At 33.3% G+C, this 72,089-nt stretch overlaps 4 protein-coding genes, 2 long non-coding RNA genes and 1 pseudogene across 12 annotated transcripts; 3 read left to right on the top strand and 4 right to left on the bottom strand.

Annotated features, from left to right (window-relative positions):
• The first annotated feature begins 16,066 nt into the window (after positions 1–16,066).
• Positions 16,067–22,409, top strand: LOC129889388 (polyadenylate-binding protein-interacting protein 6-like). Of its 2 annotated transcripts, XM_055964668.1 has the most exons (4): positions 16,067–16,245; positions 19,615–19,799; positions 20,058–20,482; positions 21,864–22,409. In XM_055964668.1, exons 3-4 carry the CDS (start codon positions 20,081–20,083, stop codon positions 22,032–22,034), a joined length of 573 nt encoding a protein of 190 aa, XP_055820643.1. In that variant the 5' UTR covers positions 16,067–16,245; positions 19,615–19,799; positions 20,058–20,080; the 3' UTR covers positions 22,035–22,409. The 2 variants fall into 2 exon arrangements, with proteins under 2 accessions (XP_055820643.1, XP_055820642.1); XM_055964667.1 differs by lacking the exon at positions 19,615–19,799 and having other exon boundaries at positions 16,070–16,245.
• A 1,526-nt stretch (positions 22,410–23,935) lies between these two features.
• LOC129889387 (uncharacterized) lies at positions 23,936–25,231 on the top strand. Its single transcript, XR_008766905.1, has 2 exons — positions 23,936–24,103; positions 24,680–25,231. It is a non-coding gene; the product is annotated as an uncharacterized LOC129889387 (long non-coding RNA).
• A 2,136-nt stretch (positions 25,232–27,367) lies between these two features.
• Positions 27,368–30,290, bottom strand: LOC129889384 (receptor-like protein Cf-9 homolog; annotated as a pseudogene).
• A 3,080-nt stretch (positions 30,291–33,370) lies between these two features.
• LOC129889385 (receptor-like protein Cf-9 homolog) lies at positions 33,371–35,230 on the bottom strand. Its single transcript, XM_055964665.1, has 2 exons — positions 33,637–35,230; positions 33,371–33,553 (listed from the first exon to the last, which is right to left on the bottom strand). Exon 1 carries the CDS (start codon positions 34,980–34,982, stop codon positions 33,645–33,647), a length of 1,338 nt encoding a protein of 445 aa, XP_055820640.1. The 5' UTR covers positions 34,983–35,230; the 3' UTR covers positions 33,371–33,553; positions 33,637–33,644.
• Positions 35,231–45,159: 9,929 nt separating this feature from the next.
• Positions 45,160–48,700, bottom strand: LOC129889383 (uncharacterized). Of its 2 annotated transcripts, none has more exons than XR_008766904.1 (4): positions 48,332–48,700; positions 47,760–47,887; positions 45,467–46,221; positions 45,160–45,390 (listed from the first exon to the last, which is right to left on the bottom strand). It is a non-coding gene; the product is annotated as an uncharacterized LOC129889383 (long non-coding RNA). The 2 variants fall into 2 exon arrangements; XR_008766903.1 differs by having other exon boundaries at positions 47,773–47,887.
• Positions 48,701–55,942: 7,242 nt separating this feature from the next.
• LOC129889381 (uncharacterized) lies at positions 55,943–62,606 on the top strand. Its single transcript, XM_055964664.1, has 5 exons — positions 55,943–56,094; positions 57,908–60,174; positions 60,635–60,755; positions 61,385–61,444; positions 61,547–62,606. Exons 2-5 carry the CDS (start codon positions 58,040–58,042, stop codon positions 62,411–62,413), a joined length of 3,183 nt encoding a protein of 1,060 aa, XP_055820639.1. The 5' UTR covers positions 55,943–56,094; positions 57,908–58,039; the 3' UTR covers positions 62,414–62,606.
• Positions 62,607–63,343: 737 nt separating this feature from the next.
• Positions 63,344–66,484, bottom strand: LOC129889380 (uncharacterized). 5 transcript variants are annotated; one of them, XM_055964660.1, is made up of 4 exons: positions 66,320–66,484; positions 65,393–65,675; positions 64,150–64,520; positions 63,344–64,070 (listed from the first exon to the last, which is right to left on the bottom strand). In XM_055964660.1, exons 2-4 carry the CDS (start codon positions 65,555–65,557, stop codon positions 63,632–63,634), a joined length of 975 nt encoding a protein of 324 aa, XP_055820635.1. In that variant the 5' UTR covers positions 65,558–65,675; positions 66,320–66,484; the 3' UTR covers positions 63,344–63,631. The 5 variants fall into 5 exon arrangements, with proteins under 5 accessions (XP_055820635.1, XP_055820636.1, XP_055820638.1 ...); XM_055964661.1 differs by having other exon boundaries at positions 66,236–66,325; XM_055964663.1 differs by lacking the exon at positions 66,320–66,484 and adding an exon at positions 66,139–66,203.
• Between the last annotated feature and the right edge of the window lie 5,605 nt (positions 66,485–72,089).

The following is a 72,089-nucleotide window of genomic DNA, read 5'->3' as shown; positions in this document are numbered from 1 at the left end:
TTAATGCAAATGAGTCTAAACCACACTTAAAACATGGTTGACTAATCGATTTCAAAGATAAAAATCCTTGAAAAAGAAAAGAAGCAAACAATCAAGATAGTCATGATATAAAAGAACCTGCCCAAAAAGAGCGACGAGACATAACAATTGATAAAACTAACCTTGGAAGAGGTTGAGGCGCTTGAGAATAATAAAAAGATTTCAATAAATTATGTCTCATCGGGAAAAATATGAAACCAAAATAATGTAATTGTTGACAATAGTTTTGCTTATAATGTTGTTGTTGAAATAATACAAAAAATGAGAATCTTGAACCAAAATCTATCGAGGAATATAGATAGAGGAATGATTGGCCAAAATAGAAAGATACAATTCAAGTTGAATTAGCTTTGCTTGAAAAATGCAAAAGTTTTATACCGATAGTCCGAACACCTGAAGGTATAAATCTAGTGGGGTACAAATTGGTCTTTGTGCGAAAACGAAATTAGAAAAAATGAAGTCATAAGATATAAAACATGACTTGTGGCACAAGAATTTTCGCAAAGACCTAACATTGATTTTATGGAAGCATATTCTCTAATGGTGGATGTAATCATTTTCAGGTATCTTATAAATTTGGCAGTTCATCAAAAACATGGCATGCATCTGATGAATGTCGTTACAATCTATTTATATGGCTCTATGGACAATGATATTTTTATGAAAATTTCTGAAATATTTGAACGCCTGAAATATATAAAGATTCCCAAAAAATTTGTTCAATAAAACTTCAAAAAATCTTATACGGGCTGAAACAATTAGGGCGAATATGGTATAATGGTCTTAGCGAATATTTGTTAAAAGAAAGATTTAAAAATTATCCAATTTGCCCTTGTGTCTCTTTGAAAAGGTCTGCATTTGAATTTATCATAATAGTTGCATATGTTGATGATTTGAATATCATTGGAACTCCTAAGGACTTTCAAAAGCAGTAAAATGTCTGAAAAAGGAATTTGAAATGAAATACCTCGGAAAAACAAACTTTTGTCTTGTCAACAAATTGAACATTTTACAAATGAGATATTTATCCATCAATCAACATATACTAAAAATATTCTAAAGATATTTTATATGGATAAAACACATTCACTGAGTACCCCAATGGTTGTGAGATCTCTAGATATTAATAAAGATCTATTTCGACTTCATAAAAATGATAAGAGCTTGTTGGTGCTGAAATACCATATCTTAGTGCAATTGGTGCATTAATATATCTTGCCAATAATTCTATACCAGATACAACTTCTTTTGTAAACTTGTTAGCAAGATTTAGTTCTTCGCCAACACGAAGACATTGGAATGGAATTAAGCATATATTTAGATACCTCCAAGGACCACCGATATGGAATTATTTCACTCAAATAAATCCACCTCAGAATTAATTGATTATGCAGATGCAGGATATTTGCTTGATCCCCATAAAGGTTGATCGCAGACAAACTGCTTATTTACATGTGGTGGTACAACTGTATCATGACATTCAACAAAGCAAACTATGGTTGTCACTTCTTCAAATCATGCAGAGATAATAGTCAATAATGAAGCAAGTCGAGAATGTATTTGGTTAAGTTCAATAACTCAACACATTCAAGAAACATGCGACCTTTCTTTGAAAAGTGACGTTCCAACAATATTGTATAAAGAAAATGCTGCATGTATAGCTTAATTAAAGGAAGGATACATCAAAGGAGACAAAACAAAACATATTTCACCAAAATTCTTCTTTACTCATGATCTTCCAAAAAAGGTGAAATAGATGTTCAACAAGTTCGGTCAAGTGATAATTTAGCAGATATATTTATCAAAGCATTGCCAACTTCAACCTTTGAGAAATTAAGATACAATATTGGAATAAGAAAAACTTAACCATCTGAATCATGGTCTTCATCAGGGGCAGTAGAATACATATTGCACTCTTTTTTTCTTAGTATAGGTTTTGTCCCATTGGTTTTTCTAGCAAGGTTTTTAATGAGGCAGCAATCAATGCGTATTGAGAATCACTATATATATTTGTTCTTTTACTAAATACTATTTTTCTTTAAATGGACATCCAAGAGGGAGTGTTGTAAACCAATTTTGTGGATGTCAATTATCCACTTTACTTTTTTCCCCACTTTACTTTTTTCCTACTCCTACCACTTTACTTTTCCCACAACTCACTATTTTCTCTTGAAAATTGGCTATAAATAGTCATTGAATCTGTGCAATGAAATACACAGATGAAAAAAACAATTCTCTCCTCTTTTTGTCTTTCTTTCTTGTCTTTTGTTTACTTTTCTTATAATTTAATTACTTTTACAATAGCAACAAATATATTCGTATTTTATTTACATAAAAAATAGTAAAAAGACATAGAAAGTATATACTGACTATATAATATAGCTTGTTAAAAGTCATATAAAGTATATACTAAGTACAATATATAACTTATCTATAAATGAGTTATACACTGACAATACATTATAATATACTCAAAAAAGCTAAATATAGTTAAACTATACATAAAGTATATATGACTATACATGAAGTATACACTGACTATTCAATGTCATCAACTCAAAATCACCTCTATACAAAACCAAATTTTAAATATAAAATTCTTTCAATATTTTAAGTTTTTTGATATATAATTCACTCGAAATGATTCGCGTTTGCAGTACGTTGAATTTTAAAGAAAAAGGAGAAGCATCAAAGAAGAAGAAAAGGACACAGAAGAAGAATAACGAAGAAGAAGAAAAAAAGGAGAAGTAGGAGGAAGACAAGAAGGCAAAACGCCCAGAAGAAGAAGAAGAAGATGCACTACTATTTTATTTTATTTTTGAAAAAAATAGGGCCGAATGGCCATTTTAAATAATTTAAATAAATTGGGCTAAAAAATGATAAATAAACTTTATGTGCTGACATTTTTGCATAATTTGTCCTTAAATATTTTCTCATGCAAATAAGCTTATTTATTGTTTTGTAATTTTTAAATACAAATATGTCCTCGAAATTTTACAATAAAAGGTGCATTATATTATTTTAATATTTTTACATCTACCACAAGTAATAAAAGGTAATTACAAAGAATACTTTAAGTACATATATAAACTTGTTTCATTCAAGAAAATCATACCCTTACTTAGATATGGCAACAGGGAGGAGCGGCTATGGGGTGGGATGGGTCTAAGCTTCTGCGAGTGCTAGGCGGGTTTAGATGAATGGGTTCAAATATTTTTAAAGAGAATCAAGCGGGTCAGGGACGAGTGCGGGTTTGGGTAAGAAATTTTGTAGAAACTTATTTCAATAACTAAGTTTGTCATTTACAAACATGAAAATCAAAATTGCAGCTACAATATTTTCATAGAAGCAAGATTATTTTTTTTTGAAAAAAGAAGCAGAAATAAATTTGTTTTATTTATTTCATGGATTATTGTTACCAAAGACTAAAAAAAAAAGGGACTTGTCCATTGATTATGTGATACAATAATTGAAAACGTTGTTTTTAATAAAGAAAAATAAGTTTAAACTTAGAAAAATAATAAAATTACATGTTAACATAGAAAATTATTTATTAAAATGATTTATTTTGATATGCGGCGCAGAGCGGGGAGGTTTAATTTGAAAATAGAAAATCTTACTATGCGGGGCGGGGGTGGTTGTAGTTTTTGCGGGTTGATATTTATTTCCATCTCTACCCTTACTCAATTTTTAATATTTGTTTCGCCATAAGGTTGATGTAATACAAGTAGGGGTGTTTACGGTTTGGATAAAAATCAATCCAAATAGAAAAATCAAACCAAATCGATCAAATAAACCATTTTTTTATTTAGTTTGGTTTCGTTTGGTTTTACATTTTTAAAAGCTGATAATATTTAGTTTGGTTTTGATTTAGTTCAAAAAAATCGAAGAAATAACCGAACCGATAAATTATAAACATATTTTTTTATAACTATATATACATAATATATTATTTTTTATGAATAATTTTTTATGCAAAAAATACAGCACATTAATTTAAAATAATAAGGAATGATACATCTTTTTTTTTTACAATCATATCATTAGCTTATGCATTATTTAGAAGTTTATGTTGTTTAATACATTGGATTAGCTAACAATATAAGTAGGAAATTAGACATAATCAAAGTTCTGATATAAGAATTATAAGACCCAAAATGGTACGAAGACTATTTATTTTTTTTGAATGAATTATTGTCTTTTCTTCTCTTTTGAATGACTCTTTTTTTTATTTTTGTGTATGGTTAATAACCGACCAAATCAAATCGAAACCGATAATAACTAAATCAATGGATGTATATTTTAATTGATTTGATTTGGTTTTAATAATTTTAAAACCGATTAAATTAATTTGGTTTTGATTTTGACCAATAACCGACCCCAAACTAAACTGTGAACACCCCTAAATGCAAGTATAACTAATAATAATTCCTTGTGGAAACTATGTCAAAAGAAGGATAAAATGTAACTTCAATGGATAATTATATATAATTGTATTGTAAAATATATGGAGGAGATTTTTACACTAACAATAAATAAGCAAACAAGCTATTAATGGAGTGAGGAACTTGTTAGGAGTATTGGTGTTGCTTCAGGTAATTCAACTAGAGCTCAAGCGTACAATATGTTGTTTGTAAGAATTACATACTTTATATGCAGGGGCAACTCAAACTTCTTGGTGACCTAAGGCCAAAATCAAATAAGAGGCCTTAAATTTAAAATAAATAAAATTATTCATGTTTTTATTTGAAATCTATTTTTCTAACTTTTTGAGATGCAAAATTGTTAATAATTTTTGTGTAGTCGATTTCTTCTAATAATTCTTTTTCAATTGATAATATAGCCAATTACTTATATAAAATGTTAACAAATATATAAACACTATCTATAATATCAAATAAAAAAATATAAGAAACAAAAGACACAAAAATAATATTAGAATTTAGAATGATATTACCCGATCCAAGAACTATGAAGACTTGATTTTCAAACAATATTTGGCTACCTCGATATTTTTTTCCAAAATCTAAATCATAAATTATCTTCTCTTCAAATTGAAATCATCAATAAAATGAAAATCCTAAGCTTTGAATGAGTTATGAGAGAATAGAAGAAGATAAATAGAATGGAGTAAGTCAGAAAGAGAGAAGAAATAGTAAAAAAATTCTTTTGAATAAAGAATACAAGCACTTTTATTGAAATAAAAAATAAAGTAAAAAGTACACTTTACTTTTATTGAAATACGGTAAAAAGTATTATTTATAAAAATTAAATAAAGAATAAAATAAAAAGTACTAGTACATCCTAATTTTATTGAAAAGATAAAAAGTGAAAAAAATTAGCTTGAATTTTGAAATTGAGACTTTGCTAAAAAAAATTTTAAGGTATAATCTGTACAACAAAAAAAATGGACCCCCATATTTCATGGGCCTAAGGCCTAAGTCTTTTTTCTAATAGACTCATTTACTTAAATAATTTAGTATATAATATTAATTATGAATTTTACTACATGTTTTAACTTTATCAAAAATGATAGTATTTTTTTTATCCAAAATAATAATAAAAAATAATAAAATTCTTTCTTCCCCCTCTCTCTCTCCTTTCTCTTTTTTTTTCTTTTATCTGTTTTCCCTTTTTCTCTCTCTCTTTCTCTTTCCTCCTGCCATCCCCCTCTCTCTTTCTCTCATTCCTTCTTCTCATTTTCCTTTTTTCTCTCTCTCTCTCTCTTTCTCTTTCCTCCTCCCACCCTCCCCCCACCCGCCCTTTCTCTCTATCTTTTTTTTAGATTATTGAACCATCATACTCTTTTTTTATTATTATTATTTGTAAAAGAGGTAAATATAGTAGTCTGTGGGTAAAAACATAGTCACTGCAATTAACCTACACACACTTTCCCATTTGAAGCCCTAATTGCTATGTTCTTCTTCTTCTTCTCTCTTCCTTGCCATTTTTGCTGTTCTTGTGAAAATGATGAAGAGGCCAAAAAATGTTGCTATGATGATTTCCTTCTGATTCACACCTGATCTAACTTTTTTTTTTTGATGATTCTTTGCTTTGCATGTGTGTTTGTTGCCTTGAATAGTCAGAAGATGACCATTCTCGTCATCTTTAGTTTTCTGTCTTTGTGCTCTTCTCCTCTTACTATTGAAGATGATGAAGAGACCATTTGATTTGATGGTTTCTTTCTGATTCACATCTGATTGCTCTGCATGTGTGTTTGTTGCCTCGAATTTTATTTTGAAGATGAACCTTTTTCTCGTCTTCTTTCTTTTTCTGTCTTTGTGCTCTTCTTCCCTTAGTGTTGAAGATGATGAAGAGACCAAGTGATTTGATGGTTTCTTCTGATTCTCATTTGGTATAGTTTGATTTTGGTGTGTATTCTACCTCTCTGTTGATCTTGTTGCTTTTGTGTATTTTCTGAATGTTGTGAAATTTGTGATATGCCTTCTTTGCCTTTGATACAAATAAGTGTAGTTTGTAGACCTGCAAAATGAACAAACAATTAGTAAAGAAACCAAACTCATTCTCCTTTTCCTGGGTCTCCAGTGTCCCTTTTCCTTTTTCCTCCCTCTCCTTCAACATTTCTTAATTCTTAGATAAGGAATTTGACTCTTATCACTATTTAGGATTCTTCGCATCTGCACATTCAACTCCTCAAACAAGTAAGACTGCAGGGGACCCTCATCTAAGGCATAATTTGCTAAAGCATCTGCCAATTTATTTGCTTCCCTTGGGGTATGTTTGAAAATGACATCCAAATTCCTCTTGTATTCCTCCACCTCTTCTACCCAACCTACAATATTCCATGGAGGTTTCCATTCTCCGTTCAAAATTCTTTGAACAGTTTGGGAATCTGTCTGAAAAATGATGTTATTTAACCCTTGTTGCTTACAGTACTTCAAGGCTTCCAAAAGAGCCACAATTTCTGCTTCTATACTGGTGGCATAACCAATTTCCTCACCCTTAACATATATTAAGTTCCCTTCTGCATCTCTCACACAAAAACCATAGGCACTCCTCCCTGGGTTGCCTCTAGAAGCACCATCTGTGTTGCAAGCACACCAACCAGATGGAGGTAGATTCCATCTAACTTTTGTTACCTTCACTCTTGCCTTGCCTCCCTCTAGCATTTGGACCAGATTTTTCCATCCAGGAGGGATAGTTCTAATTGAGGGATTTCTATATTGTACTAGTCTTTGGATAGAAATTAAGACTAGATAAATAACTGAACTATTAATCTTTCTATGTCCATGTTTGATACCATTTCTTCTCTTCCAAAGTTCCCACATTATAATTGATGGCACTGCAGCATAAATCTGTTTCAATCTGTTAGTAACTGGTGCCATCCACCAGTTCACAATTAGCTGTTGCAGTTGCACCCCCTCCATCCTTATTCCTGCAGCCTTGCAGAAAAAGGACCAAGTCCTTTTAGCTGTATCTGATGTTAAGAATATATGGTGTATAGTCTCCTCTCTAGGATTTATACAACACCAACACTTAGACACCAAAATAAAGTTCATCTTCTTTAAAACATCATCTGTAGGAATTTTGTATTTCCAGCATCTCCACATGAAGAAGGAAATTTTAAAAGGCAAACCCTTTATCCACATGAACCTGTAAATGTCCAGTTTTGGTCCCCTTAGCCTAATAAAATCCCAAGTTGATTTAATTGTAAATTCTCCACTTGTGTCTAGAATCCACCATGGTCTATCAAAGTCTCTTTCTTCCTTGGGTGTGGTTATATTGTCTATTATATGATCAACAATATCTTCAGCAAGTACTTCCATAAGTTTTTCTCTATTCCACCTCCCATGTACTATCATTTCTTTAACATTTTGAATTCTTGCATCATAAGTATTCCCTGGATTTACATAGTATAAAGCTCCCAATCCAGTCCAATTGTCAAACCAGAAATGTGAATCTCCTTTCCTCACTTGCCACCAAATTTGGTGTTCTATTAAGTCCCTGGCTTCTAGCATTCTTTTCCAAGTCTGTGACCCCTATTTCCATTGCACCACTATAGCATGATCTTTCTTACAATATTTGTTGGTCATAAAATCTCTCCACAGGGAAGGTTTTGTCCTGAAGTTCCACCAGAGCTTACAAAAAAGTGTTAATGCCACATCATGTAATGATCTAATACCTAGGCCTCCTTCTGTAGTAGGAACACACACCTTATTCCAAGCCACCCAGTGTCTACTTCTGCCCCCAATTGTGTTGCTCCAAAAAAACTGAGCAAACATTTTGTGAATTTGTCTGATGATTCCAATAGGAGGGTTAACAGCTGATAACATGTGTATTGGCATGCTTTGAAGTACATGTTTAATAAGAATTGCCCTTCCTCCAAAAGATAACATTTTACCCTTCCATCCTTGTAATCTATTCATGATTTTAAGAGTCAAAGTATTAAAGAATTCCTTCTTTCTCCTACAATGATAGATAGGGCAGCCCAAATACATAAAAGGAAATTCTTTTCTATTCATGCAGTGACAATCTCCACTGTTATACTGATGTCTCCTGCTACTTTATTATGCATATAAACAACACTTTTGTTCATATTAATCTTTTGGCCAGAAGTCTGCTCATATTTTCTCAAAATCCTCATTATTCTTTGCAAAGAAACCACATCTGCTGAAGTAAAGATGATCATGTCATCAGCATATGCAAGATGATTTATTTTTGGACTCCATTTAGGCATGCCAAAACCTTTAAACTGCATATTATGATGAAGTGCATTTAAGCTCCTTGTTAAGACCTCTGCTGCTAGTATGAATAAAGTAGGGGATAGAGGGTCCCCTTGCTTTACTCCTCTGGTAGATTGGAAGAATCCTTGTTGTTGTCCATTAACCAAAACAGAGTACCAGTTATTGCTAACAATCCTATAGACCATGTCTATACTCTTCTCTGAAAATCCCATCTATCTCAGTACCTTAGTTAAGAACAACCAAGATACCCTATCATAGGCTTTCTCCATATCCAGCTTTAGAATAACATTTGCCTCTTTTGTTCTTAACCTTATATCAGAGACAATTTCTTGAGTCAATAGTATGTTCTCCATAATACTTCTATTTTTTATAAAACCAGCTTGATTGAGAGATATAATATTAGATATTTTGGCAACCAATCTCTCATGTAACAGTCTAGAAAAAATTTTGTTCACAAAATTGCTCAAACTAATTGGTCTCATATCAGAGAAGGTGTTAACTATATCTTTCTTTGGTATTAAGACCAAATTAGTATGGGTGACAAACCTGGGCAGTTTTGCACCACAGAAGAAAGTCTTCATCATATTGGTAACATCCTGTCCAATGATATCCCAGCAGGCTTGATAAAACACCCCAGTAAAACCATCAGGTCCTCCTGCACTGTCACTATTTAGTTGGAAAACCACTGCCTTCACTTCTTCTTCAGTTGGTTCTGCTTCAAAAATCACGTTGTCTTCCTCAAAGATCATTCTGGGTAAGTGATTTAGAATTTCATAGTCCTTAGGATCTTCTTCTTTTGTGAACTGAGCAGTGTAGTATTTGATGGCTTCAGCAATTATTCTCCCTTCTTCTTCTATCCAGTTCCCATCTTCTCCTTGAATTCTTTTGATCTGCATTCTTTTCCTTCTTCCCTGTACATGAGCATGGAAAAATTTTGTATTTCTATCCCCATCATGGAACCACTGCATCCCAGCTTTTTGTTTCCAAAATTCTTCCTCTAAGTGTAGATATTTATTTAAATCAGTCTGGACTTTATGCAATTCCTGTCTATTAGTAGATGTTGGACAATTTTGAAATTGATTTTCCTTTACTTTAATAATCTCTTCAAGAGTTTCACTTTCATGAAAAATGTTCCCAAAAGTTATTTTACTCCATTGTGCCAAAGCTACTTTCACTTTTTTCAATTTATGGTGAAAAGGAATAAAAGGGTTTGCCATAAACTCAGCTGTCCAGTTTTGTCTAATTATTTCCATAAAACCTTCCTGCTTTACCCACAAGTTCAAAAACTTAAAAGGTTTTTTGATTCTTCTATTATCTCCTGTGTAAGATATTAACATAGGAGCATGATCTGAACCACTCCTGATCAGATGTTTGATATCAACATTAGAATATTTTATTTGTAACATTTGATTACCCAAGCATCTATCCAATCTCTTGAAGATGCAATCCTCACCATTTTGACCATTCCACCAAGTAAATTTGCTGCCACTAAACCCCAAGTTTGCTATTCCACAGCTCTGAATGCACCCTCTAAAATCCAGAATTTCATTGATGGTTACTGGAATGCCTCCAAATTTCTCATCTTCTGAAGTTATTGCATTAAAATCACCCCCAATCATCCATGGAATATTTACTGAGGTAGATAAATCCTCCATTGAGTCCCACAGCTCCAGTCTTTCATTTTGAGTACACTTTGCATACACTAGTGATAGTAGCATCTCCTCTTGACTTCCTCTAATTCTCAATTTGATGGTTAAATGTTGCTGATGGTCCATTATTATATGATAGTCAAAAATATTATCCACAAAATCCCAAATCTTACCTGATATATTAGCCATTGCATGCTCCATACCCAGCCTTCTTCTATATTCCTCTATCTTGTCTGAGTCTTGAAAAGGTTCCATTAAACCAATAAATCCAAAATGATGTTTTTGATTCATTTTTATCAACCTTGTAAAAGCTTTCTTGGTATTGACTGACCTAATATTCCATATAAGAGCATTCATCATGGTTTATTAAGTTTATTAATCTGCCGTCTAGTATGGACTTCACCCCAGGTGGGACACTTGTCTCTCTTGATATCTTTCTTTTTTCTTTTCCTCCTCCTTTTTGAAGATACTTTGGTGAGATATCTCCTGCTCTAATAGCTACTTCAAAATTGTGCTCTAAGGTATGTTCATCTAGGTCTCTGCTACCCATTTCCATATTCATTTTTGATATTGTTGATATGCCATGTTCAGGTTGCACCATATTAAGCTCTTGATTTTCCCTCTCCTGTTCTGTTCTTTTTTTTTGTTTCCTCATTTTCCCTGCTTGCTTTGTTATTTCCTTCTTGCTGATCTTCTATCTGTCTCTCTACTTCCCACCAGCTGTGATTTCCTTGTGGAGTCAATTCTTTGTTATGACTATTATATTCCCTTCCTTGCTCTATTTGATTTAGATATGGATTCTGAAATTTCACCATGTTATCTTGTGCATCAGATAATATTTGTTCCCCTCTACTTGTGGCTGTTGTCTTGCTGTTGTTTGCACTGTATTGGTTTGTGCTCTGATTCTTCTGTTTATCCTTCTGTTCTTGAAGCTTTGAAGTTGCAGATTCTATGTGGAATTTCCTGTTTGGTGACTGTATGTGTATTTCCTCAGGTAAGCTATCCTCCATTCTTGTTCTTATGTGACTGTTGTAGTTCTCTTCTCCAGACATGATGCTGTCTTCTTGTGGTTGTTCTGTGATATTTGTGTTATTGTCTGTGTCCTTTGTTGGGCTTTTATTAGTATAGAAACTCTTCTCAATCCATGTTCTAGTCTCTTCTTGTGCCATTTGTTCTTTATTTGTATTATCAGGATTTTCTGCGATCTCTTCCAGTACTGCAAATGCATTGGTATTTGCTACCTCCTTGTTCTTTTGTACTGGACTCACTTCCCCAATTATAATCCCTGATTTATCCTTTTTGTATTTGCTCCTCCTTTGCATCCATTCTTGCTTATCAGTATTGTACCATCCCCTTCTCCTTTGGTTGACTTCTTTATTTTGTGTTTCTGTGGCAGTACCTTCTGTATATTCTTTCCAGAGATCTTCTCTAGACTGTTTTGCCAATTCAGGATTAAAAATTCTACATTCCTTTTCCTCATGACCTTGAAGTCTGCAGTGTTTGCAATATTTTGGTAAGTAATCATAATTTATCCTTACCCATTTTGATTTTATTATTCCTGATTCATCCTCTTCAGCAATGTTTATTCTTTTAGGTAATGTTACTAATAAATCAACCTCGACTTTGATTTTTGCGCAGCTTGGCCTTGTCTTGTTTGCTGTTGCCAGATCTACCGTTAGCGGTTTTCCGACTGCAGTTGCTATGGAAAACACTACCTCTTTAACAAAGAAATTTGGAGGCAGTTCAGGAAAGCTTATCCACGCTACAGCACTTGAGGTTTCTTCCTTTGGATTGAACCATGGATTCCATATGAACGATCTCATTTGGTAATATCTGTCATGTACTTTTATGTAGTACACAGGGGTAGACATCATTTTAACATAGTCTTCCAGAAAATTTAGACGGATCAGAATATATCTTTCATCAAGCTGTCCTATGATTGGTACTCCTTTAATTCCACACTGCATTGGAATTACCTTTCTTAGTTCTTTTATATCAATGTTGTCATATGAAAACTTACCAACTACTGCATATTGTAGTTTCTCCTTTTCTATCATCTGTTGTATCTCATTGGATTTCCAAGCAATAAATGGTTCCCCGTTGATGTATGAGATTTGCTTTGATGGGATTGTGAAAGTATCTGTATCCAGATTTGTGGACTTGAATAGATTGGCATATGTTTGGTTTTGGGTATTGGTCTTAAAATTTTCAGTATGTAATATTGTAGGCTGTGTGCTTAGTTTGTTGATTGTATTTTGGATTACCGGAGGAGGTCGTCCCCCAGTTGGTTCGGCCATTCCGACCAGTGGCTATTTTGTGGTATTGTCTCAAAGGAGAGAGAAGATATGTGACGGCTAGGGTTTTTTTAAACCATCATACTCCAATATCCACTCCTTTCTCTCTATCTCCTTCCTTCTTCTCATTTTTTTCCTTCTCTCTCTCTCTTTATCTTTATCTTTCTCTTTCTCTTTCTCTCTCTTTTAAAAATAATAATTAATTATTTTAATTTAAACTTAATTTTGGATTGGATATTATGAAAATGGTGATTTTACTATTTTTTAAATTAGATGATTTTTTTATTAAATACTTATATAATGCATTTTTAACACAATAAAGAAAATAAATATAAACAATAATTGTAATACATTTTGAATTTAATATATTATACATATTATAGGCCTGTTTTAATGCACGCGGTAAATATATAACTAAAATATTTTTAATACAATAATATATTCCGTTAATAAGAGAAAAAATAAAAAATAATTATAATAGATTTTGAATTCAATATATTATATTATAGGCATATTTCAGTGCACGTGGTGAATATATAACTAAAATATTTTTAATATAATAATATATTTTAGCACTGTTAATAAGAGAAAAAAATTTAAAAAGAATTATAATATTTTCTTAATTCAATATATTATGCATATTATAGGCGTGTTTCAATGCACGTGGTGATTATATAACTACAATATTTTTAATACAAATATATTATAATTATTATGTGTGAATTTCAAATATTTCAATACTATTCAAATTAATATACGTTGTTAGAAATGTATTGTATTTATTGAAATAACAACAATCAAATTCATAATAATGTATAATGTTGAATTCGAATTGTAATACATTTTGAATTCAATGTATTATACATATTATAGACATGTTTCAATGCACGTGGTGAGTATATAAATAAAATATTTTTAATACAATAATATATTCTGTTAATAAGAGAAAAAAATAAAAATTAATTATAATAGATTTTGAATTCAATATATTATAGGCATGTTTCAATGCACGTGATGAATATATAACTAAAATATTTTTAATACAATAATATATTCTGTTAATAAGAGAAAAAATAAAAAAATAATTATAACAAATTTTGAATTCAATATATTATAGGCATATTTCAATGCACGTGGTGAATATATAACTAAAATATTCATAATACAATAATATATTTTAGCACCATTAATAAGAGAAAAAATAAACAATAATTATAATACATTTTGAAATCAATTTATGATACATATTGTATGTATCTTTTAATAAATGTGGTGAATATATAATTAAAATATTTTTAATACAAATATATTATAAGTATTATATGTGAATTTGAAATATTTCGATACTATTTAAAATTAGTTTTAAATTAGGACAATTAATTATTATTTTTTAAAAAGAAGGAGAAAGAGAAAGAGAAGGAGAAAAAGAAAGAGAAAAAAACGGATTGGAAAAAAAAGAAGAAGAAGAAGCACGCAGAAAGGAGGGAGAGAGAGGGGGCGGGGGGTAATGGGGGTGATTTAAGTTATTAATTAAGATAAATATGCTATAGACCGTAATAAAAAAAATACTCTAAAAGGATAATCATTAATCTAAAAGAGTTCATACTTAAAAAATTCTTTCTAATACTGTGCAGCCGGCCTTGTTTATATGGCAAGATAGAAATTAGAGGATTTTTCAAGTTTTTTTTTTTAAAAAAGCAACATAAATGAAGTTACTAGAGGAGTCTGTCCAAGGAATATTAAGCTTCACAAGGAGTAAAATACTTTAAACTATTATTCCTAATCCATGTAATTTGCATGTTAGGAGAAGGGTTGATAATTAGTTGATATGTGATTTGATGTGTTTAGACAGAAGTAAGTAGGAAGTGTTAGGAAAATGAGTGTATCTCACAAGGGAAGTGTCATTACTGACAACAAATATGTTCAAATTCATTCTCTCTATATTAGTATGAAAGAAATATCTATATTCAACTACTAGTGTGCATAACAACATTAATGAACCGTTATTTCTAGCCATTTTTATAATATTTTAAGCCACCTTGAATAACCACTACTTCTAATTTTAATGGTTGCATTTGACATTTTTAACGACCATATAATTCATTTTGTGAGTAATGAATATGCTCTATTCAATCACCATTATTGAGTCGTTGCAACTTGCAAACTCCTTCTTTTGGTTTAACCCCTTACTTATTTAGATAGTCTCATCCTTTTGATTTTGGCGAGAGAGAAAGAGATCAATTCAAATTTCCTTCCTTCCATATTATTGTAAGTGCTGGGTTTTATTTCTGGGGGATACATTTATACTGAGTGAAATATTTGTAAGGATAATGTTTTTGACAAGCCTCAAATTTAAGAAGAATTTTCTTCAATATTCGTGATGAAGTATTTTTCGTAAGATTCCTAACAAAAGGTTGGAAGTAATGTAAAGGTTCAACCTTGAATGTACATATTTATCTTGGTAATGAAAATTCAATAGTTACCAAAAAAAAACTTTCCCTCAACTCGATTTATTTGTTACTTTTTCACTTATCGAGAAGTAATTTAATTAATTTAGGAAAAAGGCATAGAATTAATTCTCCTTGAACTTGTCTCAAAAAGTCGAATACACTCAAATTATTATGGTGATCTATTACATATTTGTACAACTTAAAAGTGAATTTTATTTCCACCTTAGAGCACATATAACCAGTCACATGATGAGAGATGTTCTACACTCACACGATGTCACTGTCACATCAACTATTATGTCAGATTTTAAAAAAAATAATTCCATGTCACCCAATTGCTTCTTCTTCACTATTTGCCATCAAAACCACCATTAAACCATCACCATTATCGCTATCATCATCAAACTCACATCTCCACCATCAGAGATTTCACCATCAGAATTATCTCGCAACTATTGCGTTGCCTCCATAAAAAAAATACAAATAACCATCATAAATTCAGCTAAATTCACCATTGAATTTACATCACCATCATTAATAGCATCCAAAATTGCAAAAGAATACCACAAATTTGATCACCCATCACCAAAACCACCTTTTACTACATTAGTTTTTTACCATTTTTAACAAGAGGGCTCCAATATCTTCCTTTTCAGACATCATCTTTGAATTGACTATTTTTTTAAAAAAATTACTCTTTTATGCATTTTTTTTGAATTTTATTTTTTAATTCTTTTGCCACATTAATTTTAGAGTGGAAATAAATTTATTTTTAAGTTGTACAAATTTGTAATAAATCACCACTGAAAGTGTATTCGACTTTTCGAGAAAGTTGAGATGGATTCAATGCCTTTTCCCATTAATTTACTAAAATAAATTTATTTTTCTAACCTGAGGGACTGAGTATAAGTGACCAAATAACCGGTCTCTCATTTTCTTCACTGCATATATATATTGAACGACAGTAGACCAATTTCTCATTCTCTCTCCATTTTCTCCACTTTTCTCAGAGAGAAGGAGATTCCCTTGTAATCTTTCATCGATCTTTCTTCGTTTTCTCGGAGGAATTTAGGGTTTGAATCTCGCTGTTCGATCGACTATTCCGGAGGTAAATCTCTCTCTCTTTTACCTTTTCTTCATCCGATCACTGATCGATTGATTGATCGCTCGCTAGCATCTTTGCTTGCTTGTAATTTTCTGTATTTGATTTTATCTTCTTGTTTCGTTGATTTTCGTATCGTTTTATGTGTGTTTAATCTTTTTTTCTCGAATGTTTTGATTAGATTTTGTGATGTGTATCTGTTCGTCGTTTGTTGTGGTTGATCATCTTGTTTCTTATCTATTCCTGCTCGCAGTTGTTTCACTGTATATGTATTTTGTATTTCTAAGGTTGGAATTTTGGCTCGTTTATTTATGGTTGTTTGAACGTTTGGCAAAGATAAGACCGTCCCGAATATTTTCTATTTTTTTTAACCCTCACTAGGAGCTCCCACCATTTTTTGCTCCTTTGGTGACTCAAAGCAGGTGGAGGGGGTTTACCCGCCGAGCAACCCCTTTTGTCGAATATTTTCTATTGGTTGCTGCCACATGAGGTTTTCTCGGCAAAATCTTGTAGTAATTTCTATTGCTAATTTGCCTCTGCTGGTTATGTTGTGCGGATGGTTCTATTCCTTATATTGGTTTCAATGAACTTCTATGATACAAATTTCTTTGAGCAATTTGTTTATTCCAAATGTAACGGCATCCTCTTGTATGCTTCAAGTATTTACTTACTAGTCCAAACCGGAGCATCTCTGTTGGTCCATTATTAGCTAGGAGAATCGTATAGTATTTTTGGGGAAACTTCGAGAAATTTTGGTGATGTTTAAGGATGAAACTGTATGACATCTTCAAGCTCTAGCCTTGTATGAATACTAATTGAAGTTGAACCTCTTCTCTAGGTCTCTGTAGCTAGGCACATAATTTATTTTTTGGAAACTTTGAGGAAGTTATGTGTTGGTGACATTTAAGAAACAATAGACTGTGGTCGATGCCAACAAAGAACCTAAATGTGTGACCTCTTCATGTTGTGATAGTTTCTTTTACTTTTTTGGATCACATGTAGAAATATTATGTTTGTTGACATGTCCATTAGAGGCTGACATCTAACTTGTCAACCATTTACTTTAGAAATCGTATTCTTTTCAACGGTTTTCTTAGTCTACAAAGTGGTGGTTAGACCAACTATGTTATATGAGATGGAGTGTTAGCCAGTCAAGAATTCTCACGTTTAGAAGATGAAAGTTACGGAAATGAGGATGTTGTGGTAGATGTGTGGGCATACTAGGAGAGATAAGATTAGAAATGAAGATATTCAAGACAAGGTCGGAGTGGCCTCGACGGAGGACCAGGTACAGAAAGTGAGATTGAGATGGTTCGGACATGTGAAGAGGAGATGCATGGATGCACGCTCCAGTGCAGAGGTGTGAGAGGTTGGATGTGGATGGTATTAGGAGAGGTAGATGTAGGCTGAAGAAGTATTAGAGAGAGGTGATTAGACAAGACATGATGTAGTTAAACCTTACCGAGGACATGACCTCAGATAAGAGGTTGTGGAGGACACAAATTAGGGTAGAAGGTTAGTTGGTAGTTTAGCGTTGTCCCCCTTATCCTTCCCCCTTATCCTTCCATACTAGTAGTTGTAGTATTTCTTTTTTGTTTCTTGTCCTTTTATTTTGGTTATTTTCTATCTTGTACTTCGATTATCACACTCTTTTATTATAGTTGTTCCTTTTTTCTTTTCCATCATGCTTTGCTTTGTCATGTTTTCTATAGTATTTGCTTTGATATGTTTTTTCTTGAGCCGAGGGTGTATTGGAAATAACCTCTCTACCTCCCAAAGTAGGGGTAAGGTCTATGTACACTCTACCCTCCCCATACTCCACTTGTGGGATTACACTGTGTATCTTTTTGTTGTTTTCTCAGTCTATAAGAAATGTATGTAATTCGCTACAGTCTGTCTAATAGTTTATTGGTCTATCACATGAAAAACAATATTATCTCTCTTGGCCAATAGCTATCTCTTAAAGAGTTTCTGCATGCAGGGACTAGTTCTGTGTTGTATTTTTATTGTTTGATCCATTTTCTTTTCAGAGTAAGTGTTTTTCTCTGAATTAGATGCATTATTTATCGGCTAAGCTTTTCAGTGAGAAATGAGAATGTATAAGTTCGTTGTCTGAGTTAGATGCATCAGTCATTTATTGCTCAAGTTTTCCAATGTGGAATTATGGAGTTGCTGCTTTTTCAGATTTAGATGGATTGCACATTCATTGCTTCTCATCTGAATTAGCCTGATTTTCTTTTTTTGGTGAGTAAAACCCGAAGAAATACTTGTAACTGCTTACTGTATCAAAAAATAAGGTAACAATTTTTCTACCTTCACAAGGTAGGGGTAAGGCTGGGTACACACTATCCTCCCCAAACCCCACTTGTGGATTACACTGGATATGTTGTTGTTGTTATCAAAGAATTAAAAACTCGTAAAGTGCTTTTGTCTAGAGAAAGTACCGTTAAGTTTGTTTAGCGAACTCTACAAAAGCATTTGAAGAACTTAATAGGCTACGAATTTCCCCAAATAAACAAATAAATAAGTTGTATTTTCCTTTTTTCTTTTTTGAGTTCTGCCAATAAATGGTTGAACAAATTGAGCCTGGTTACGTGATGAGCATCATCAGTTTTAGTAGCTGTGCTGGTAAAATCTCTTTAAGGCATCTACTTCCTAACCTGGACTATGTCTATTAAGACATAAGATTGCCGTTTTCTTCTTCTCTGTTTCTTAACTCTGCTCCCATTTTAGATTTGTCACCTGTAAACTATACAAGCTGAGACATGATTTTTTCAACCTTAAATAATGATTGAGAAGTTGAACGAGTCTATGTATCTTCCTATATAGTTCCTATATCTTCCTGAAGTATCAATTGTTAATATGGCTCTACAACTGTAATCTCCATTACAAAGAATTTAGTAATAACACTTATCTTCTTGGAAACAATCAAACAAGTTACCCCCACCCCACCTCACCACCACCTTGGAGGACAGATGCCTCTTAATCAAACAAGTTAACCCCCCCCCCCCTCCCGTGCGCGGATAATAGTATGAAATGATTTTGTTATTTACCTCCTATTTAATTTGACTTTCACCCAGTTATGTCTAGGCTTTTTCTTGTCTTAATCAACTTTTTGCAGATCTTTTTGATAAGTAATAACTTGTTAACTATTGCACATTGGATCCTGCTGTCTTAAAATTTTGGTATTCTTATCTGCTTGAGTTTTTCTCTCTCAATATTTGGATCTGAAAGGTGGATAGTGGATACTAGGTGGAGATGTAGGACATGTTTGAAGATTTGCGTTTATAACTTTGGCTTGAGCTAGGAAAAAGGAATAATGTTGATGGCCACTAGTCCGTCTGATTATTAAACGCCCGTGTATTATTTTTACAGAAAGTATATCCAAATTCTTAGAGATAAAACAACAACAAATTTCTGAAGTATTCTGTTAAAGAGATCCTTTGTGAAGTAGAGTATTGCAGAGATTCCAAGTGAAGGTGACCATAACTCTATGGGTTTGCAACATTTTTCAGTGACCAACAGACATATTTCTGTTATGCTGTTAAAACAGTGAAGAGGTGAGAGAGGCAGAGACTATGTTTTTCTTTTAGTTGCATATCTCTTGGATCTTGTTTAGTTTTTATCTGGATATCTTGTCAAGGTTCAGAGGAAGGTTGAGGAGAGTTTTGCCCTGCTAATAGAGGAAAACGAGTAGAAAGTTCTGAATGTCCGAGTTAATTTTGATGTAAATAAAAAGTTAATATTTAGTTTGCACAATATGTTTGGGACATCTGTAACTCTTACTACGGTTGACTGTTCGTACTTTTTCGCAACAGTGAACTCTATATGCACAGCACCAATGAAGACAGGAACATCAACTTTGAACCCCTATGCAGAATCATATGTGCCTATCTCGAAAAGAGGGGCACCTGATGGAAACAAAGAAGCTAGATCTCCAAAAGAGTTCAAGAGTGGAAGTGAGGCTGTTTGGTTGGCACCTGGTGTGACAGCTGTACGAAATCAACAGCAGACTCCCCAAATTTCTGATCAGTATAAACTGAAAGACTTTTCAACTTATGGCTCACCATCACATAGTCCAGTAGGATCTATGGGTAAAGAAGTTCTGGGTGAGGAATCTTTCATGGATTTGGCTTATCTTCAGATGACTTTTCCTGGAATGTCAGATGAATCACTTTCTGAGGTCTATTTAGCAAACAGTTGTGATCTTGATGCTGCTGTTGACATGCTGAATCAGCTTGAGGTGAATTTTCTGTTTTGATGTTTGTTCTTGTCCTATTTTAGTTTCACTATGAATGCATACCTTGATCTATCTACCACACTCAAGAGTTCTGCATGTCTTCATCATGACTGCTGCATCTTGCCAATAAATTATTAAAATATTCAGCATCAACATTGGGCAGCCTTTAAAAAGTGGAACATAATTTGAGAAACTTGGAGAAGCTTTGTGGTGTTGAAAATTACTAATGTTATAGTAAATAATCTTCATCCAACTCTCCTCCTTTTACATGCTGCTTTGCTTGATCACGCAATAGGCCCCATGATTTACATATGGATGGAAATTGCTTCTAATAATACTGAAGTTGTCTTTCTCACGATATCTCCTTGTGGAAAGAGGGAAAATAGCTCCCCTTTGGTACATTAAAGTGTACCACATTGGCATAAAGAATAGGTTGTTTTCTCCTTATGGGGTCTGGGTCTGGGATAATCCTCATAGCATGAGCTAGCTTTTGGAGTTGAGTTAGGCTCAAGATCCATTTTCATAGCATGATATTAGAGCTAGACTTATCCTCATTCTTGATTTACCCAATGTTGGGCCCCATATTATGTTGTCCAATCCTGGGAAGGAAGGGATGTTAAAGTGCCCGTTATTGGTTAAGTGAACGGGTTTTTGTCTCCTTATATGCTCTTTTGGGCAGTCTCATCTAATGAGCTTTATTTTTGGGATGAGTTAGGCCCCAAGTTTTAATTTCTTAATTAATAGGAACTATTACTGGCCAAAGAAAGTATGGGATTATATATATTGTTTTATCTTATAGTTTTAGCTTATGTGGTGAGTTTAATGTCTTAGATACTATTAAGGACTAGGGAATTCCTACCTGTTGCAAAGTCGGTGGCAATAAGTGCACCCTTTCCCGTATCACCAATGCCTGGCACTCTCTCTTTTATTTGTTTTTTTTTTCTATGTGGTCGCAAAAGAGTGAAGCATGTAAAATGTGTAACATACCAACGACACGAGTAAGTTTGTATTTTGTTTTTTTTGAGAGGAGGCAACTTAAGTTGTGGTTTTTAATGCTGGATATCCCATAGTTAGGGTAGTATGTGCTCTTTTAGCCATATCTTTGACACATCTATTAAACTGTGGGGTGTTAATGCAAGAAGGGCCATATCTTTCCTGTTCTCTTAGTGCAGCTCTGAAGGAAAATAGCGTTTATTTCTTTAAAGCAATTCCGAAATAGTAACTAATTTATCATGTAAGGCAGTGTAGGTGGAAAAGGTGCCATTTTTCAAGGTTGCATCCCTTTAATTTCCTTATATTGAATATTCCATAGTGCCAAAATAAAATTGATATTGGTGCTTTAACTCTCTGGATCTGATGGAGATGATTGTCTTTCTTTTTAAAGCTCTACTCTGGTGATTATTCTGAAAAGCTTCCAGACAGTCTTGACATTGGTGATGTGTCGGACTCTGGGTTCTCAGGCGATAGTTCATCTCAGAAATTGAAGACAGTGATAGGCGAAACTGCTACAGTTGCTTCGTCATCTGGTTTATCAGACTCAGGTCCAGGCAGTTAAAGATGGTTGCGCTGAAATGGTTTTCAGAGGTCTTACTGTAGATATGGAAGTGTGGATTCTAAAGGAATGTCTTTTTTCTTGGTTGAAATTCTCCATAGATACAATACATACATCTTTCCCTATCATTGTATAGGTTGCCTCCTTATACTTGTGTCTTTGAGCAATGGATTCAAGCTCTTGTCACTAGATAAACTAGTGATCAATTTTTTTTTTCTAAATATCTGCAATACAGGAGAAGAATGGTTCCCTGTCATAGAGATGTTTATTTCTTGTGCAAATGAAATCTCTCTCGACATACAAATATATGTTCAAACTGTTGATACCTTTGGACATTGTCAGATTTTGATGAGAAAAGACTTCCTTGTTTTTTGATTATCTATCTTCTCTTCTTTGGAATATGTGATGAGTTGATGGTGCAATCCTGCAATAATGTCAGATTGCAGGTATTTTGCCAGCCTAAACAATTGACAGGGGTCGGAGGTACTAATTACAGATCTATAAAACTGCCCTGTACTCATGTTCGTTGGTATGTGGTCACAATTTGAATCTTTCAATTATGTAAGTAGAGTGAAGTTGATTGGAGAACACATAAACTATGAGGGTTCATCTGTGTTGCCTATAGCAACTAGGCGAGACACAATTGAGGCCATTTCAAAACACGAGTCTAAGAAGCTTCTTCAAATTGCAATTTTTTTGGGATGAGTTTGTTATATAAATTGGATCAGATTTAATTGTGATGAGACTTAAATGGAAAAAATAAACGGAAAAGGGCCAAAAATACCCTTGAATTATAGGAAAAGGTTTTAAAATATCCTTCATCCACCTTTTGGTCTAAAAATATCCTTCTACTCATCTTTTCGATCTAAACATACCTTTCTATTAATCTTTTTGGTCTAAAAATACCCTTTCATCCACATTTTTGGCTAATTTTAACCATTAAACCTAACAACCCTCTTTTTATTTTTTAAAAGTATTTATCGTGTGTCATTTTCTTATTATATGAAATAAAAATCTCATCTCTACTGGGTTTTTTTCATAATTTATCTAAAAACAATATACCTTTTCAAGATCCCCCTCCCCTCCAATTTTTTTTAAAAGCTACATTTTAAATAAGACTAGGATTTTTTTTATCCGGTTAATCAGGAAAAAAAAACTAGATTTTTTTTAGTTCTTGACTTGATTTTTTTTTATTGTTTAATAATGCTGATTTTTTTACAATACGTATAAATACAATAACTAAAAAATTTAGTTAATGTATAATTAAATTATTTTTTAGTTATTACAAGATAAAAAAAATATTTTAAACTAAATTACTTATTACAAAATACTCAAAAATAAACAATTTTTTTTCTATTACAAGATAGTTTTTAGATATTTATTGTAAAACTATCTTGTAATAATATGTATAATTAATAGATTTTTTGAAGGGATAATTATTGTTATACCCCAAAAAAGAAACTATTTATCATTGGATACCCATTATTTTCATACCCATTATTTTTAACTATTTCGCGCATTTGATACTATGAGAGTATATAATATACTCTGATGTATCAAGCAGTTTCGCTAAAACACTGTTTCTTTCTTCTTGATAAATTGCTTGATACCATCAAAGTAAATTTCATACCCTTTTTTTTAATTACGCTTTGTCAATAATTTCTTTTAAAAAAAGCTTTACTATAATTGTTAAAAGAAGTTATTACTATATATAATACTTTCTCCATCATAATTTATGGACACCTTTTCAATTTTGAGATTTAAATAATTTTTTTATATAGAATATCTTTTAAATATGTTAAATAATATATATATTTTTAAATTTTCAAATAGGAAATAATATTTAAAAATTCAATGCTCAAATTTAGTAGAGTTTCAAAATTAAACTATTTGACATTCACATAAATAGAAGGAACCCCATGAGAAGCAACCCGATGACAAAGACTAAGGCGGTTGTGAATTGGGGCAAAGTGGATAAAATTTCTAGGGATTCTTCCATTCTCAAAACAAGATAAAGCTTAGCCTCCCAATTAGTACGTTCAGCTCAGCTTGCGGTGTTTTACTGATTCTAGGTAACTATCCTATCGTTTGACCCATCTTCTGAATTTTTGATTTTTTTTTTCTGTTGAAGATGATGGGTTTTCAATATCAGTTTTATGGGAAGACACATTTGGGTTTCTTGATTTTCTCATCTGGGGTAGGTAGGTCTAGGTGAATTAAGTTTTACAAGTTTGGCCAAACAGACAATAACTCAGTTTTGTAAGACAAATACTGGATTTAAACTAAACATACACTTAGCTAGGTTTGATAATAGATTATAAATTTTAAAAATTTATCTTCAAATATTTGTTTGGCTGTAGATTTTGGATTCCAAAACTGGAGAAATTTCACTTTTACGCTCAAAAGTTGAAATTTTTTTCACGGCTAACACAACTTCAAGTTCCAAAAATCAAAATTTCAAAAACTCAAACGTTCAAGTTTTAAGTTTCAATGTCAAAATCTATGGCCAAACGGGAGCTTACCAATTCTATGTACTTTCTTGATGGTTGAAAGTTTTTAAATATTTGATGATTGCAATTTTTGTCCCCCAATTATATTTGAGTTAATACTAAGCACCAGTTCCATTCAAAGGATCATCTCATTTGCAGATTAGACAGGGGCAAGAGAGACAATGGCTAGTGGGGCACCAAAGATAGTATGGAGTGAGAGAGTAGGAAGGTTCGAAACAGAGGACAAGGAAGCCTATTTGGAGTACGAGCTGAGAGACGGAGGCAGAGTAATGGACATTCTCCACACTTATGTCCCTCGTACCAAGCGTGGATTAGGGCTTGCTTCTCATCTCTGTATTGCCGCCTTTTCACACGCCCAATCACATTCCCTTTCCGTCATTCCCACCTGCTCTTACGTCTCTGACACATTCCTTCCACGGAATCCATCTTGGAATTCCATTGTGCACAAACAAGACCTCAAATCTCACATTTGAAGCAGAATGTGCGAGTGTCACTCTATCTGCCAATCCACTCCTTGAAGGTTAGGCAAGCAAACTCACTCACTCTGGATTCTGTTTTTTTTTCCTAGTATTTGTAGAGTTGAGAGTGTATTGCTATCTGTAATATGTGACATCTTTCCTAGAAATTGGATCTGTTTCCTCACTTTCCCGTTTCGATTGAAAAATTAAATCCACAAGGAACTGTTTGCTATGTGACATCTTTACCACAAGGCTTCTTTTCTAGGATTACTTGGCCGTTATCATTGTGATCCAAATATGTTCAAGAACATACACCATAGTCCATATATAGTTGCTTCGGGTGGGGTTTAGTCTAGTGGTAAGAGCGCAGCACATGTGAAGTTTGAATTATGTGCGTTTAAAATGGCACGAACATTACATCATAAAAAAAAAAAACAGAGTGCAGCCAAGTACAACTGATGCAATAAGAAATTTCTTACTAGTAGAACGCCTTTTCCACATTCATATACAAAGTTTATTGGGATGGGCTCAATACTCATATATATGAGCTTCCATACATCATTTTTCTCTCTTACAACATTTCAGTAAGCAAAATTGAATAACTCATTATCACAAGTGGTAAGAGCAGAGGGCCTGTGAAATGTGAAGCTGAAGAATGAGTGACTCAATTCATTGATCCAAGTACATAAGAATACATCGGTATTTATACATGAGAAATAGGAGATGAAAGAAAGTAAATTATTCTACACTTAAGTAAATCCTACAATATTATTAATAATATTCTACACAACTAATGCCACACAATATTCTACACTAAATGTAGAATATCTCTGAGTATATTTTATATATCTAGAATATCTCTTGAGGAATTGATCTCTTATAACCTCTTACACTTTTCAGATCTCTTAAGTATACAAATGAAGATCTCTTGTAAAAAGGATATAAAACTAAAACCAAGTTTGTAGGAGCTACCAAACCAAATCTCTCATATCTCTTACACATTTACCATATCGAGAATATCTTAATGTAGATCTTGCTAGATATGTTACGATCGGTCCATCATGCTAACATCATAGACATCAATTAATAATACTCACTTTTTAAGCGTTCTCCTTTATTTTTTCAAGGGCTGCAAGCTCAATTAAAAGCTCTTGATTTGAGTTAAATCGTAGGGAATCAACAATTTTCACTTGAGCCTTAATAGCATTTGTGAGTCATGGAAATCAACATCAATGGCCATAGGGAAATTTGGTCTCCTTATATGGTCTTGGGTAATCCTCCCTTCGTGAGTTAACTTTTAGGGTTGAGTTATATCAAATACTCCTTTTTTTGAAATTGATACCCAAGACTTATTTATTTATCATGGTAACCCAACCTAATTAATTGTTTCATCCGATGTTGGCCCCTGTTTTATATTGTCCACGCTCCAGATGTCCAGTCCTTAGCGTGTGGGGGATATTGAGTCCCACATCGATGGGCATAGGGAAATTTGGTCTCCTTATATGGCCTTGGAAAATCCTCCCCTCATGAGCTAGCTTTTGAGGTTGAATTAGACTCAAGATCTATTTTTTTTAGCGGTTAATAATCCACGTACTAATTTTCAATATTATAGTGTGCTGCAATAGACCCTTGTGGTCAGGCCCTTCCCCGGACCCCGCGCATAGCGGGAGCTTTAGTGCACCGGGCTGCCCTTTATAGTGTGCTGCAATCCAAATATAAGATATTCACTCAGGAACTTATATCTCAAGATAGATGATTTCCAACTAATATTCTTTTTTATAGTATCTCTTTTTGATTTGTTTTGAAATGACTCCAAAGAAGGGTAATTCTGAGAGCAAAACAAATAGCTATTGTCTTCCTTTTAGAATTATGTAACTAGACATTCAAAAGTTGAAAAGATGAACTTCATTTTTTTTTATCAGGCGACTAAAGCTCAAGTATATTAATACAAACTTTGTGAAGTCACATAACGAAGAAAAACAAATGTGTAAACACAAATGAGATATATGATACACAAATAGAGCTTAAAAGTGAGTATAGGAGTAGCCAAATCCATTGTGCCCATGTCTTCCTATTCTTGACATCTGAAATTTTGAAAAATAAGATAGTGAAACACTTGAAAATTAATTATCAAAATAGAGAGAATTGTATAGGTGGACCATGCTAAAATCAAATTATACAGTGGTTTCCACTTGAAACTAACACATGTTAAACAATCCATTAACTAAATCATTTGATCATCAATATAGTATTACTCCGGTAATGATAACTTCCAACTAATTATGGTATAGATTCAAAATTTTATTTACATGAATCCTCCTCTATCACATGTTATAGTTAAACTTTTACTAATTTAAAACATAAGCAAGCTAATCCTTTTCAATATCTTATAGTACTTATTAAAATTACTGGAAAGAAAAATATGCTCAGCAAAACATTGATTAGTTGTTATATAGTAGTTAAAATAAACTAAAAAGATTAGTGTAGAGCTTAGCTTGAATACCTGAAATTCTGAATTCTGAAATCAAATCTTTCTCGATTAGTAACTTGGTGATAAGCGATTCATTCTTCTTCTGTAATTCCTTTGACTTCGCTGCTTCTTTCTCCTTCTCATAAGGATCTTCTGTTCCAGCTCTTCAATGATTCTTGCAAGCCATTTCAGATTTCCAGTTGAAATCATGAAATATACTATGGATAATCCAATACATAGTCCACTTCCATAGCCCATAAGAGCAGCTTTCCAAAAGTCATTGAGAAATTCAAAATTGCTTTCTTGATCGTCTAGTGCAGATATGGTATAATTTGCCTCTGATAACCGATCATAGCCACAACCTTTCGAAACTGGGAATCCACGTAATCTGTCATTACCTTGATATGAATTGTTCTGAAATGTAGCAAATTGAGGTCCTGTAGGGATGCATCCTTCAAGATAATTGTGGGAGAGATTTAAGAATTCAATAGATGTCAGAGAAGCAAGTTGTTGTGGTATCTCTCCCGAAAGCTGGTTAAATGAAAGGTCTAATGATTCGACTACGGATAAATTTCCAAGTGATGGTGGTATATGGCCTTGCAATCCGTTATGTGATAAATTTAGCACCCTAAGTGCAATGAGATCTCCCAAAATACTTGGGATATGCCCTTCAAATCTGTTACTTGAAAGATCAATAGCAGTGTAAGCTGTCAAAATTTTAACAAGTTCAAGTTCCAATCCCTTGGTTGCAACTGTTATGGAATCATGGTAATATCCATTTACAAAATAAATAGTAACATATGTTGGTGACATCATTGTTTGATCCATTGTCCTCATTGCTTTCAAATGTTGAAACAAACTCATTGGTAAGTTTCCCGTGAAGGCATTGTAAGATAGATCAATAATTCGAAGCTCAGGAAATATGTTTTCGATCCTTGAAGTTCTAATTGATCCATGTAATTTATTTGATCTTAGGCTTAAAACTTGCAACTTTGGAAGAGCTTCCAACCACATCGGGAATGTGTCAATGAGGTTATTATCTCCTAAATCAAGAACTTGCAACTTTTTGCAATTAGCCAAAGATATGGAGATGTTGCCCTCTAGCTCGTTGTCATGTAAGTTGAAGCTTCTGAGTACACTTCCAATGCTAAAAGTTGTTGGAAGAGTCCCTGAAAGATAGTTGTGGTGCATATCCAAAACCTCAAGATGACCACTCATGTTGCCAAAACATTGCAGAATTGATCCCTTAAGATTGTTTCTTCCCAAATTTAGATTTCGTAGTGATGTTAAATTGCAAATAGATGAAGGAATGGACCCAGAAAGTTGATTTTGATAAAGATACAAAAGGGACAAGTTGTTCAAATTCCCCAATGAAGCAGGAATAGAACCATTAAGAAAGTTAGAACTTAAAACTAGCTTGGTAAGAGACCCAAGGTAACCTATTTCTTCAGGAATGGAGCCAGAAAGCTGATTTTCATACAGATATAAAGTAGACAAGTTGGTCAAGTTCCCCAATGAAGCAGGAATAGAACCACTGAGAGAGTTATTCCTCAAACTTAGCTCAGTAAGAGACCCTAGGTTACCTATTTCTTCTGGAATGGAGCCAGAAAGCTGATTCTTATAAAGATACAAAAAAGACAAATTGGTCAAATTCCCCAATGAAATAGGAATAGAACCATTAAGAAAGTTAGTACCCAAAGATAACTTAGTAAGAGACCTTAGGCAACCTATTTCTCTTGGAATGGGGCCATTTAAATGGTTGTCAAATATGCGGATTCTGAAGCTTTGCTAGTGAGCCGATTTGTGGTGGGATTGTGCCTGAAATCTTATTGTTGGACAGTTGGAGATGGACAAGATTAGTGAGATTACCAATCTCTGGTGGGATGGTGCCAGAGAAATTATTCATACTAAGATCAAGATACTCAAGAAAAAGGAGAGATGAAAATGGAAAATCATAGAGTGTACCAATGACACTAGCATTTGTAATATTCAACCTGTTTACCCTACCATTAAAGCATATAACCCCATACCAGTCCCTACATGCATTAGAACTTGGTGCCCATGAAGCCAATAAGGAATTATTCTGGTTTTGTAAAGTTGCTTTCCATTTTAGGAGAGCATCTACTTCCTCAGTGGAAGCAAAAGTAACGATAAAGAGGTATAAGAGAGTGAACGACTGAAGTACAGAGAATATTTTGGGAACCATCATCATATATTGCCAAATGATTTCGAGTTGGATTGTTTGAGTTTGATTTGATGAAATTGTTGCGGGATACACTTTTATATCGTAGCATATCATTAGAAGTCTTGCGTATAAAATGCAGCATAGAATCAGAACAACTTTGAAGTCAAGAAAAACAATGAATGATGAAAAATACCATTCAAGTCTTCTTCTATTGTTACTACTCATTCAAGTCTTCTGCTACTGTTACTACTCATTCAAGACTTCAAGTGTTCTTCTACTGTTTTGAACTATAAAAAATACCATTTTTTTGTGATTCTTCCCAAAGAAAACAGAAACGTAAAAAAATTAATAGATGAGTGTGAAGATGGTTTCAATTTACTTTATTGAAACACAAATTCTTCACATATTAGTGAGTCTATTATGACTTACCGGGTCCAAGAAGTGAGTGGTTTAACAGTCAATAAGTGGCCTTATTGTCAAAGAAATGGGTGAAAACCACAGGATTACAAGGCTTAAATCTCACCCAAGACAAATGTACATTGTTAACGTATGTTAGAGTCTCATATTGATTGGGATAGTAGCCAAAGATAATGGAAAGGTACAAGGCCTGCTTGTCCAACAAGATGGTACAATAACACGGTTTCAACTCATTAAAATAAACCTTCATTTTGTCAACGCTAATAATTTTATCCCACAATGTAATTATTTCCAAGTTCCACTTTGACCAATTGTAAATTTGAAAGGAAATAGGGAAATTAATGTTTGTTATTCTCAAGTCAATGCACAGGTCTTGCTAAGAAAATTCCAAAAGAAACCATCTAAGTAGCCAAAAAAGTAGAGAAATGTCATTCTCAAAACACTACACCAAAAATATTCTTTATCGGCAATGACTTAACGGCAATGACTTAATTGCACTAAATATGTATTTTTAGTGGCAATCAACACTTTTTGTAAATGTCCCTAAAGCTTATTCGATATTGAATCTATTGACAATTAACTAATGCTGGTAAAGGCTTTAGCACTCTTTGATAATGTGTATATTTATTGCTACTAAAAGTTGCTTTTGTTATAGTTAAATTAGACAACTAAGTCATATAATGGAGTGCCATGAGTCTTTTTCTATAATTATAAGATATTGAGCTGTTGATGGACCTGATTGGACATGATACTTAGAATGAATCGTGGCTTTTTTCTTTTGGTTTCTTATTTAGTTTTCGATATTCATATGAGGGAACTGATTAAGTTGGATTCTCGCCGCGTCAGACTTATTAAAGGGAAAAGCGCCAAGTTTGTGCAGAAAATGTCCCTCATTGTGGTTGGTCTTTAAATATTGTCCCTGTTTTTTACTTTTTTGGAAATTTGAAGGTTGATAGTTTTTATTGTTAAAACTGTATATGTGTTGATTATTTATGCGTAAATCTTTAGTTCAAATACTCATTTATTGATTTGCTTGAAGAATCTCAAAACTCCATTGTGATGACTGCATTGGTTGTGTTTGAATCACACAACTTTAATACATGTTAGTGTGTATTTGTACAATCAAAAGAAAGAGGAAAGGGGAAATATAGAGGGGAAAGTCAAGCAAGGATTGCTGCATTTATATGAAATAATCTATCAATTCAAAGTTTGAGAAATGTTGTTATCCTCAAGTCTATGCACAAGCTAAGTCTTGTCCATGGAAACGTTGAATGATCGGGTTCATTTGTCGGAGAAAATAATTTTTTCTATTTTTTCTTTTCCAAAATCAAATTCAAGCACTCAAAAAATGAATCTTTCACACCAACTATTAGAGAGCTCAGATGGAGCTGTGGAAATATCTTTTTAACTTCTTATACGTAAACATTCTAACTGAAGGGGAGCCTTGGAGTAATTGGTAAAGTTGTTGCCATGTGACCAGGAGGTCACAGGTTCAAACCTTAGAAACAGCCTCTGGCAGAAATGCAAGGTAAGACTATCTACAATAGACCTTTGGTGGGCTCTTCCCCGGACTCTGCGCATAGCGGAAGCTTTAGTGCACCGGACTGCCCTTTATACGTAAACATTCTAACTGATGCCAAATGCCAATCTCACATTTTGCATGTCAAACTTAAGATGGATCTCCTTGAATCCTTCGCCGACTCAGAGGCGAAATCAGGATTTGAAGATTGCTAATTTGATATCAGTGGTGTTATAACAATTGAGACATTCAAGTTGTGTTTACTTCCCAATTTCTTCTCGTATGACATTATTGCTCAGGTCCAAGAAAGATAGTGGAAAGGTACAAGGCATGCTAGTCATTAAAATAAACTTGATTTTGTCAATGCTGACAATTTTATTCCACAATGTAATTATTTCCAAAATCCACCTTGACCAATTGTAAATTTGAAAAGAAAGAGGGAAATTGAAGCTAATTATTCTCAAGTCAATGCACAAGTCAAGAGATATCATTGTTTGAGGGGGTAACAATTTTTTTTTAAAAAAAGCAAGTACAGGGAGTAATTAGGACTAGGTGTAATTCATGGGGGATTTAAATAAGGCGGAATCCATCAGTGGCCTCTTAAAGACACCAATTTTCACTTAGACATTTCAATTAAGCTTTGTTCATTTTAGACACCTCAAGTAAGGTTCTGATGTGTCATTTTGACACTTTGTGCTGACTTGGCACGTTGTTTTCCTTCTATTGTTAATTAGTAATTGATTTTTTAAAAGTAAAGTAGAAAAAATTATATCTTTGTAAAATAAATTTTTCAAAATAGTTTCTTTTGATAGTGTTTCTTGAGAAGACAATATGGGTGGGGAATGAGTTGGGGTTGGGGTGGGTGGAGGTGGAGAAGACGACAACGACTGGGTGGGGTGGGTGAAGAAGACAACTAGGTGGGGGTGATTTTTTTTTTTTCGAAAATCACTTTTTTTTTTAGAAGATGAATTTCTTCTTCTTTTTTTAATTATTATTTGGGTAAAAAATGACATATGTCATCAAGTCAATGGCCATTTTTTTTCTACTCAAAAGTCATTATTTTAAAATTATTTTTGATATATATGTCACGTGTCTTCATTTAATTGGTCACTTTGACACATCATCGGCAAGTGTATTACACACACTTTAGATATTTGAGTGATTGTAAAAAAAGTGTCAAAATGACACATCGAAACCTTACTTGAGGTGTCTAAAATGAACAAAGCTTAGTTGAGGTGTCTAATTGAAAGTTGATGCCAATTTTAGGGGGCCACCGATGGGTTTCACCTTTAAATAAACACACGCCAAGTTTAGGGGGGTCTTTTGGTATTCTGCCTTATAATTATAATAAAATATTGAGTTGTTGACAGACCTTATTGGACATGATATTTAGAAGAAGACGTGACTTTTTTTTTTCATTTGATTTCTGATAGCCATATTAGGGATCTGATTAATCTAAATTCGCGCCATCTAAGTTCCATTAGAGGGGGAAGCGCCATGTTTTTGCATGGAGTGTCCCTGGTCTCAGCCTTTAAATATTGCCCCCCCCCCCCCCCCCCTTTTACGTTGTTGCGAAAATAGGCTTCTTTGGTTTTATATACAGTGCACTTGAATTTTTTACCCTTTCATCCTTACGTTACTCTTCTTCTTCACCAAGAACATCACAATTCTTCAATTTTCTTTAGCCTCAGCATTATTTTATAAGTTGACAAGTGCCATAACAGAACAGAAAACCAAAATAACAAAAAAAAAAAACATTCATTGAATACACTAAAATATTACTTAAATATCAAATCCACCATCACCAAAATAAGCATCATATTGTATCTCCAATGAGCATTTCACCAACTGGTCCTCCAAGCACCCGCATGTTTGAATTTTGTTTACTTAAAATCTGACTTTTATTTCACTTGTTAAACAGCGAGATTATTAAATCACATAGCCCTGTAATCACAGCTTCTAACTGTGGTATAAACAAAAGTAAGAAAATTAAGATGGTGATAGTTGCAATAAACTAAAGATCAATGTAGAACATAACTTGAATACCTGAATTTTTAGTGCCGCCTTTGACGGCCTCGCTGCTTCTTTTTTCGCCTTCTCATAACGATTCTGTATTCTAGTTCTTCAGTGATCCTAGAAAGCCAATTGGAATTTCGACTCGAAAGCATGAAATATGCTATGGAGAGTCCAATAATAAGTCCACTCCCATATCCCATAGGAACCGTCTTCCTAAATTCACTTAGAAATGTGGAGCTGCTTTCTTGATCCAACACGTGTGTTGTTTTGTTTGTCTTTGGCATCCCACTACTTCCACAACCTTCTGAAACAGGGAATCCACGCAATCCATCATTACCATCATATGAATTGTTCTCAAATGTAGCAAATTGATGTCCTTTAGGGATGCATCCTTCAAGATGATTGTGGGAGAGTTTTAAGAATTCGAGATATGTAAGAGAAGCGAGTTGTTTAGGTATCTCTCCTGAAAGTTGGTTGAATGAAAGGTCCAATGATTCAACTACAGATAAATTTCCAAGTGATGATGGTATATGACCATTCAATCCATTATGAGACAAATTCATCACCCGAAGCGCAATGAGATCCCCTAGAACACTAGGAATATGTCCATCAAATTTGTTGCTAGAAAGATCGATAGTGGTGTACAAAAACAAGATTCTCACAACTTCAAGCTCCAATCCCTTTGTTACTACAACTACTGAGTCTTGGTAATATCCATCTAGATTACTCGGTGCCTTCATCAATGGATCAATTGTCCTCATGGCTTTCAGATGTTGAAATAGACTTGTAGGTAAGTTTCCGGAGAAGACATTGTGTGAGAGATCGATTATTCGAAGCTCGGGAAACATACTTTCAATCCTTGTAGGTTGAATAGACCCATGTAATTTGTTGGATCTCAAGCTTAGAACTTGCAGTTCAGGTAGAGCTCCCAACCACATCGGGAATGTGTCGATGAGGTGATTATCTCCTAAATCAAGAACTTGCAAGCTTTTGCAATTAACCAAAGATCGGGGGATTTTACCATGTAATTTATTACCATGCAAGTTGAGGCTTCTAAGTGGACATTCAATGCTAAAAGTTGTTGGAAGAGTCCCTGAAAGATTGTTGTGGTGCATATCCAAAACCACGAGATTGTAACTCATGTTACCCAAACATTGTGGTATTGCTCCCCTCAAGTTATTATTTGCCAAAACGAGCATTCGTAATGACATCAAATTGCAAAGAGATGAAGGAATTTCCCCATTAAGATTGTTTTCTGATATGAAGAAGTATCTTGTGCAATTTGCTGGAATAGGTAGTGACCCTTTAAGAAAATTGGACCGCAAATCAATAGTATCTAGAGATTGAAGAGGAATAGAGTCCATGCTTGTCAACATATTGTGAGATAGATTAAGAGTTGACACTGAATATTCCCAATTAGACCATGTCCAATCAGGAATCCTTCCTTGAATTTTATTATTTGAAAGATCCAACTCCTTAAGATTCTTTGCGGATCTTAGAAACTCTAATTCTTTCACTTCACATGCGGCTAATCCTAACTTCTCAAGAGAATCGGGCAAAGTATATTTAACTTTATTCTCATTGGTCAATGTGATACGATTATATGAAAGACTAAGATCTATAAGATGTTTGAAGTCTGAAAAGAAGTTGACATCCACACTACCGCTAAAATTATTCCATGAAAGATCAAGAGTTGTTAGGTTCACAAGGTTTTGAATTGACATGGGAAGATGGCCTTGCAGCTGATTGTCTTTTAAATAAATACAGACAAGTGAATTGGACTTGAAATCCTCAAGCTGACCAGAAAAGTGGTTATTACTCAAGTATATGAAACTTGGTGATGGAAGGGAGAATATCCATGATGGAATTGTTCCATTTAGGGAGTTAGCTCCAAGGTACAAATACTCTATGCGGGTGAGATTTGAAAGAGATTCGGAAATAGGCCCTCTAAGGTTGCAATTTTGAAGAGACAAAAAATGCAACGAAGTTAGATAGCCAAGAGACTCAGGTAAATTATCAGAAATATTCACTTCAGTGAGATCTAACTCCACGAGAGATGCACTGCTATTCCATTTCGTCTTTGGAAAATAACCACTAAGTTGATCATTGTGATGTAAGTCAAGTCTTTCCAAGTTAGGCAGGTGAAAAATACTCTCAGGTATTATCCCGTACAATCTTGTCCATCCCAGCCTTAAAGTTGTTAAATGAGAAGAAACAATTGGAGGAATGGTGGAAGAGATGTTTACGGATCTAAGATCAAGCTCTCTTAATTGAGTCAAATTCCGAAGAAGTGATTTAAAATCATGAGCTGCGAGTCTTAGTTTATCGAGATAAAGTGTGGAGAGAAGAAGAGAATGTAACTTGGAAAGATGAGAGATTTCAGAAGGAATTTGACCTGAGAAATATGACCCGGAAAGATCAAGATGGGTCATGCTAGAAAACCTGCCAAATTTAGGTGAGATTTGAGAACCCTCGAAGTAATTCATAGAAAGGTTGAGCCTTTGGAGATGAGAATGTTGAAATAGACTGCTATTGGAATCAATTACCCCAACAAGCAAGCTGCAACTAAGATCAAGTTCAATGACATGACCACTCATCTCGTCACACTTCACTCCATCCCATAAACAACAATCTATTCTCATGTTCCATGAATTCGTCTTTGGATAAGACTGTTGGCCAAGCAAAAGTCCACACATATCAAATGAATCTATCGTAAGCGTTTGCTTGAATTTTAGAAGGGCAATGCTTTGATGTTTGGGGCACAAATGAGGTAATATGGAAGAAGAGGAAACAAGTTCGTGATGGAAAAAGACAATTAAGAGCACAATTGAGAGTTGTCTGTAGTCCATGTTTGGTTAAAAGAGTGAGAAATTTTGGTAGTGAAAATTATGAAGAATCGATGCAAGTATATATAATCAAAGGCAAAGACTGAGCCCGTTTGGATGGGCTTAAAAAAAGTGACTTTTATGTATGAAGTGCTTTTAGAACTTTTTAAGTGCTGAAAGTTATTTTTATAAATAAGCAGTTGAGTGTTGGGATAAAAGTGTTGATGTGTTTGGCAAATAAGTGCTGTTAAGCACTTATTTTCTGTCAAAATGACTGAAATACCCTTAAAGTTGTTAACACCATAATAAGTTGATTTAAAAGATTTTTAAACTCTAAAGTTGATTTAAATTAAAAGTAGTTTATATTGTAAAATCACTTCCACTATAAAATGTTTATTTAAGTTAATTTTTTTATAAATACATGTTACTTAAGGGGGGTGCATGAGCTAAAAGAGACTTATTTTGGAATGAAGAGTTGTGTATTAATTATGAGAATATTAATTAAATCATTCTTCTTCCTCCAACAGATATATCCTATGTTAATGGTGATTAAGGGCTCACATTTGCTGTATTTCCTAACAAAGCAAAAGGGAAAAGCGTCGCCGCCATGGCTGCAAACATCAGTTTGTTATTCAAAGCCTTAACCGGGTCGCCTTGCCAAGATACGGATCGAATTTTTCTCAATATCGTGATTGAACTAAGCCCATAAAGGAAGCAATCAATCATCATAGCCCCTTTACAACATCAGCAGCACAAAGAAAGGAGAAAGAAAAAGAGAAAAAGCAAGAGCAAGAAGAGTATTAACGTGTATTTGGATGAATGTATAATGTTTGTTTTTCTTGTATATTTTCAAAGGGTTGTTGGTTTTTTGTTCCATTAATGGAGAAATCACTGGCAAAGTAGAGATGGGCAACCATCCTTTTACAGAAAATCTCATTTTTCTCTATCGCCTCATTCTTCTTCCTTTCTTGGCTATGCTCGAATTTCTTGTCTAGTCACCAAAATTGAAAGTCTGTTTAGCAGCCCAAGCAGAGTAATCAAATGAAATCTTTTTATTAGTGGCAACGTTGTAGAACCAACTAGCTGGACCACTGGGTTTGGAGGTTGCGCTGTTGTAGAAGATGATGAACAGAGATCGTGGAGGCTGCGTTGTTGCTGAAGAAATGAGGAACATATGTGAATTTTAGGCTTTTAGCTGAGAGGGTATTTTGGAAATTAAAATAAAATATAAGGAATATAAAAATAATTTCTATGGTCAATGAAAATGGCTTTAAGCCCTCAAAAAAAAAGTTAGGATTTTCAACTTTTCATTTTTGGGTGACTTTAAGAACTTTATGGCTTAAATTTAGCATTTTAAGTTGGTAACCAAACACCACAATAAGCTAAAAAAGACCCATCCAAACGGGCTCTATATGATGTTACTCAAGTCAATGCACAGCAAGTCTTTCAATAGTTGATGTTACTCTAATCGTGGTGGATCAAGGGGCCCATTCTCCACTATTGTTGGTATTGGAAAAACGAAATCAAGATAGATTTGAGGCACAAACCTACTGAGTCCGGAGTCGGAATGACAATTTTTTTTTTCAAAAATTTTAAAATGGTGATTAATTTTTAAATGAAACTAAAAGGGCAAAAACGCACTTTGGGATGCGACTTTGCCTTTGTCAGTTGACGTCTGTCAGTATGTTAAAGGAAGTCGCACGGCAGGATGCGACCTGCTGTGTGACTTCCTTTAAATCATGGGCCCACGCACCTCTTTCCACTCCCACCCCACCCCACCCCCCACACCATACCCAATCCTCACCCCGTTGCCCTTTTAGTTTCATTCTAAATTTAATCACTATTTTGAGGTTTTTATAAAAAAAAAATTATACTTTCGGCTCGGATTCTTTTATATATATATATATATATATATATAATAACAACAACAATAAAGATTACCATTTTTATCTGATCACCAATCAATAAATTGATATTAGTGTAAAGATTTGTACTTTAAAATTTTAATTTGTAATAGTATATTAGTTACCATTTTTATCTAATAATTAATTAATGACAATTGATATTAGTGTAAAGATTTTTTGTAAAGATTTTTTACTTTATTGCAATTTTAATCTATAATAACATATTAGTCACCATATTTATCAGATCACTAATTAATGATATACCTAATAACAAGTGTCCAAATTATGTAAATATTTTGTTTACACTTCTTTTAAAAGGTGGAGAATATTTAAGGTAGTATAAATTGGTAAAAAATAGTATTTATTAAATGGGGTGGGAGTGTGTTTTTGTCCTTTTAGTTTCATCTTAAAATTATCACCGTTTTGAAATTTTTACAAAAAAAAATTGCGCTTTGGGCTCCGAGTTACAAAACGACTTTCCTTAAAGACAATAAAAAGTAAAACAAGCCAATGCAACTTCGTAGGGGACTCTAATTTATCATGCAAAACTTTAGGTCTCTTCCAAAAGATTCAAGGAGATAATTGAATAACTTCAGGAATTAGAGGAAAAGCAAGAAGTTACAATAAGACATTTGAGATCTCCTTTATTGAGCTATAATATCTAGGGTGTTACCGATCGGTTTGGGTTATTGGTCAAAATCAAACTAAATCATTTAATCGGTTTTAAAATTATTAAAATCAAACCAAATCAATTAAAATATATATCCATCGGTTTAGTTGTTATCGGTTTCGGTTTGGTTTGGTTTGGTTATTAACCATACACAAAAATAAAAGAAACGATTCATTCAAAAGAGAAGAAAAGATAACAATTCATTCAAAAAAAAGAAGAAATATCTTCGTGTCATTTTGGATCTTATAATTCTTATACCAAAATTTTAATTTTGTTTAACTTCTTGCTTATATTGTTAGCTAATCCAATATACTGAACAACATAAACTTATTGAATAATGCATAAGGTAATGATATGGTTGTACAAATAAATGACATATTATATCTTTCTATTTTAAATTAGTGTACTGTATTTTTTGCATAAAAAAGTGTTCATAAAAAATAATATGTTATGTATATATTTAATTACAAAAAAAATATGTATAATTTATTGGTTCGGTTATTTCTTCGGGTTTTTTTGAACAAAACCAAAACCAAATCAAATACTATAGGTTTTTAAAAATATAAAACCAAACCAAATAAAAAATTAATTTATTTGATCAGTTTGGTTTGATTTTTCAGTTTGAATCAGTTTTTACCCAAACTGTGAACACCCGTAATAATATCCATTCTTTTTATGACAAACATATATAGTGTTTAATAAAACACATATGATTTTTTAAAATTGTATACTCATTGATATTGGATATACGCACAGAGTGTTGAAATTACTTGACACAATTGATTGCTCACAAGTTGAATTTTATTATTGGAAGCTGCAAAGTAAGGACCGGCTTCGATCTTACAACTCTTTACACTCAATTTTTTCTTTTGCACTAAACACTTTAGCAAGTCTCTTATTTCTCACTTTTACTCTCACACTTCTCACTTGAAGACTCAATTCTTACTTGCTTTATCACTCTCTCTTTCTTGAATTCAGTCGAACCCATTGCATTTGGGTTGTATCTATTTTCAATGACTTGCATAAAAGGATAAAAATCTTTGACAATATACAACATTTTTTACGTGTCAACTCCGTAGAAGTTGGATCGGCTATATGATCCTAATTGACCACATTATTCCATTTAAATCATCCCATGCCTATAAGTGAGGATTTATCATGAAATTGACTAAACTTACATTAAAAGTGAGAAATCTATATTTCGTGTCCCAAAAAAATGCATTCAATCGAACCGATTGTTTAAGGGTTGCATACGCCTCTAAAGAATAAAGAGCGGAGGAAATTAAGTCAAGAAAAATCATAGAGTGAGAAATTTCAGATGAAAGCTACTTTAACACCCAAATTCCTTTCACTTTTGATTTTTCATTTTGATGTGACTACTCATTATGAAAACCTAAATCCCCAAGGATCATGACTTTTGGTTTTGCATTTAAGTCTTCTTCTACCCTTCCTTTTTTTTTTTTGGATCATGACTTTTGGTTTTGACAATTCAAGTTTTTAGTAGATTGTAAATAATGATCTCAATTTATTTTATCAAAACACAAAACGTTCACAAACTTATGAGTTTATACTGAAAATTATAGGTGCTAAAAGGAGAAAATCAAAGTGAAGGAAAAATAAATACAAGACAAAGCAAGATAATTCCAATACAAAAACAAATTTCGATTTTTTAATCAAAATTAAACATCATAGCGTAACCTAATTCTTATTCTGATGTATTTATGATAATTGATAATATAACGTTAATTAAAACACACAAATTACATAATATGTAATTTATCTCAAATACATTATTGAATAGGATCTCACTTGTTCAACTTGTTGACAATGGGTTCAATACATTTAGTTAACGACACATTTCTCTATTTCAAAAACTCGAATCTAAAATCTATAGTTAAAGATAGAAAGATCATACTTATTCCACCACATCTTTTTGTGGTAAGTGCAATTTCGAAGAAGAAAGAGGTGATAAAACTACAACTATTTAGGGTAAAGAATTATCTCCATAACCTTCTTTATTAATTTAGAGACAGAGATATACAATCATTTATGCAGGGAAATTAAACTTATATTTTACTCTAAAATTATTATTTTTTTAAAAAAATGAAGTCCAAACAAAGACTTATATTTTTTTATTCTCAAGTCAATCAGTCAATGCACAAGTTTCGTCCATGGAAATGTTAAATTATATTTGTTTTGAGAAAATAATTTGTTTATTATATTTTTCTACCATCCACATTGAACATTCAATTTGTATCAAGAATCAACCATCGAAAATCAACTAGCTAGTTCCATTTTAGCTCAACTTTATAAGTTTCAAGTCGCTTTTTTCTAACACGTCAAAATAAAATTTACAAGACTGACTTAAGAAGCAAAGTTCTAGATTTAACTACATAAGTTAGATTCATTAATAAAATTATTTATCCAAATTGGACTCAATCCAGACTATTTATTCTTAATAGACTCATGACCTAAATTATTTCAGCGCCTACCGCATTTTTTCTTTCCTTATTTCGCGCATGACGACAACATAAAGTTAGCATCACAACTATGAATTAATCCTTTGTGATACGCTGTCGGTATATTGATATCATATCGGTATCATATATGACTGAGCTTAATCCTCTGTGATTCTCCGTCGATATATTGATACCATATCGGTGTCATATAGGATTGAGGCTCTTTTTTTAAGAAATAAATAAGAAACAATTAAAGAAAAAATTATGAAGTTACAATCTTATTTATTATATTGTAAATTAGTAGAAAATATATTTTTAATTTTTTTTTCTTTTTACAAATTAAAAAAATTTATATCTAAATTATGACTCTTTTTTAACTGTCTTTTAAATTAAAATATTGAAGAATTGTAACAGTCATAATGGTATCATGATAGTAGGTAGACATACCATAATGGTATCATAGATGATTAAGTAATCTTATTGAAGGATTGAAGCAAACCTCAATGAAAACACTGCTCAATTATTTTTTGATACAACAGAGTATATTATACTTTGATGGTATCAATGAGGAAGAAGCAGTTCTTCACACTGCTGACACTGCTTAGTTACTGTTAAATACCATCAGAGTATATTCATATACTATAATATACTGTAATGGTATCAGAGAGAGCAAAAGAGGATGAACGCTGATGTCAGCATGACGTCAGGGCGCATATTTAAAATAATAGAGGGTGTGAAAGTAATGAGGCATAACACTCTGTTTGAATGGTGATTTCCATGATTTCATATTGTACAGTATTGTACGGTATGGTATTGTACAATATAATACTATATATGGATAGACTGTATGATTTGCTATTGTTTAGTGATAATTTTTTTGTTTTGTTTGACTGTATGATACTATATCGTAACTGATAAATTTATGAAAATGTCCTTAACAAAGGGTAAACTAGAATTATCTAAAATTAAGTAAGGGTATAATTAAAAAAAAGTAAACAATGGGATACCACCAAATTGGTGGTTTCAAAAAGCGAAAGTTTTCATGGTTACAAAACCATGAAACCAAATCATATCATACCATGTAATTAAAGAAACAATCAAAACAAATGTGGTTCTCTTACTAACCATACCACGGAAAACCATCATCCCAACAAGCTGTTAAGGATAAATATTTAACGTTTTTGGGTATAAATGTTCTTTCTCCCTTTAAACAATATGATATTCCAAAGGTTTAATTAAAATGATGGCCCACGTGAAGCAAATGCAGTATTTACTGAATTTATCCTCAATTTCGTCTATTAAATTATTTGTTTGGAGGAAATAAAAAAGGAACAGGGTCAAACGAACCAACTAAGCTATGAGTAATAACATCAACCATAGTGTTTTATAAATAAATAAAAAATAGTCATGCATTTTATACTAAGTCATGAGTAATAATATCAACCATGGTGTTTTATAAAAAAAATAAAAATAAAAATAGTCATGCATTTTATAAAATCAGTAACAACAATTTATTTGAAACCAATATCGTATTTCGTGTATGAAAACGTTAGGTAATAACAATTTGGCAAAGTTGATTCCCAAAACATTCTTTTTTATATCAAAATATATTTTACAGTTTCTTTCTAACTAGATTCAAATCCAAAATATATAGAACTGTAAAATAAACTGAGGATTGTAATTAAACTCAAGTGCAAAGCATCATTTGGCGTATTTCAGCATATCAATTCATACTATTGCTTAATGTTCTTATGCAAGTAATATTTTTTTTTAATCAAAACTTTCTGTTTTTAATTTTAATAAAAAGTTTATGCAGGAAATCTGTTGCAAACATGTTATGGTTGAAAATCAACTATGAAAGAGTTGCCGCAAACCTTTTGAAAGAGACACAAGTGGTGCATGTTGTCTTGTTGTAAGTTGTTGGGTTAATGCGCAACCCTCATGTTTAGTTCCCATCGTGAGATCTGCTTCACCTTAATGGTTATTTAAACAAGTAAAAATTTATCATTTGCAGTAGTTTTGCGGAATAATACATATTCGAACAATTAAAAAATTTACCCGTATCTTCAATAGCTTGACTCACGTTCAACTTTTCCATTCCAAATTATTTTTTCTATTCTAAAATTGTAACTAACCTCCAACAGTTCTTAATAGTGAGTTATGAGATTGCGCTTCAATATAAAAGTGAACTTTTATTGTGGGGTAGAGATGTTGTTTTCGATAGACACTCTCACTTCAAAAGATAAATTAACAAAATGGGTTGCAAAAAAAAATATGACAATAAAATAACAAGATACAGAACACCTAAAATAACAAATAAATTAGACACTTAACATGCAGTGATAGTGTCTTAGGTTTATAAAATATATAGCTTTACACTGAAATTAGTGCTGACAAAATTAGCCTATATTTGATCAATTTGTTCATATTTTAATAGGTTGGGAGTGATTTTGTAAGTGAATAAAATTTGGAAATATTCAGCTATAGTTGGTCCATAAGAATATGGGTGAACGTGAGTAAAGTATGAAAATTGAGGGAAAATGAGATATCTAGAAATTTTTCATTTTTTTCGAAGTTAAACTCTAGAAAACATATTTGATCGATAAAATTACGGAATTCGATTTGTAGTTGAATTTGAGATTTTTCAATAATTTGAAAAATAATAAAAAGGTGATTTCACCTTTTTCATTCGAAACTACTCACAAAAAGTAAAAAAAAAAACTCAAAATTGTATTCAAATATCATATTTTACTTTGAAAACAAAAACGACTTTTCTCAAATATCACAATGAAACATGGTCAAACGCTCACCTTATTATTGAACATGTTTTCTAAAGTGAGCTACTAATTCTATGTTGAATTTTTAATGACTAAATCATTTAGTAAGAGCTATGTACAAGAATAAAACATATCTATTTATTTTTAAAAGTAACAAATATAGCACGTGTCATAACAAATATAGCATTTTACGAAAATTAAATAAATTAATAAACCCCATTTAAAAGCTAGTAACCCTCTCCACTAATTAATAAATGCGATCTATTTCCATCATACGGTCTCTTCCAATAATTAATTAATGCGATCTATTTTCTGATATTTTCTCTTCAAGTTTTATTTTTGTGTTGACAATTTTTCTAAGAAAATCATTACTATTTCAAGTATATTATATTGGGATCATTTAATATAATACTCCATTAATATACATTTATTATACCAAATATACTTATAATATAATATTTACTACAACCACAACAACAACTACAATAATAAATCACTACAAAAGAACTGTGAAATAGGAGTCGCCCGGTCATCCCTTGCAATAAAATTGGGAAATCTTTCACACAATAGCGTGTTTGAAGTCCTACTAAGCTTAAGCTAAAGGAGGGGTTAAAATTGCAACTTGTTGTGGTTACTAACCCCCGCTAATTGTTGTAACAATGATTTCCATTGCGGGGTTATAAACCTCCGCTATTTGTTTTACCAGATATTCATACATGCATTTTGCGGGGTTGTAACCTCCGCAGTAATTTGACCAAAAATTAGCTTTTTATTTTTTATATAATTAGATTACAACTAATATAAATTTTAGTTATTAATAACTAAACTTGTAGATTATGTTCATAATAATAACTAAAAGCACTAGAAATTTTTGATAACTAAAACACTAATATTTATTAAAACATAAAAATTGTCTGAGTTAAGAATATTACAAGTAAGCAAACTCTCAATGCACCTGCACCAAAATATTATAAGAAAAAAAAATTATTCAATAAATCTTTATCCGCAATGACGAAATTGAAAACATGCAAACATGTCTTCATTTTTCTTCCACAAGCTTTAGTACGTGCAGCGACAATAAGCCCATGAATACGAATTTCCTTTTGTCATCTTCTGATCAGATTTTCTCCATCTGCAATCATCATTAATCTGCAAAATTTTCAATAAATGAGAAACAAATAATCTGGTATGTCTAAGTTGTGAATCACAAAATCCAGCTGCTTACCTTGTTGTTGGCAACTTCTCTTGGGACATTTATATTCAGAAAACAATTCTGCAGATAAGGCTTATTAGAGATCTCAGTCGACATAACAGTTATGATGGGTATGAAAGCTTTAGCGCACAATGTAAAATCATTAACATTGAGTTTTCAACCAATCCTGAAATCGACAGTCACATAAACCAATGAAAAATGAACAACTCTATCATGTATATATTGGCTGCAAGTATTGGGTGTTTGCCTGACTTTCCTAGTATAATTGGGTTTTTTTTTTCCTAAAAGGAAAACACAAAGTTCTTCATATTTGGCTAGTCTTTTTTCTTATAGAAAAAAGTTTATGACTCTATAAATAGAAGTTCATTCCTTCTAACATACCAGCATTCACAATGTAGTCCTATGGGCTTTCATGAGAGTTTTGGGTAGGGGGAGAATTTGTGAGTTAACACTTGTGTGAACCTATTTGTATTTCGGGTGAATTGTGTGAGGTTATTTCTCTCGATATTTTGTACTCTCATATTTATAGTGGATTGCTCATCTCCTCTTGTGGACGTAGGTCAGTTGACCGAATCACATTAAATGTTTGTGTCTCTTATGGTATATTTCTCGTTTTTCTTCTTACTCATGGTCATTCTGAGGTTTGCTTTGCTAGCTTCCGCATGACACCTAATTATTTCGGCCCTAACAGCAAGCATATACATGGAGATATGAGTACAAATAGCTTTGAAGCATAGCCAACTTGCTTCCTTATATGCAACCCAGACCTGAAAAAAAATTACATGAAAATCCTTACTAATGATTTTGACATAGTATAGAAGTTTATGGCATGTGACTGCATGCCCCAGCCATACATAGTATCATATTTCACAAACTTTGGACTTTCTTATTAAGCTACCGAGAAGAAATCTTCAAATACCAGTGAGATTAAGGGCAAAGGTAGCTAAACAATGAAAAACTTACCGAGCGAGCCAATCCACCTGCACCGATATTAACTTAAAAATGAGTAAGGCAATATTATTAGCCAAAAAACTTATACATTTTGAGAGCGCAAGTCATTTTCAGCAATCTTATCCCAACCTCCCAAATTACATGACCTGATAATGTAATATACTGCAGGATCTTGTACAAAAAGAAACAACCACAATAAGGGTAACTAGAAAACACAAAGCATGATATGAATAGTGCATGTTTAACAGCTGCAACTTTGTTGCTTTCTTTGGCCAAACAAGCACCATGCTTGCTAGAACTTGATTTTTCTAACATAGGAAAGAAGTCAGTGGAAAACAAATGGAATTACTAATAAGGTGAAAAAGAAAGTGATGTTTAAGGATTATCCTACCAAAATGTCTGCTGAATCTAAGAAGAAGAAAAAGAAGAGGAGAAAGAGCAAATGTGTAGTGTCTACCAAAATTCAGAATAAATTTGTGCAAGTGAAAAGAGAGAAAAGGGTACAATAATCATTGTAAATGAAGTTGGACAACAAGTGTTGCTAAGGGAACTGTACAACTCTGAATCAACATTAGAACTTTTGTTCTCCTTTTTTTCATTTTTCAGTAGGATAGTGTAAGACAATAAGTCCAAGTCGCATGAGCTTGTGTGGGAATATGAATAGATACAATCCCAGAAAAATAAGATTTAGTTATATGAATGCTCACTCTATGTTGCTCAATTTAAACTCACCTCAATCCAATATTACACATATGAAGTTGATGAGTTAGACTTGGCAAAATTCAAATTCCAGTTTTAGAGTAGCTATTTCTCAATTGGGGAGGTCATTTTCTGTTTATCTTTTTGGTTACACAAGAACTGAATGAGAATCTCCAACTTAAAAGTTGAGTCTTTTACCAACTATTGTGGCATTTAAGTAGATATAAAGCCAACTGACACAACATAGGTAAGGCATTTACTTTTCAACAAAGATTTCTACAACAAGGGTACACAACGATAGTTTTCAAACTTCCCCATAGATTGTGTTTGAAACTTCTATTAGTTGATGATGAAAAGCTGAAATACTGCTTTATATCACAGCTGCTTATCCTTTATCATTATAATCTAGAAAGAAGGGCCTAGTAATACGATAAATTAACTTCTATTAATATGCCTATAAGCAAGGAAAAACCATATTAAGGCAATATTTTATTCCAAATATACAAGATTCGCTGACAAACAACGAAGAAGTTAATCTAAGCAATAAAAAAAATTAAGTAGTAGCAAAATTAACCTCCATGTAAACATTATTCAATCAGATTATCCACATTGAACCCCTAAAAAAGAGATCTTAGGAAAAATTCAAAAAACGTACCATAGTTAAAAACCTTAATGATCCAAGGAAAATCTGAAGTTTCTCCATGGTGCCAGGGCATAGGGCGACAAGGCAATTTGAGCCTTCTTTTCCAAAATCACCTAGAGAAGTTCTTTTAGGAACCTTTTCTGGAAATGATTCAAATTCAAAAACAACTCAGTTGATTAACAGACTAAAAAGGCGTGAAAAAACGGGAAAGAAAACTCATAATCAGATAACTAGTCGTACTAGTGACTCTTCTGCAAATTACCCAATTGAATGAGGAAGAGGACTCGATTACAGTAGAGAATGAACTTTCTATCTTTAATATAGACTAATTCAACTGGTGTTCCAACATGAGAAACAAAGTTTTCATGTTAATTTTAGTAGAGAAAGGGACTAGAGCAAATAATCAGTAAACTAAAAACACAAATAAGCACAGAAAACAAATTTAAAACACACACGTAAGAAGAAAGAAAGCATAAATTATAATTTGGAAAGCAAAATCATAGAACGAGGAAGAAAAAGATGTTAGATTATTAGATTCATATGCCAAAACTTGAAGAAATCAATGGTGTCTTCATGTGTTTCACCTGCACCGTCTAATCGGACTTGATCATGGTGAATCCAAGCTCCTTAACATCAGCTGCTTCACTGCCGATTATCAACTCCTCAGTCGGATTCGGAGGCAGCCTTAGAGCTCTGAACTTCTTGTAGAAATTCATATGACGATTCACTGCCTTCGCACACAGTCCACAAATCAACCGTCGTTCGTTCTTCTCCCTATATAAGCCACCGTGCACTCCTCTGTTAATCCGCAGCACTCGCTTTTCACCAACTCCACTTCATTCCCATTATCATGCAATTTGTAGAAATTAGCGATTTTCTCTATTTCGCGAAGAGAGAAAATTTGTGGGAAGTTTTAGAGAGAGAGAGAGAGAGAGATTTATGTTCTAACTGAGTTTGGCCCAAAAGAAAATGAGGAAAAGATTAAAAATTGAGGTTGTTATGAAATAAAAATGTGATGTTAATTCACCCTTTTTCCCTAATTCCATTAATCATTCTTTTCCTCTAACCCAATTAATCACTTTTTATCCAATCCAATTATTCATTTTTTAGCTTTGTAAATTTGGCTATAAATAGCCATGCCAAAGAATGAAAAATATATAAATATTGATATATTCTCAACTATTTCCCTCTCTTTTATTGTCTCATTTTCTTATGTTACTAAATTAGTTTATTTTACAACACGTTATCAGCACGAAACTTTAATTTCCAAAAATTAACTTCTATATCAGGTATATCTACTGAAGAAATTTAATTTTCAGTTGTCTTTGTTATTTTTTTTTAAAAAATAATTTTCATCATGTCAAACTTGTCAAAATTAGAGTTTGTGGCACTTGATATTTCTGGCAAAAATTATTTATAATGGGTACTTGATGCTGAAATCCACCTTACCGCTAAGGGTCTTGGTGATGCTATAATTGAAGGAAATACAGCATCAAGTCAGGATAAAACAAATACTATGATTTTCTTTCGTCATCATCTAGATGAAAGCCTGAAAATGGAATACTTGACAATGAAAGATCCACTTGAATTGTTGAAAGACTTAAAAGGGAGGTTTGACCACCTCAGGGCAACGGTATTGCCAAAGGCTCGTTATAAGTGGATGCACTTACGGTTTCAAGATTTTAAAACTGTAATTGAGTATAATTCTACTGTATTTAGAATTACTTCCAAATTAAAATTATGTGTGAAAACTATAAATGATGAGGACATGTTAGAAAAGACACTAACTACTTTTCATGTCTCTAATGTAATATTACAGCAGCAATATCGTGAAAAGGGTTTTCAAAAATACTCTAAATTGATCTCATGCCTTCTGGTGGCTGAGCATCATAATGCCTTTTTAATAAAAAATCATGAAGCCCGTCCAACTGAAATTGCTTCGTTATCGGAAGCAAATATGGTAGAAGTACATGGCCAGTCTGAAAGAAGACAAAATAAAAATCAAGACCATAATAATGTGTGTGGGCGTGACAATGGCAGAAGACAATATAATAATTGTCGTGGTGGTGGTCAACATAAAAGGGAGAACAATATCAGTTCTCAAAATGACCCTTCAAGAAGTAACTGTCATCGTTGTGGCATGAAAAACCACTGGAAAAATGAATGTCGAATGCCTGAGTATTTTGTAAGGCTTTATCAAAATTATTTCAAAAGAAAGGCAAATAGAGATGGTGCCTCTTCTTCTAATACTCGGATATAGTCACACTTGATGTTCGAAAATAATGTTGAGGCAAGACCTTTGCATACTGATAATATTGAAGCAAATCTGGCTTTGAGGGATGATGATTTTAATGACCTCAATGATATTACTCATTTGGAGGTTGAAGATTTTTTTAAGGATCTTAATTGATGTTTAATTTCATGTTTTTCAATATATTGTCATTTTTATGTACTTTGAATTATCGTGTTTTTACATTTATGTATTTAAAAGAAAAAAAAAGGGGGACTTATGTTTTATAGCAATATTGTTACTTATTTTATTTCTTATAATGCATTTTTATTTTATGAAGATAAATAAATTTCTCAATCTTTAATTGGATTCAGGATGAATAATGAAAATATGTGTCTTTTGGATAGTGCCACAACTCATACAATATTAAAAGAAAAGAAATATTTCTGTCATTTAATTATGAAAAAGGCATATGTCAATATAATATCTGGTAGTACAAAATTGATTAAAGGCTTTGAAAAAATGGCCTTATTACTACCTGGAGGAACGATATTGATAATTGATAATGCATTGTATTGTAGTAAATCTTAAAGAAACTTGCTAAGTTTCAAGGTTATTCGCCAAAATAGCTATCATATTGAGACTGCAAATGAAGGAAAGATTGAATACATTTATATTACTACAATAAATATGGAGAAGAAAATTGTGCACGAAAAATTACCTAGATACATGACTTTCCCTTTAGAAGCCTCGTATGAGTTTTACTTTTAGGCTTACACATCATGTTAGGTTTTGGGATGTGTGTCATCATGACCTTAATTTTTGGGTCGTGACACGGTTGGTGCTTCTCCTTCTTGGTGTGTTTTGTAACCGACATGGACTCTGCCATTCGAAGAGTATACAATCTTCTTTTTAAGAAAATTTTATTATGCAAAGATTTGGCCTCATACAATCCCGTAAGAGTATCTCATATTTTCTTCGCTGTCTGTTTTTCAGCTACACTAGACAACACTTGATCAGCTAGTGCCAAGTGTAGATCAGCAACTGCGTTACTGTCTATATCGTTCCACTTGCTATCATCAGTAAAGTCTGTGGGCCTTCTTTCAATTGCAGCTAAGCAATTGACTTTTCTTAATATCGCTCTTATTTTCATTTTCCACAATGAGAAATTAGTTCTATTGAATTTCTCAACGTTAAACTTTGTTGTACTCGACATTGTTATTTGCTTCACACCCTTCTAGATTATTTCTGAATATTTTTGTAAACAATCGTGACAAGCTGTACCATCACCGAAATTTACTATTCATGTGAATAGTACTTTTTGCCAAAATTTACTATTCACGAAAATTTACTATTCACAGATAGTACCTTCACATAAAATAGACAGAATAATCGAGGGTTTTGATACCACTGTTGGGGGGAGAAAACACTATAACTAAAGTTTGATATGATGATAATAAATAATGAAAATAAATTGGACACGAGAATTTTACGTGAAAATCCCTCAAACAAATGGAGGGGAAAAATTGCGGGGTAGAAGGATCTTACTATGATAATATGGGAGTACACTGCTCTCAAATATAAGGAGAAAACAACAATTAACACTTCTCTCTTGTAAAAGGAACAACTTATTAAAGAGGACACTCAAGACTACAATATTTATCTTGGTGTATAACTTTCTTTGTGTTCTTACTTTTTTGGATTGTATTTTTGTTTGTGGGATAATCTAAATGAGGACAAGAGACCCTCTATTTATAGGAAACTAGAAACGCGTAAAATCCGCGTAAAATTCGCGTATTGTACTTCCCTTTTTGACTACGCATTCAAAACGCATTTTGTTTCCTTTTTGACTACGCGTTAAAAATGCGTTTTGTAGTATTTGACTATCTTGCAAATTTTTCCCTTTTTCTTTTTCTTTTCTATTATTAAATTCTTATTAAATTAATAGCTATGCAAAAAAAAAGGTACATAAATGATAGAATTGCTATCAATATGATGAATTGTCTATAGATATTCTGCATAGATTAACTTCAAAAATAAATTTTACTCAAAATCTTTTTATGGAGTTTTGAAAAAAATAATAATTAGAAATCTTCATTATATCTAAATTGTTTGAATAAAATTTTTTAATCGAAAAGACTTGTTACAATTGCTTCAATTTGCAGTAGTAGTTGCGGCGATTTCAAAATGGTGAAATATGATTGAAAGATTTGTTGACTGCTTGCTATGTTGCTATGAAGAGAAGAAGAATTTAAAGATGAGATAGAAATAAAAAAAAAATTACACATATATCTATGAAAAAAATATTGAAATAAAGTTTTAATATTTATTTTTAATGCTTAGAGTGAAATATACTCACTTTACTATATATAAATATTTAGAGAGGTAATAATTATAATTTTAAATAGTAAATAGACAATCTTCGATCATGTGGTCACTGAGGCGTTGAGGACGATTGAATTTTTCCAATTGGATTTATTGGCTTTGTCCTTTGTTTAATAGTTTTTTTTTTGTTTGCTTGGGTTGGGCCTTTGCCATTTTTAAATTAAAAATATAGATAAATAGTATATGATATATTTCTTGTAAAATGCTGAAATTTTATTTGACTATTGAATTCTAAATATTAATGTAGAATTATTCATAAAATAAGGATAAATATGGGTTAAGTAATTCATTTTGTCATCCAATCTATTTTTACTCAATAAAATATAAATGAGTCAAATTATAATTCATTTTATATTGACATGTCAATTCGCCAATATGTGTCCAACTCGCCTACATGCCACTTGTTAAGATCAATAATGTTGTTTTTTTGCTTATTTTTCACCATTTTTTATATTAATGAAATGGTTAAATCATGTCTTAGAACTTGAGTAGTTTAATGGGACTTAGACTTCAACTAAGATCTTCGTGCGGCACTTGATAACTTACTCGCAAATCTTTCACGATCTTGCAAGCTCAAGTAAGCCTTTAAGATTAGATCGCTAAGGAAACGTTAGATTGTATGAAAGACAAAAGAGCTTTTGAAGAAAGCTTTGTATTATTTGGAAGAATACTTGATTTCTGGATGATTTGTTACAAATGAATGCCCCCTCTATTTATACTACTCGTAAGAGGCTTAAGTATAAATAAAAATTGATATACAAGTCCTTTCATATTTATAAAGAAGTCCCTTCTCTAGAATTCTCTACACAGAGAATTCTAGAGAACTCTATGTCTTCCAAGACTTCTCGACAATATTCTACAAGAAGAGTCTTCTACAAACCTCTCCAAGACTCTAGATTCCTCCCCCTTCTTCAAAATCAAATGGCGGGTCATAACAAAAGGCCCAAATTATTAGGTCGTTACATTCCTCCAAATAATGACAAAGATGAAATATTTTAGGTCTTGTTCGAATCATGAAATGCTTTGGTTTCTAATTAAAAAACATATCAATAATATCGCCACTAATATAGAATAAGAGGTCAAAAGTTTACTTTGTTGAAGAAATTCCAACTCTTATCGCCTCTTTATGTTCTTGAGAATATTTTTTTTTATGAAATCTAAATTTTTAATGATGATTTGGCGTTATAGCAAGCATTTAATATGCTTGAATTACATCCATAAATGCTTAGGAGTAACTCATAATGGATATTTAACACTCTACGTCATAACTCTCTTGAAAGTTTCTAGACCAAATGAATTTTGGATCATTTTCTCTCTCCATGAGTGGTTATTTACACATTCATATAAAGCATTCATTCTTGTAACATTTTTCAAAATTTGGTGTGATAGAGACCGTCGCCCCAAGTAGTGCGCAATTCTCGGTCTTTCTGGCGCGATACACAACTTTGTGTGAAATCGTAAGTATATTGTTTTTATCGCTCTTTTTTTTGGCTTACTTATTTTGATGAAGTTTGAGATATTTGGATATAAATAAACATTTAAATGACTAAAATATTATATCTAGATCTGAACAATAAATAATTAAGATTATTTATTTTTCAACATTTGATATACATAGTTTATTTATTTTTAACGCAATAAAAATACAATTCAAATTATAAGTAGTTTATTAGTAGATAAAATATATAAATTTAATATAATAAATTATTATTTGATAAAAAAAAGTTGTATGTTCTATAGTGATGATCGATGTTAGTGGTTAGTAATGAAGATGATGATAATTATGATGGTGAATGTGTTTTGTGTTATAGCAATAGTTAGTAATGGTAATGATGATTATGATAGTGAAGTTGATTAGTGTTAGTAGTTGATGATGGTGATTGGTGGTTGACAATGATATTGATGATACTTGACGGTGGTACTAATTTGTAATTGTGGAGGTAATTGACAGTGGAAATTAACCGCAATGATGCTAGTGGTGGATAGTGATATCAGAGTAAAAAATAGTCAGATTGAGATGAATTTAGATGGATTTAAATAAACTGAATTTGGATGGATCTAAGTTATTTGGACTAAAATAAATTTTAAAACTGGTCATAAACCCATTTGTCAATTCTTACTAAATTTTTAGTTTTTTAAAATTTATTTGTTTCTAATTTGTTTATGTATGTAACAATTTTTTTTTTGATTATTGCAATATATAACATTTAAAAAATTTTATTGTTAAAAGTGTTTTGATGAAATTTCTTGGATCAAGTAAAACTACACATTAACTTAATTTTTAAATTAGAAAAATTAGACAGATCAAAATAGACTTAATTAAAAATTCGATGGGTCACGCCTATGCGAATTGGATTCATATTTTTATGAATAAATTTATCACTCCTAAATTGACTAAATGTTAAAAAGAAAAGGCTTAAAAATAGTCATTTATTTTTGAATTTAGACTCAATGTCATTTTTATTCTTTCACAATGAAATACTTATAATCTTTCATATTTATTATATTAGTGCACCTTTGATTCTCTCTCGAATTTTTTTCTCTTGTTATATTATCTCTGAGTTATTAATTTTCTATGTATTGAGATTTGAATCTTCTCTCCTATTATTTTTACGAAAAATTCATGTTATTATTATTTCTTTTAAAAATATAATATTTGAGAAATGTAATGAATAGTTCAAAAGGCAAAGTTAAGCTTTTGTTTTAGTTATAATACTTTCTAGACTGAGCAAAGAAGAGAAAAACTAAATATTTCATGGACTGAATTGTGAACAAAATCAATGTTTAAAAATAGGGAAAAGTTTAGGCAAGGATAATGCACTAATATGATGTTTCATATGAAAGAACAAAAATAACTTTAATCGTGCTATTTAGAATCATAATTTCTAATTATAATTTTAAATAAGTGTTTGGACATGTAATTTGAGATAATAATTTAAAGTATTTCAAATCTCAATTCTCAAAAAAAAAATAAAACATAATTAAAGATTTCAAATTATATTTTTATTTTTTAAAAATATAAAACTTGACCTATAAGTTTATATTTCATAAAAAAAATCATTATATTAAATTTTGCAAAAAAATAAATAAAAATACACGCTTTACATGAAAAGAATGTCCATACCATGTGAAATTATTATATTAAAGAATAACTAGTTATTACTATTATTGACTAGTAGATCTTTATTATTATATATTTATGAAAGTTTATAATCACAAATATTTATTTATAAAAGAACAGAAAAATACGTGATTTATCAATATGACTCCTTAAAATATTTCGATATATTGTATATGAATTATTATTTTCTCAATATTGTATAAGAATTAATTTTTTTAATAGTTTTCATAATATGTGAAAATTTTCATGCTTCACAATATAATAAATTTAAATTATTTGTATATGCAAAACTTTAATTTTAAATTAATTTGATTTTAAATCAGGTTCAAACGGGCCTATTTTAGGCCTTTTTCTCATAGATGGAGGATAATATTTCAGCTATTTGTGAAATACTGTAGAAAGTTTTAGGGCCCATAATCGGTATCGCCGCACTGTGTATTTATATTGGATTTTCTAGGGCTTCTTTTATTTTCGCAATAAAATGAAGATAAAGCTTAGCCTCAGCTCAGCTTCCAATTCTCTCTTCTTTATCTTCTCTCTCTAAAATGTATGCGGGCAGCTCAGTTTTTGGTGTTTCTAGCTACTCCACTCGAATCTCTTGCTGATTTTATGTAAGTATCGTTTGACCCGTCTTGTGATTTTTTTAAATTATTTTTTCTGTTCAAGATTGTGTTTTTTTGATACCCTTTAAGGATTTGAAAGTAAGTTTTATGGTTGGGATTCTTGATTTTCTCATCTGGGGTAGGTAGGTCAAGGTGAGCTTTTGATTCTTGAAGTTGTCTTTTTTTTTCAATTTAAAACAGGTTGAATTTGTCTTTTTTTGAGGGAAAAATTAGGGGTTTTTAATTTTGGTAGCTCTGTTTACCAAATTCATTTTTAGTTCTGCTCATGTAGATAAAAGCTGCCCTACAAGTGCCTATACTGATTTATCTGACCCGTGATATAGTTTATCTGATTTATTTTTCTTGCCTTGCAAGTGCTGTTTCTGAATTGGTAGTTTCAGGATCTTGGATATCCTTAACCCAGGTTTAATTTGTATTTTTTTTTGGGGTGGGGGGTGGGGGTGTGTGGAATTGGGTTTTTTCACTTTTGGTAGCTCTGTACATCAAATTCTTTTTTAGTTCTGCAAGTACTGTTTCTGAATTGGTAGTTACAGGATCTTGGATATCCTTGAAAGATCAGAAATTTGGGTTTTGGTAGGAGATGTTGTGAGGATTGTTGGTTTAGGTATGCAAAGTTTTTGTTTCTGGGACTGGATGTGTTTTCAAGTGTTAATCTTGAAAGCTTGGGAATCTTCTGTTGGAGTTCTTTATTAATTTCGTGGATATTTGGGTTTTTATTGGAATGATTTTACTTTAGATGTATTCTTTGGCATGTCCGTCTCCTATTATGGAGATTTTCAGCTATCTTTGCTCATTTTGGATGTTTAGATCGACAACAGTTCTTGCAAGGTGCTGCATGAATTCCTTATTCAAATAACTTCTGATGTTTAAGAACATCAATTAAAATATATCTAGAGAAATGTGTGAATAACTCTCAGATGGAGCTGTCATAGTGGAGTGTGAAATAATTCATTGGTGTGCTAGATTGCTGTGGTAGAATATTACGCCTTTCAAATTTCAGAACCTTAAACATTTTTCCTGTGTAGGCGGGGATTCACCAATTAATGGTTGTAAAATTGCTGCTACAGATTTTTTTTCCCCACATCTTTTCTTTCTACAACATGAATTATATCTTCTTTCTGCAAGAATTAATTTGAGATTCTTATCTTCTCCTTTCAAACCAATGCTCTTTTAACTTATGGGCTTTACTTTGTCTGGCACTCATTGTTGTGTCCTTTGAGACTGTTTGGCTAACATTGGATAAGCTTGTGATGTAGTTTAGCATAGGATTTAGTGAAGCTGGACATGCTAAATGCTCTGATTCTTAAAAATCATGGGGTGCTGCCGTTGTCTTCAAATATGAATACTAGTTTAGTAAGAAAAAATGGTTTTTGTATATGTGGAGTAATAATGTCAAAATATACGTACTAGATATGTATCCAAGAGATGTGGCACCTCGTATGGATGACTCAAGTAGCATCATATACATATCTAGTACGTATATTTTGACATTATTAATCAAAGATTGTGCAGTGCACCTGGTGCAAATGGCTTTTTTTTCCCTTGAGGGACACACACACGTAGCTTAATCGCTTATATGTCATCTATGCCGAGCTGTGTATATTAGTGTTATGGTGTTTGTCTAATTTTGAAGCTTTGGTCATTGGCGTGTCGATCCTTTCTGAATATGTGATCAGATCTCTATTTCTTCTTTTGAGGGGGTTTCCTATATGTTTTTCTTTTTTCATGGTTTTGATATGTGGAGCTTCCTTACCTTTCCAAAAGGGATTCATTATTTTCCTTGCTGCTTTTCTGTGTGCAGAGATCTTCTTGTGCGATTGAATAAGTCAGATCTGTAGGAAGAAGATATTGCAAATAACAGTGTCTTTATTCTAAAGAGCAGGGCACTCTGTCCACAATTTTGACCTTGTATGCACTCTTGTATGTATCTATCATGTCCAGCGATCTTGTTTCTCAGCAATTTTCAGGACCACCTGATGGTCAGCTCATTCAAATGGACCATGTTTCCAATAATCCCGACTCTATAGCACATATGCAGACAAGTATCGTTGGACATGTGCCAAATATTTCTGCATCACAGCAGTTTGTTTGGTCAAATGAGCCTACAGCCAACAGATTTGATACTTCAGTTCCTGCAAATCAGTTGGGCCGAATGGGACCCAGAATGAACCCTCAGGACTTCATGTTGTCACATCAGCAGACCGGAGGAGATAGATATGTGCCAAATAGTCCACGTTTGCAGAAATCACCAGTACTCACCAAACGGAAGGCTGAGATGGAATCAATGCTGCATGGTTCTACAACTCAGGTGTCAGCAATGCCAAATAAACGGACTGCACAGGGAGCTTCTTTGTCCGTGTCTCCAAGTTTTGTGCAGCAATCTTCTGCTATTAAGAAACCTGGACAGCAACAGTCAAAGTTAACTTCCAGAGGTTCAACTAGTCTTCCTGCGTCAAGCAAGAAATTGACCCGAAATGAATCCATATCCAATAGAACTGCCTCCCAGCGATTGCAGACTCCAAAAGGAAGAGCAATTCAAGTTGAGCCGAGCTCCAAGGCTCAGTCTGAATCCTCTGATGCTGTTAGGTCCAAAATGAGAGAATCACTTACTTCAGCTCTGGCTATGGCATGCCAGAATCAAGCTGCCAAGGATCTGAGTGAAGCAGTGGGTTCTCAGCCTTCACAACTGGATGCAACTTTGACAGCTGCCAATGAAGGTCTACCTCAAACCTCTGTCTCACATGTACCTCAAAACTCTGGTGATGTACTTCCTTCAACTGGCGCTTTTCCTGTTGATGGAAATAATGACGGTCATAGTTCATCTCTTGGGCTTCATGAAGACGTGAGCATGGGAAACTCTGTACCTTGCTCCAGTGAACTTGAGTTGCATGTGGATGATGTTCCATTCAGTGACAATTTCTTTGTCAAAGATGAACTTCTGCAAGGGAATGGTCTCACTTGGGCGATGGATCTAGATATGCAGTTAAGAGAAACTGATTTCCTCCAGGATGCTGAAAAGGCCAATTTGTTTGATGAGGGTGTGGTTGAAGATAAGGATGAGCATGCAAAATCATCTCCTGAAGATTTAGCTTTACTAATTGAGGTGGAGCTTTTCAAATTATTTGGAGGTGTGAACAAAAAATATAAAGAGAGGGGCAGGTCTCTTCTCTTCAACCTAAAAGATCGCAGTAATCCTGAACTGAGAGAGAGAGTGATGTCAGGTGAGATACCCCCCGATAAGTTATGTTCGATGACTGCTGAAGAACTTGCTTCAAAGGAGCTATCCGAGTGGCGGGTGGCAAAAGCCGAGGAACTTGCTCAAATGGTTGTTTTACCTGATAATGAAGTTGACATGAGACGTCTGGTTAAGAAAACTCACAAGGGTGAATATCAGGTTGATTTTGAACGGGATGATAATAATATTGCATCTGAGATATCTGCAGGTTCAAATGTCTCGCAGTTTATGCCAATGATAGAGAGGGGGAGAAATTCTGGCCCTTCTGGTAAGGATGAGATAGGAAGTAAAGAAAATCTGACCAGCCAACGTAATAGCTCAGAAAAGCAAGATGTGAAAGATAGCTTGGTAATTCCAGCTGATGGGGCTGATTTGATGCAGGGGATGGTTGTAGAAGAATTCAAAGATGCTGAATTTCTTCCTCCTATTGTTTCCTTGGATGAATTCATGGAATCACTCGATTCCGAACCTCCGTTCGAAAATTTGCCTGTCGAAAGCAATCGTTCTGCACCTCTTCCAGACAAAGAAAGCTCCGAGGACCCTAACAAAGCTGTGGGTTCTGGTCTAGCTGCTAAATACCCTGCTGTTGCTTCTGAAGACAAATCTATTGAAGGGGTCAGTAATCATGTCGAACAAAAGGAGTCTCTGATATCTACGGGAAGCCCTGTAGTAAAGAAAGAAACTAGTTCTGGTGATGTACCTCTCAAATCTGTTGAGAGCCCTATCAAGATGGCAGGACCACGTGGTAGTGTTTCTAGAGTTCCATGTATCTGGGAGGGGGAACTGCAGCTTACTATTTTGTCCTTGGTAACAGTCTTTGGGTCGTTTAGAAGGTATGCCTGTTCCCTAAAATAGCTTAGCTGATCCTTTTTTGAGCAATTGCTATCTATTAATGTCACTCTTGCATATTTTAGCGCACTGTAGTCACATTTGAATCTCTAGCTCTACATGTCATTTCTTTCATATTATTTTTCTGTGAGTTTTAGTACCGTGATATTTTTCTTGTTCCTCTTGAGAATTGATAGTTCTTGAAAATTCTCACTGCCAGATGAATGGATTGCTGCTGCAATTTAAATGCATGTTGTACGCTTTGGATTAGTTTTCCTTTATTTTCCTTGTTTAGTGCTTTGCATTAGATTTCCCGAGTGGATTCTCTATTATCCTGTCTGAGTCAATTTCATTTATTGTTCTGTGTATTCCCTTCTAGAACATTTAAATTGCACATGTTGATTAAAACTTTACAATAAGTGCTAACAAGACTGGCATTTCTTCTTCTATTATCTTCTGTTTCAGTGGTGAAAAGACACCAACTAACGAGTGGCCAAGCTCTCTTGAGATCAAGGGTAGAGTTCGACTTGATGCATTTGAGAAATTTCTTCAAGAGCTTCCTATGTCACGAAGTCGTGCAGTCATGGTATCTTATGGTTCTCCTTCCTTTGTTGTAGTTGGTCTTTTCTGCCATACTTCAGGTTGCAGATTATTGCAAACAGTGTGTAGTTTTTTGTTATTTTTTGATGACTGCCGTTGTCAAACCAAGAATGTATATTCCAGCTATTGGGAATATAGTGATATGCAATATATGGTTGCTGAATGGTTTGGGAGCATATTTCTTTTCCATTCTTTTATCATTTTACTGGAGGATTTGCCTTTTGGGTCGAGCCGTGGATGGAAATGTCATGAGTTGAATAATTATCTGTGCTGTGGATGGTTCTACAGATTTTCTTTAATGCCTTCAAATTAGGCTTCTTCAACGTCAAAGATATCAAACTTTTTATTGTTTTAAGATAAAATGAATGTAGCACTTGACTTTACACAGTATTTAGCATTTTGTAACAAGTATTTAGTCTGCGCAAAGATACAACTTTCCGACTCGTTTGGCTTAGCCATCATCTTAAAACCAAAGTGGATGAATATCTTTTGAAGTAAATGATGCAATGATTCTACCTCTGAATGGTCAAGTTCACATAAATTGCAAGTCTTAGATTATGCTATAAATTGCAAAAATCATCAAATCCGTTGTGCTAATCATATTTACATATGCAGGTTGTCCAATTTGTTTTGAAGGATAAGTCATCTGAGAGGGAACGGGCAGACCTATCTGAGGTACCAATCAACCTGACTTTAATTTCCTTTATTAGCATTTCTTGTTCAGTAAAATCAATTAGTTTGTGTTTTGCTTACTGGGTCTTTCGATAATCTTTGTAGGCAGTGCATTCATATGCGTCAGATGAGAGGTTGGGGTACGCGGAGCCAGCTCCAGGAGTGGAACTGTATCTGTGTCCACCGCACATACTCGATATGATAAGCAAACACCTTTCCAAAGACCCTAGAGAGCTATATGATTCTACAGAAAATGGTCTAATTGGCGTAGTTGTATGGAGAAAACTTCATATAAGTTCAACAATATCACCTAACTCGTCTTCACACCATAAACACGGCTTGAAAAAACAACAGACGATTCCTAGAGGACAGCACGAAAAAGCTGGAAACGTTAATGTAAATTCGATGCCTAAAGGACCCAATTCCATGTCTTTGAAACATGATCCTGCAATGGATGATGACGATGATATCCCACCTGGGTTTGGTCCCAAAGCAGGTCGTGACGATGATGATTTGCCTGAGTTTAATTTTTCTGGCAACATAAATGCTTCTAGGCCTAGGCACCCATCTCAAAACATGTCCCATGGGTCAAGAATGACCCCATATAACCAACCGCCACCTTCTCGCCCTGTAGACCAAATGAGAGAACTTGTACTAAAGTATGGGCAAACTGGAGCTACAAATGTTGGTCTTGGAACTTCACCATGGAATAATAATGACGATGACGATGACATCCCTGAGTGGCGGCCACAAGCCCCTCCATCCCTGCAGCGTCCTCCATACCCTTTAGGCCTTCATTTTCCGCTGCCCCCTCAGCACTTGGCTCATCAGAGGCCATTGGCAACACCTATAGGTTTGCCTAGGCAACCACCAACTAATAATGGTATTCCAAACAGGCCACAAATTATGTCACCAAGGGGGATATATCAAGTTGATTGGAGAAAGGATTCATCGAGGGGTAGGGGATTCTGAAGTTTTTCATTTTGATAGTTCAGTGATTAGCCATGATGTAAATTCTGAATTTTAGTTGTGTTTGGCTTTTAGACTTTAGACAGACTAGGTATCTTAGCCTTTACTTTAGGCTCTTTAAACAAGTTTGTACTTGAGCATAAAATGCACGAGACTATGTGGTCTCTTCTAGTCGTTTTATTTTCATTTTATCTTACATTATTCTGTCCTTCAAATGTGTTATTTCCCTGGCTTATTATGTTAGCTGGGAAACCCTTAATCTCTCTCATACTAATTGCCTGTAAGGCAGAACTTATTCTTTTCCCAAAAAGCTTGGAGGTGTTTGGCAAAAACTTTTGAGAAAAAATATGTGTTTATGGGGAGTAGCAGAAGCTGTTTTCACCAGTTAAAAGAAAGAGAGTACCTTTTCTCTAAAAGTATTTTTTTGAAAAATATTTTTGAGAAAAATACACTTGAAATAATATTTTCAAAAGTTTGGCCAAACACATATTGCTTCTCAAAAGTACTTTATAAATTTATTGGTCAAACACAAACTACTTTTCACCAAAATTACTTTTTTGAAAAAAAAACATTTTTCAAAATATATTTTTAGAAGTTTGACCAAATAGATTATGAAATTACAAATTCGGAATCGTGATTAATGACATTTAAAAATTAATTTTCCTTTTTTTTTGGTGTTATCTTCTAGTGTGAATGATCTCATCAACAACAACATACCTTATACGTGGGTGGGTGGGGTATGAGGAGGGTAGTGTGTATGCAATCTTATTTATTCTGTGAAGGTAGACATGTTGTTTTCCATGGACCCTGGGCCCATGTAACACATATAACAACAATATGAAAAAGAAATACAGTAGTGAAGAAGTCATGCTAAAAATAGCGTGAATGATCTCGTAACTTTGAAGTAGATGCCATAATGTATATAATCGTAATTGAAATATTAGTAATACGACTCAAAAGTCTCAACATCCTGATATTCTATCAAGTCAAGCATTAAAGGAGAAATATCAATTTACAAAAGACTTATAATTGACATATACCCTTTGCTTTCACCTAGAACCAATCTTAAAAGCTTTTTCTTTCCTTTTACAAATGAATGAATTTAACAATAATACTCTGAATTTCTAATGTGATTCTTTTGCTTTACACCAGCTGGGCTGAAATCTATAGTAGCTAGCTAGCTAGCTCCTCGATAAGTGTCGCTTGGATTTAGCACCTTTCTCAACCCCCCAAAGCTCGTTTGAGGGCAGCTCGTTGATCAGTTGTCAATCTTGTAGGGAATTTAACATCAAACTTGATCTTTAAATCACCCCTATTACCAGGTTCCTTTGTGATTGGCATGCCTTCTTTTGCAAGCACAAGTTCATAACCAGGTCTTATGATTTCACTCACTGGAATCGTCAATGCACGACCATCTAACGTAGTCAGTTTGACAGTTGTTCCTCCTAATGCCTCTGCTAATGTTACTTTATAGTCCCTCATAAGGTCATTCCCGTCTCTCTTGTAAATGTCATGAGACTTCTCGTCTATTACAAACACGAGGTCTGCTGGAAGCTGATTCAACTGTTCATTCCCTTTGTCTGGGAATGTTATCTTTGTACCTTTTTTCCAGCCAGGTTTTACATCAATAGTTAAAATCTCTGATTCCGTCACTAACCTCCTGCAATAACAACTCTCGTATTAGATATCTCAGCAGAGACGGACAGACCATTTGTCGCAATTAAAGGGAAGTGTATTACCCATTCGTATCGACTACAGTTCTAGATATCTTCATTTTCCTCGTCGATCCAGAATAAAGCTCCTCAAGGCTGCAAGGCAATTTACTCTCCACTGGTGGTGGTTTCTTGGGCATATTAGCACCAGTTCCATCACTAGCTCTACTGAAAATATTCTCACTCCCACCAAATCCCGCGAAACCACTTCCTTCTGATGAGAATCTCGTGGACTTTACTCCAGTTGACCCAAATCCGAAGGGGCTGCTCCCGAAAAATTCTGCAAAAATGTCCTCAGCGTTTCGAGGATTACTGCTACATCCAGGTGATGGCATCTCTTTAAGACCTTCTTCACCATACTGATCAAAGACTTGTCTTTTATCAGGATCACTTAAAATCTGAAGAAAGGAGTAAAACTTGATAGTTAGAATGACACTAATATCTTGTTCATTATAAGAATTACTGTATACATGATATCGATTCACAGTTGGTTAAATGAGTCCATTACGGAAGATGAGAAAGGTCATAGAGACAATACACTAAGACATACAAAATACGACGTAAACAAAATCTATTCTATTTTTGTTTAGAAAGGTGTAAGGAAAGCAATCAATTCTACGACCACTAGAGTTATGAGAAAGAAAGAGAATGGGACCAGTTTGTTAACAACCAAGTTCAGACCATCTGATAATAAAGAAAGAGCTTTCAATTATACAACATTTGAAGGACAGTAAAAGGAAATAAAGCTTCGATCCTTCTTGGATCTTCAGTATCATAGATTTCTTAAAGCAAGACTTCCAAGATTTTTCCTTAAAGCAACACATTCTTTTCACAAAATCAACACAAAATGTTGACAAAGATCAAACCTTCAAAAGGTTTATAAAAGAAAAGGTGTTACACGTTACACCTAAGAAAAAACAGAATGAATCAACAACCACCCTTGTTGCCCTTCAAGTTGAACCAAGAATCTAACTAAAGTCTTCAAATAAACAAGAATGACTCAAAATTTTCTGCATTATGATTATACTTAAACCTTCAAAAGATTTCTAAAAGAAGAGCCGTTTCACATCACACCAAAGAAACAACAGAATCAATCAAAAACCAACCTTGTGCCCTTCAAATTGCACCAAGAATCTAACCACCAAAGTCATCAAATACATAACAATAACTCAAATTTGTCTGCATTATTATGATTATATCTAAACACATGATTGCGAACATTTCTATAGATATGCACATTAAACAACAAGAGAAGTTAAGTGTCACAAACTTCATAGGCCTCAGATATTTGCTTGAATTGAGCCTCGGCTTCCTTCTTGTTGTTTGGATTCTTATCAGGATGCCATTTCATTGCCAATTTTCTATAAGCCTTCTTTAGATCATCCTCCGTAGCTGTTTTCCCAACGTTCAATACGTTATAATAATCCACCCCCATTTTCCTTCTACCTAAACCCAATTTTCTTCTGATCGTCAAATATATACTTCCAATTTTCAAAAATTCAAACAGCTCCTTATCTTCCCCAACAGTTCAGCAAAAAGTGGTCCTTCAGAAACTGCAAGTTCAAGAAAATTAATTACCCAAATCAGAGCATGAAAAAAAGGAAACCCCTAATTTCCAATTTTGCACAAAGAAAAACCAATTCAAGATTATCAGAAATTCAAACAACACTATCAATCAAGATTAGGCATAAAAGATGAAAATATCAATCTTTGATTATGTAAAAGTTTCAATCTTTTTTGAGAATGGAGTAAAAGGGTTCTTTAAAATCAAGTTTTAGGACATACCCAAATCAAGATTGGGCATAAAAAATTCCTATTCAAATTCTTGATTATGTAAAAGATTCCATCTTTTTTGAGAGTGGAGTAAAAGGGACTTTAAAATCAAGTTTTAGCACATATTCAGATCAAGATTAGCCATAAAAAATTGAAAATTCCAATTCTTGATTATGTAAAAGATTCGATCTTTTTCCAAAGTGGAGAAAAAGGGGGCCTCTGAAATCAAATTTTAGGACATACCCACATCAATATTTACAATGAAAATGAAAATTACTATTTTTTGTTATAAGAAATTTTTCAGTTCAAGATTTTCAAATTCCTATCATTCAGTACATACCTCTATCTATATTCCCAGGAAAAATTAGAAGCAAAATTTGAAAGGTTTGTGAATTATATTGAAAGAAATAGAAATTTGGGTTACCTTAGTTTTTTTCTTTTGCTTTCTTTGTTGGAAGTGTTTAACCGCAAATGTTGTTTCAGCTTTACTATTTTTCTGACATTTTTAACGATAATAACGGAATCTCGCGTACTATCTAATTTTGTTTTTAGTTATACGAGAAAATGTTATTCCAAAATTCTTGGTGTTCTCCTTTATAACCATACTTCTCTTCTATGGTTGAGATGTCAATTTTATATTCCACCAATTTTATCGGGATTGATTTCTTGTATGATTACTTAACTAGTAATCGTTATTATTACATAAAGTTATTGAGTTTTCTTTTTTCATGAAAAAAGCGAAAGGGGACAGAGAGTCGCTCCTAAACAAATGAATAAGACTCCTAATTCTAATCGAATCAGAGATTTCGACAACCCAGGGAATCAACAGAAAAAGATGGGTCGGATATTGAAATCTGCCCAAAAGTCTTGAATTTTTCAAGGCAAGGTTCTGACCCGTATCTGGCCAACTCCTCGAACTGCTGGGTGGGGCATATTCATGGACTAGCAAAGCGAATTCTCAATTTGATCACGAGATCCTAGAGAGCTCTCTATCTTTTTCCAAATTCCGACTAGCGTGGTTCTTTTTCTCGACCAATTTGAATTCCATTTCATTTTGAATTTTAAGTTAAGTAGAGTAGTAAGTAGCTGGGTGGATTTCAGCACATGCTGCATTGAGAATCTCCAAAGAAATTAGAAGTGCCTTTTGAGATGATAACTATTAGTCGAGTGACGATATGAGAAATCAACTCCAATTAATTATATGGGTGGAGCATTTCAATAGAGGTAAAATAAGGAGAGAATTTGAAGCGAATGTTTTACTAATAGAATTTATGACTGTCTTCCGTAGAAAGGAAAATAATTTTTAGGAAAATAAGTGTGTTTTTTCCACTTATTTTCTTGTATTTGGTATGTAAGCAAAAATTATTATTTTAAAAACATTTGTATATACTTTAGACAAATGCTATGTGAGATGAGGGTGGGGGATTTAGGGTGTGGGGGTGGTGAGGATGGAGGCCACGAGAGGTGAGGGTGAAGATGGAGTGTTAAAGGACAATGAGGACACAATTCATATTAAATACCACTATTTGTTATTCCGATTTTTATTTGGAAAATTATTTTTTCTCATTTTTAAGAAATTTGTTTTTCTAGAGAAAATATTTACAACCAATCATGACACAATTTTTGAGTAGATGAGTAGAATTGATTTTTTTTTACTATTCTTCATGTCTTAATTTATATGACACAATTTTCTAGTTCATCCCTCCAAAAAAGTGTCATTTCTATAATTAGAAATAATTTAACTTTAATTTTTTTACCATAATTTAAAGTCAACACAAATGTCTAAGGTTTATTTTAGACCATATATTTTATAATTTTTTTCTTAAATTTTATGTCAAATCAAATAATAACTCCGAGAAACATTCACTTTCAGTAACTATCAATAACCTCTAACCACAAGCGCACCCTAAAAAGGGCCCTCCCAGCCAACCAGTAAACTCCCAAGGGCACCAACTTAGCTAGCAAGAGTAGCTCGGGGGTCGCCCAACCAGACAATAAACTCCTAGGGGTACCCGCCCAACTAGCATGAGTAACCTGAGCAATACCATCCACATGCAAAAAGGGGGTCGATGCGCCGGCTGGTAAAGTAAAAATTGAGCACATTCCAGATGCCTCTAATATCTCAAATAGAAAAAAGAGTACGTCCCTGACGCCTCATAATCTCAAAAATCAGTAGGTCAAGTGATCCAGGTGGTGCGACTCCCGTTAAAACTAATTTAGAATAAAAGTCGAGTAATGATAAATATGCCAATGCATGAGCCAGGATCGTACCACAAAATTTGTGAGAATGAACAAATAATGCAATGCATACCATTATCAGCATTCAACCAAGGCGCTCAAAGTCAAATAAATATAAGGCCGATCAAACCCTGCTATCAAAATAGAGAGTACTAACCTCAGATCCAAATAGTCCTCGCACACGACCTCATGCCCAACAATATAATCATAAGCTCAAATAAGATACCGAAGTCCTATCGCTGAACAACAAGTGAATGGGTCAAGAAGAGCTTTCAAATTAATAAAGGGGGAGCAAACTCAAGGAATGACGCCTTCCCCAAATATGCCACTACAGATCACAATTGATCACGTTAAGAAAAATCTACGGCTACGACGATCCATTAAGGTCTCAGACACTATCATAATAAACATCACCCAGAACAATCCCTATCGAAAGTCACACCTACCTACAAGGGCAAAAGGCACATACCAAGGCATCTAAGGCTCAAACCTAGCCTAAGACCATCAAGTGTCGATCCTAAAATGGATAATCACATCAAACCATACCACAAGTAATGTTCATAGCCTAAACTAAGAATTTCATGAGATTACTCTAGTCTAAGGCTCAATCGGAGTCAAGAAAATAGAATAGGAGTAAGTAAACCTAATACTCGGCCATTATCAACCTATATCATATATGATTCATGCTTAAACATTATCTAATAATGCTCGATCAAAAGAGGAGATCGTAGCCTACCTAAAAATCAATCACGTGTGCTCTCAATCCACCAAATTAAAGCTTTCCACCTTCGAAACACCTCCAATTGCGTCCACACTATCAAAATATCAACCATGATGTCATTACGAATGCTTCAACCCCAAATTCACAATAATTGGAGACAGACCCTCTAAAATGGGATTGTGGGACCCGTATCGGGAATCCCGAACTTGACTTCATAAAAAAGTTTATTTTACCTATCCGTTCTTGTGTTCCAAAATAGAACACAATTCGGAGCTCGAAATAGACCAAAATCAACTCATGCAACAAAAGCTCCAGTCCCAAACCCATGTGCCCTTTTTAGCCAATTGTACAAGGCCCTCGAGATTCGATCGGAAGCCTCGAGAAGAACATAAAAGGTCATTCTAGACCAAACTCGATATTTTAGAGCTAATAACGCTGATGAAATTTTTATTCGAGCGTGTTTTCTAAGAATGTTGACCAAAAAAGGAGTTTATGATGATGTGTCATTACGTTAGTACAGACCAAGTATAGATTTTGAATGGAAGGATTAAGTATTCGGGAGCTAACAAATTTAGGCTATACCTTGTGATCTATTTTGGAGTGAGAGCTCCATGTTATTCAGAGGGATATGAACTAACTAGGAAAGAGACATAACGAATGGGTAAACAGTAGTTAGGTTGTGAAAGGAAATGTGATGATATATTATATTATACAGACTGTGAGATAAAAATTAATTACTTGTCATGAGGTTTTAGTGGTCTAATATTTCTCAATTTTATCTAGTAGTTGTAAGTTAGTATAGTGTGCGAGAAGTGTGTGATGTACATATTTAGTACTAGACCCTAAGCTTGAGTTTTAGATGAGCTTTGTGAAAAAAGGGATAACATTATGAGAGTGATAGTGTTAGTTTTGAGATTTGTTCTAGTAGGATTGACATAGCGTATGCGAGAAATTAAGATATTAACTTGCAAGAAGTGTGATGTTAAGAGTGCGGTGTATGTGACCTTTAGATGAAAATAGTGAATTGTGGCAAGTCATTAGGTAAGAAGAAGCTTAATATGTGTATCTGATATAATATATAGTTGTATGAGGCTCTAAGTTTATGATTTGCTATGTGTGCCTGGTTAGTATTCTTCGGCTGCCAATGTAAAGAAGGCTGAAGTAAGCATTTTTTATAGTATCCATAAGAATTGGGTCGAAGGGGTTATATATAAATAATGACGTCTCGTTATAGTTAAAGTTTCCTTCAGTTAGGTATATGTGAACTTAGAAGATGAGTGTTAGCGGACTAAAAAGAATAGGTTAGATCATAAGAGTAAGAGGAAGCGACTATGTACGCCAATAAAAGTAGCGGTTATGGAAATATGCCTATAAAGATAGAAGAAAGTTAAGGAAGTTAAGAGAAGTATCTCAGAATGAAGTCCTAGTAGCATTTTTGCATTTACAAATATAATATAACATGAAAGTTTAAGTATTCTTGTATATAGTGATGTTACAACCGTTCAAAGTGTTGTTCTTATAGCTTAGTATAGAGAATTGATCCACTGACTGAGGATGGTGACCTTTGATCTAAGGGGGAGATGATGAGGTAATGAACCAAAGTAGGTCTTGATTTTCAAGATAGTGAGTTGGCTAGGATAAGAAATCAATGCTTTCCTATCTCAATATATTCCTTGTACTGCAGTCGATATGATACCCTACTCCTGTCTTGCGTATCAATGCCATACCCATGGCCCAGATTCATACTCTTCATATTGATTCATGTCAGTTCCTAAAATAAGAAGTAGTAACTTCCTTCAGCGATCCCAATCTTATTCCATGAATCTAAGAATTTTCAACCCTATATTATACAAATCAGGCTCGTAATTCTTTCCCCAGTAGGTTATGAGAAAAATTGATGAGAACGTTTGAGGTGATAGCCTTATTCCTATTGTGATTCTTAGAATCTTCATGTCATGACCTGTAATTTTGAAACTTTATGTGAGAGGTCATGCCAAGCGTGCTATAGATGAATTTCAAACTCTCAATATAAACCAGTTCTATCTATCTTAATGGACAAGTTCAGAAGGCATACAGATAGTAAAAGTAACTTATTTCTCTTTTAATATAACTTGACCATTATTCAAGTACGACTGATTCCAATGGGGAGATATTGGAACACCCTAAACTTTTTTAATCTAACTCGAACCATTCTTTATATACGTATATGGTCGTATGATACGCCCAAACTTACACTTCAATTAAGAAGTATAATGCGAACATTGTCAAATATAAACCCAACTAGGTTGGGGTCAAACCCACAGGAAATGTAGAGGAAATAGGTCTACTAGCACTTAGCCTCAGTTGTAGTCAGTATTACCAAAATAATAAACATCCATAAAGTAAATGGGGGGATTTATTGTTTCAATAAGTAAATGTTCGCAGTAATAGAATAAAAATTAAGGTTGTTAACAATATGAGATGGTAACTAGGCTTGTGTTCCCCATGACATATAAATCAGTAGTCATTAGGTATTGGTGATATCGTATTAGTGCGTCGCATGCAAAATCTAGCAAGTTATGTACATCTAAATGCCTTCTGGCCCTATTAAATATATTTCACTTATCTCCTTCCAGTCTCAGAGTGTATTACCAGCTAACCCTTGCTTTGGATCTCAAAAAACTATCTCCTCCCGGGCTCAAGTTCTTAGACGAAGGTTATGATTCGAATATTTGTTGTAGTTATCTTTTTCTAATCACTACCCCTCTCCCGAGCAAGTAATGAATACATACGAGTTTTAACGCGTGCACTCGTTAAAAAGAAAACAAGTTGAAGATAACAATAATGCAATGCTAAACACTTACCGACAATCACCTATACATTTTCCTATTTCATTATTGTGCCATGGTTCCCACAACCCTAGTTATGGGGTTTAGCTACTCATAATCGCAATGAATGAATCAAGAATTAATGTTAAATTCATAAAACAATACTTATGTTTATATAAAAGTAAACCTCGAATCACAAGATGAATAAAGAATGAAGAACAAACAAAGGATTGAATTTCGTATGTATCTTGAAAAGTCACCAAAGTATGCTCTCACAATGTTCACAATATGTCAAAACTACGAATAAATTGATGTAACCCTCAAAATAAGATAAATTCGAGTATTCATAGAAGTTCAAAACCAACTCCTAAACCAACTAGGATAACTTAAGTCAGCAGAGTTCACGCCCAAGCACCACGGTCCGTACT

The sequence above is a fragment of the Solanum dulcamara genome, chromosome 5 (genome assembly GCF_947179165.1).
Source record: "Solanum dulcamara chromosome 5, daSolDulc1.2, whole genome shotgun sequence".
NCBI lineage: Eukaryota > Viridiplantae > Streptophyta > Magnoliopsida > Solanales > Solanaceae > Solanum > Solanum dulcamara.
The sequence above is the reverse complement of the archived record's forward strand: the minus strand, read 5'-3'. Positions and strand labels throughout refer to the sequence as shown.

Coding starts and splice junctions, on each gene's coding strand:
- LOC129889388 (XM_055964668.1), top strand. CDS start 20,081: ATGAAGACAGGAACATCAACTTTGAACCCCTATGCAGAATCATATGTG. Junction 20,483..21,863: donor ACATGCTGAATCAGCTTGAG/GTGAATTTTCTG, acceptor TTCTTTTTAAAG/CTCTACTCTGGTGATTATTC.
- LOC129889385 (XM_055964665.1), bottom strand. CDS start 34,982: ATGTTGACAAGCATGGACTCTATTCCTCTTCAATCTCTAGATACTATT.
- LOC129889381 (XM_055964664.1), top strand. CDS start 58,040: ATGTCCAGCGATCTTGTTTCTCAGCAATTTTCAGGACCACCTGATGGT. Junction 60,175..60,634: donor GTCTTTGGGTCGTTTAGAAG/GTATGCCTGTTC, acceptor CTTCTGTTTCAG/TGGTGAAAAGACACCAACTA. Junction 60,756..61,384: donor CACGAAGTCGTGCAGTCATG/GTATCTTATGGT, acceptor TTACATATGCAG/GTTGTCCAATTTGTTTTGAA.
- LOC129889380 (XM_055964660.1), bottom strand. CDS start 65,557: ATGGGGGTGGATTATTATAACGTATTGAACGTTGGGAAAACAGCTACG. Junction 64,521..65,392: donor AAATATCTGAGGCCTATGAA/GTTTGTGACACT, acceptor TCCTTTCTTCAG/ATTTTAAGTGATCCTGATAA. Junction 64,071..64,149: donor ACTGTAGTCGATACGAATGG/GTAATACACTTC, acceptor TTGTTATTGCAG/GAGGTTAGTGACGGAATCAG.